The sequence below is a fragment of the Camellia sinensis genome, chromosome 2 (assembly GCF_055761805.1).
Source record: "Camellia sinensis isolate YWXY chromosome 2, ASM5576180v1, whole genome shotgun sequence".
Lineage (NCBI taxonomy): Eukaryota > Viridiplantae > Streptophyta > Magnoliopsida > Ericales > Theaceae > Camellia > Camellia sinensis.
The window spans coordinates 106,330,802-106,402,890 of record NC_138962.1 but is presented as its reverse complement, the minus strand read 5'-3'; the positions used below and the strand labels follow the sequence as shown (position 1 = coordinate 106,402,890).

The following is a 72,089-nucleotide window of genomic DNA, read 5'->3' as shown; positions in this document are numbered from 1 at the left end:
GCTATAACAGTCAATCAGAAACTATAATAGTCATATGTGGTACACCCAATAGCAAAACAGTACAGTAGGTCTTAACAGACCGAACAGTCAATGATGGCCATCAGTAATGGTTCCAAACATGGGAACCGACAGAGATCTCTGCAACAGTAGCAGTCAGTAACAGTAAATTGCTATGGATGCCACGAATACAGTTCACAAATAGGACAAACATTTATTCAGTAAACAGTGTCATTTCATAAAGCAGTACAGTCATTGTTCAGAAAATAATCTCAATTGAACATATCTTTACAACATTGTTACTCACAGAGTTCTGGGCTACAGATAAGCTAGTACGCGTTCTCGGATGCCAACCTTACACAGTTATAGAGTGAACACACACTAAGCTACACAGTTGGGAAATAATAACTTAATCCCTATCTTGACTCGGTGTGGTTCTACATCAATATCCTCATTAAGATGCCTTAAACTAGGCCTAAGAGTGCCTAGGATTTTATAAGGATGCAAAGATGTACTTTAAAAACATTTTCAGAATTTTCAGAAAACAGAGGTCTCGCTCGAGCGTCACTTACCCTGCTCGAGCGGACATGCAAACAAAAGCCTCCGCTCGAGCTTAAACTCTCCCGCTTGAGCGGACTGCAAAAGTACTGGATGTGTGAAAATCACGCTCGATGGGCGCTCGACACTCGCTCGAGCGTGTGACACAAGTACTCACTCGAGCGTGCAAAACCCCGCTCGAGCGGACTGTAAACACAACAAAAGTGCTGGATGCACGAATTTCCCGCTCGAGCGCCACTTACCCCGCTCGAGCGGGAGTCCAAAATCTAGAATTTCAAGATTTGATCTTCAAGCTCAAACTCAAGTTTCAATACATCAAATTCGATCCTTATGAGATAATTTTTTGGAAAACACTTCAAAACTCATAATAGAACATGATTCAAAGCTCAATTTGTAAAATCAAGGCCCAAAGGTGAGTCAATTAAGCTCATTTTCAAACAAAACTTCAAGAACATAATTTAAATGTAACATGCATGGATTTAAACAACTCCAAGGCTTCAAATACTTGCTCCAAAGAGCCAATTCCTTCAAAATCAAGATGAATTCATGGACTAGAACCAAAATGTAAACATGCAAGTAAGATTTCCCATGGAAACAACCTTAAAACTTCACAATATGTACATGCATGCATGATAAAAGCTTCAATTCAACAAAAGGGTCCTAGATTAATCCACTAAGTGGCAAATTTGTAGATAGGTCCAACTCTTGTAATTTAGCTTTATTAAATCTAATTTAATCATACCGAATCACATTTCAATTAAATATACCAGAAAATCATATAAATCTTAATTAGCACAAAACATCAATCAATTTCAGATTCGGTCGCCGATAAGGCCTTCAATTTGCAGTTTAAAACATAAAACATGATCAGATAATTTAACAGTCAACAGATTGAATTGCATTCAAACTAGCACAATCAATCAATCGATTCAAAATTTCATTCAGTCAGTCAATTAGCATACTTAATCATAGATTAGCACTAATCAGTGTTATCATCAGTAAACAGGAGCGAGGGTTATCCCAGTTCCTAGAATTTAGTGTGGTCAAGTTTGAAATGAAGTCTTAAGTTTTGGTATACTTTTGTTTCTCTGGACAAGCTTTTGTTTATTTTCTATATATAAGGCTAAGTTACTTTTGTTATATCTATACACGCGATGACGTCATCATATATGTAAATAAAGTTTTAAATTTTCTATCCCATATAAGTCTGCACAGCTCTATGGACATTGTACTTTAATATTTGCTTCCGCTAGCCCCTTTTCTTGTTAATATGTTTCAGAGGCCTTCGGTAATCTTAGGATTATTGGCCGGTGATAATGCTAAACCTATAGGGGCAAGTTTGGGTTCTGACAATCTTCTAACAAATGAACCTGACGAGGTAAAACTAGATTGATGCTGTACTGGGATGGTGATTGAAATTCAGCTCTCCTCTGCCTCCTACTAGGTCTCGTGTGCTCTTGAACCAAAGAACTCGCCAATATGCCCCTTTGTCTTTCATACTAACCAGCCTTAAGATTAATGACTTCCACATGAGTCGCCGCTTTTACTAATGTGTGATAGTTCCTATACATGCACCCCACTACCTTCCATCGGATATCATCGCATAACCTCTCCTCAAACTCAATACAACACTGCTCCTCCGTTGCTACCAAATCTAGAGCAAATTTACACAAACTAGTAAACCTTGCCTCAAACTATGCCAGAGGTAGAGTGTCACGACTCCAAACCGCCCCTAGTAGTTTGGTGCCATGATGGCCAGTAATCCGAGATTACCGAAGGCCAACTTTCAAAATTCACACACAACAGAGTATAAATATATGGGGCTCACAAGTACGGAAGCAATACATACCATCAAATTAGTCCATAAGAGCTGTGCATAAGTCAAATGAAATAGCAACCATCTACATATGGGTTATAACTTATTTACAAACAAAGCAAAGTACAAATTACATCTTACATATTAGCAAAGGGCTCCACAAGCCGACATAAACAAAATGTACAAATTACAAGTCTAAGAACACAGTCTGCCAGGTTGCCGACATCTTCTTTGCCGACATAACAATCATACAAAACACACATCTTGATCAAAAGGCTTCTCAAGTCGACGTATGCAACATACAAGTAGTACAAATCGAGAAGCATAATTTTCAAGACTGCCGACATAAATACAGGTTAAGCCGACATAATCAAAAACCCAAAATAAGCTCCAGAATCACATCTAGGCGTCACCGCCTTCTTGTTCATCACCTACATATATATAGAGAGGTTGAGCTTGGATACTCAGTGAATGGTATAAATAATAAAGGGGTTTGCATGAATAATAGCCGAAATCCTTTCAAAACAATACAAGACAAAACTTTATATATAACAAGGAATGGACCTCGTCCATCTAACAAATCTTCAAAGCTTCAAGGGATACTTACTAGCATCACATATTACAAATAATAACATTCCGGCAAACGTATCCACGCGGTAAACCGTCCGTGGCAAAACAAGGCAAGGCAAGAGAGGCATCTCAAACAAGGGTGCTACAAAAGTTTAGAGTCCTCTGGCACAAGGGACCTATGTTACAAAGGCCCGTAGCCTTTTAACACGAGAGTGCTGCGAAAGTTTAGAGTCCTCCGGCACAAGGGACTTTCAAGACGAGATGTGCTGCGAAAGTTTAGAGTCCTCCAGCACAAGAGACTTCCAAAACAAGATGTGCTACGAAAGTTTAGAGTCCTCCAGCACAAGGGACTTTCAAACGAGATGTGCTGCAAAAGTTTAGAGTCCTCCAGCACAAGGGACTTTCCGAGAAGGTCATCAAGACAAGATCATACTTGATATACAAAACAGGGACAATTATTCATGCTTAACAAACACTTTCAAAACAAAGAAAAGCAAAGTCTTTATCAAACGTATAACATAGCTTTATTAAAAATACCACTCACATAGTTCGTCAAACGTCGGGGTCGAGGCAAGTCCCAATCCTACAAACACATGGCAAAGTCTATTGAATGCACTACTCAAAACAAGTCTAGCACGCATGCAAATGACCTCGGCATTCTTCAAAAACTAAGTCAAACCAAGTCAAAACACAGTTTCATATCTTTGGAAAAACAAGCTGGGCAACCACCAGGTCTAGGCCGAAGTCCCACACCTCCTTGCCGAGGTGTGGCCTCGATGGCCACATTCAAAAGTGAAGTCGGGAAAATCTGGGTTTCCCTCTTGATAAACATGAAGAACATGAACATGAGGAAGATGAATGCAAAGATCAAAACTTGCTATTACAAAAGCTGAGATTTCATGCTATACTTTCAAAAACATAGACCTGGGTACCCATACTCAAAGATCTTATCAAAACAAACACAAAGATATGAGCCTTAATGCAGACTTTCGGATCAAACGAGGCTTTTCTTTAAAAACACATGAAAACCATTTTCTCTTTCTAAAACCAACTTTAAATCGATGTATGGCGTGCAGAACAGGTTTGATCGTGCAATGCAGCTAGATGATCAATAAGAACAACAAGAATAGGTTACGATTCTAACCTCAAAACTCGAATCTAACGGTTCAAGCTCCAACGATCAAGCTTGGAAGTTCACTCTCTCTAGCTTAAACTTCTCCTCCTTCTTCCTAGAGTTTCTCTCTCTAAAAGGCAAGACTTGATACAAATGATATGTGTAGACGTCCCCGAACGCCCCGGGAGGGTGAGTCCCGTTCTGTTTATTTGGGGTTACTACAACTCGGACTCTCAAATCGTCACGGTTCTTAATCTTGAACCAAAGAGTCCAAATCTGGCAAATCGTTTTGAGAAACAGATTTTTTGAAAAGAAGTGCCAAACATGGACTGCTTCGCCAGATACAGAGTCGCCACCTAAATATTTTTTATGGGGGAATTTAGGAAACCCTGACTCGGTGCCGAAGGCCACATGTCCGTCATCACCAAAGTTGTCTTGGCTCGGGAGCTTGGGTACGATCGGGGAAGGTCAGCTATGAGCACCCTCTTTCGCCCGGTCCGAAAACCGGCCTCTACTAACTATGATATCTGATTTTGAAAACGTTATGTGTTCTTATTCCGGTTATTAGCCTAGAATCACTATGTTATGCGCACAGCAAACAAGTATAGACTAGATTGCCCAATTTGGAAACAAGCATTGCATATCCGTTTGTTTTGAAAAGCGCTTTGGAATTTGCTACTCGCAAGTAGGCTAAAACACGGATTTCAACGAGTTTTTCCAACTCAAACAATCCAACCTTCACCCACAGGCATTCAGACAGTTTATCACATAAGCATCTAGCCACATGGTAATTATGCTGTCATGTTAACATTCACACGCATGTGAGATGCTAAAGCATAAATTACTTACATCGTACTCCAAGCCAAAACAATAAACTGGTTAGCAAACATGCGTGATCCTAGTTCATGTTAAAATGACTAATGCAACACAAGCAAAATGTGATTAGGATAGGCTCGGCTAATCTACGATGACATGTGAAATGCTACAACTAACACGTATTCAATTTGGAAATTGAAATACAGATGCAGTTAGAATGATGCGCCGAGCCCGGTGCATGCAAGACAAATGTATGGATGCACGCATGCATAGCATAAGGTATGCTAAATTAAACATGTCCTATTACTAACCATCAAAGAAGGTAAGTAAAAGGGAAGAAAGAAGTGGGGATTGGAAGACATGCACACACACGCACCCACACTTATTACATAATTGCCCTCACTCGGAGGGTCCAAATAAATATTACAGTCCGAATAATAAACACATTAATTATTACAAAATTTCTAATTAATTAACAGAATGAATGCAAAAGGAAAGGTGGCCACAGCCCCTGCCTCGGGATGCGCAAATGATGCATGCTCGAACCCGTCTTGCCCTGAAAGTCCGTACCATACCACTGCCGCCTCGGTTTACACAGCCCTGCTTCTCTGAAAATTGCCAAAGTTCTGGGATAGGTCCCCTGAACACTGTGGAACACCATCGGCTGAAGGAAATGTCCACCGGCCATTGAAAATATCCATCGGCTGCTGATGAAGCAACCGGCCCAGGAAGGATTGCCGGTCGGCACTGAATACTGCCGGTCGGCAGAAAGTTCCTGCAGAATCTGGTTTTTGACAGCAACAAGAACAGACAGTGTATGGCATGGAATTTCAAGCAAGTGTATGCATGGCCACTCTCCCAATCAAGTAATGAACTCAAGGGAGTATGCCCCTCGACCCTCGGGCCATTAATTATGCATGATGGCCTAAGAGGCCAAGTTTTGCAACTTTGATATCAAATGAAATGCAAGCACAAAACACATCAAAGGGCCCCAACCCCTATCATGATTGATCAAGAGGCAATGGATGCATGCTCAATGAAATGCAGCCTAGGCATGGAGGCTAAGTATGCAACATGAACATTCAAATGAGCAATGTATACTAGGCGCGCAACCTAAACATGTAAGTAAACATGGCATGCAACAACATGCGATGATGGACTTAAACTAACATGGATAGCTCGCAAGCATGCCAAAATCGGTGGCCATTAGATGAAAATGAGATTCTCGAAACGCGTGCACGCATGCACGCAAACCGAGGACCAAACCTAAGGCATAGTATGCAACTCTAACAAGGCATGGCGAGGCATGAAATATGGCATACAAGCATATAATTTCAGCACTGAAATGTGATATAAAACAGCCCCGAATCACGGAAACATGGCACCCGATGCATGAAATGGTCTCGAAATGCAAGATTAGGCATACACAATGGCCTACAGCTATACAAAGCATGCATTATTTGGTCATGACATATGAAGACAGATTCAAGGAAGCCCAAAAACAAGCATGTTTTCAGTTTTAAGTAGGGCCAAACAGCAAACACAAATGGGGCTAAGCTAGCATGCAAAAATGGCCCTAAATGTGAGGTAAAGAAGCAACTCACAGCTGCTGACCCCAAACAGCTGAGGGTCCTTCAATAATGTTGAAGAGGGACCCAAAATATGACCTTTTACAGTTCTGAAAAGAGCCCAAAAACAAACACAGGTATGCTCAAAATGCTATGCAAAATAATGGCACCAAGAGAGCTATAACATGAAGTATAAAAAGGATGTCCCAAACAGCCATAGACCCTTAATGAAACATGAAGAGAGGGTCAAAATAGGGCCATTTTCAGTTCGGACTAAGGTCCAAGAACAGAAGCTCAATAGGCTAATAAATCATGCAAAAATGGGGATCAAAGAGGGGGATAATGGCAAGGGGCACATGGAGGTCCCAAACAGTGATGAGCCCTTTTTCAATGTTGAATAAGGGCTCAAAATAAGCCTATCTACAGTTTACATCATGCTCCGAAACAGATTACACATAGGCCAAAAATACTATGCAAGATTATGGCATACAAAGGGGTAATGAAGCAAGTGCAAAATGGGGGTCCCAAACAGGGTAAGACCCTGAATGAAAGATGAAATAGAGCTCAAAAAAATGCCACTTTCAGTTTTGGTCGGAGCTCAAAACAGCAAGCGAAAGGGGCTAAGAAAACTTGCAAAAATGAGCTAGAAAGAGGGAGAAATCAACTCACCCTTGAAGACCAATCCTTTGCTGCCTCTTGGACCAAGAAAAGCTGCCTCCTAGCCTCTGAGAAGACCTCCAAGCTGCTGGAATGGAAGTGGTAGTGTGGTGCTAGGTGGTGATGAAGAAAAGGGTGTAGGACTTGGTGTTTTGAGGCTTAGAGTAGAGAGGGAGGGAGATATATAGAGAGAGGGTGTATATATATCAGATATATATGCCCTAGGTCTGGTTTTTGCTGAACCAAAACAATAGAGAAGGAGGCTTTCTTATATAGGCAAAAGGGAAGGGCTTGAAGCTTATAAGACAAGCTAAAAAGAAAGGGTCAAGGGAGGCAAAGGGGGCAAGACTTATAGAGGAATCTAAGACAGCTGGTCAAGCTTCTTGAGGATGCCAAGACAAGGGGTCAAAGCTTCCTCAAGAAGTCTTGAGCAAAGGGTGCAAAAAGAGGGGTCAAAGGTGGTCAAAGGTGCAAAAATAGCCACACCCGTGCATGGGGGGATGGGTCTGTGCACTCCAGCTGGAATGCACCATGCTTGAGGGATGCAAAAGGGTCATATCGGCCATGAAAGGAGGTCATCGGCAAAATAAATGGCCGGTTGGCGCAATATATTGCCGACCTGCAATTTATACTGGCCGGTCGGATAAATAGAGTGCCGATGGGTGTCTGATGAGGTCAAAAAGTTCCGGTGGATGTTCAGATTGAAGCCCCGGAAGTTATCTTTCCAATGGCGCAAACCTTGCATTACAATTCCTCCTGTGGAAAAAGTTATGCCCATTTTGGTGAAGCCGCGCAGATTCGATCCAACCGGGATGATGCCCAACTTCAGCTGCTCATATCTCCCCCACCCGGACTTGGCTTTAAGAGATTCTTGAGTGCAAAATGAAACCCCGGAAGTAAGCTTTCCGACGGTGGTGGCCCCATAGCTAAACTCCAAGTGTACAGACAGATAAGCCCGATTCAGCGAGGGCTGCTCGACTCGCTTCGACCCGGATTCATGCCGAACTTCTCCCAAACTAGTTTTCTCCTCTCCTTTCCTCTCTTCTTCAACTCCAAAACCCTAAACAAAGTGTTTTGAAGGATTTGCCTCTCTCCTTGCCAAAGAAACTGAACATTTGCCCTGCACACCTTTCTCCACCAAGTAAAACATCAGTGGTGCCCAAGTCTTAAGGGCGGTCAAAAATGGGGTGTCTACAGTTGCCCCTCTTTGACAGAACTCGGAAGTCATAGGAATGACGGGAGTGAATGTCGAAGCCCAGAGACAACCCATTTTTGACATGGCCGAAGACTTGGACAAACAAACAAAATGCAAATGAATGAATGGTTGTACCCGCAAGCTGCCTACGTATCCCTTTGATATGTAGGAAGATTTTGATAATTGGACTTATATGCCACGCGAAGCCGACTTGAAAATTGGACTTATATGCTACGCGATGCCGGTTTGTAATTGGACTTATACGCTTTCGCGAAGCCGATTTGATAAAACAATGCAAGTGGAATGTGCGTGACAACGCAAGTGAAGAGGTGTGCATGACAATGTAACCTAAGATGAATTCCAAACACACTGAAATCGTGTGGGGAAATGGGACAGGGAGAAACATAGGGACATATCCCGGTGTTTCGGAATGGTGTGAGCATTGGAACGTATTCCGAACGCTTTTGGCCAAAAAGGGAGAGACATAGGGACGTATCCCGAGGATTAGGAAAGAAGGGAGAAACATAGGGACACATCCCGGCGTTTCGAAATGGTGTGAGCATTGGAACGTATTCCGAACGCTTTTAACCGAAGAGGGAGAAACATAGGGGCGCGTCCCAAGGATGAGGGACGTATCCCAAGGATTGGGGACGTATCCCAAAGGTTAGGGACGTATCCCAAAGATTAGGGACGTATCCCAAGGATTAGGGACGTATCCCAAAGGATAGGGACGTATCCCAAGGATTAGGGACGTATCCCAAAGGTTAGGGACGTATCCCAAGGATTAGGGACGTATCCCAATGTTACAAACAAGGAGGAGAAACATAGGGACGTATCCCGGTGTTTCGACAAAGGAGGAGAAACATAGGGACGTATCCCGTTGTTTCGGAATGGAAAGAGAAACATAGGGACGTATCCCGTGTTTCAGAAAGGAAAAGAAACGTAGGGACGTATCCCGGTGTTTCAAAAAGAGAGAAGAAACGTGGGGACGTATCCTAGAGTTTCGGGAGAAGAAGAAACATAGGGACGTATCCCGGAGTTTTGGGAGAAGAAGAAACATAGGGACGTATCCTGAAGTTTCGGAAGGAAAGAGAAACATAGGGACGTATCCCGGAGTTTCGGAAGGAATGAGAAACATAGGGACGTATCCCGGAGTTTCGGAAGGAATGAGAAACATAGGGACATATCCCGGTGTTTCAGAATGGAAAGAGAAACATAGGGACGTATCCCGTTGTTTCGGAATGGTAGGAGAAACATAGGGTCGTATCCCGGCGCTTCGAAAAAGTAGGAGAAACATAGGGACGTATCCCGGCGCTTCGAAAAAGTAGGAGAAACATAGGGACGTATCCCGTTGTTTCGGAATGGAAGAAGAAACATAGGGACGTATCCCGGTGCTTCGGAAAGGTAGGAGAAACATGAGGACGTATCCCGGTGTTTCGGAAAGAGAGAAACGTAGGGACGTATCCCGGTGTTTCGGAAAGAGAGAGAAATGTAGGGACGTATCCCGGTGTTTTGGAAAGAGAGAAACGTAGGGACGTATCCCAGTGTTTCAAAATGAGAGAGAAATATAGGGACGTATCCCAGTGTTTCGGAAAGAGAGAGAAACATAGGGACGTATCCCGGTGTTTCGGAAAGAAAGAAACGTAGGGACGTATCCCGGTGTTTCGAAAACAGAGTGTGTATAACAATGCGATTGAAACGTGCATCACAATGCAAGTGGAACGTGCGTGACAACGCATATTTGGAACAAAATGCCGAATAAGGGAATACAAGCCTTAACAAGACCAATTCAAACACAACCTTCGATTTACCTCTCAGAGGGGTCACAATATATATTTCAAAAGGATACATCTCGTGCATGTCGACTGACGATGAGCTATCGAAGACATGAATTGAAAGTTCCGCAGAAACAATTTGAGCTGAAAGTGGATTGCTCTTGCTTATACTTCCAAAACACAGTTACTACCTTTCTTTCCTAGCAAGGACTGGTTTTCTGAGGGAGCACTTTGATTGCCATTCTGGCTTGAAGCAGACCTGGTCTTGAGCTTGAGGTAGAGGCACACTCATACTTCGGAGTAGTGATAAGGCCTGAAGAGGTACATCCGGAGTACAATCGCCGAATTTGCTGAAGGTGAAACACACTCAGATGCTTCGATTTTCCCTCTTTTCTTTTGCTTTGCAGTCCGGAACCTATATAGCTTTAGATAGATCCTAATTTTACTGTTCTCACACGACCTGGGTTGAACCCTGCGATTTTATGAAAGAACGAATCTTGTTTTGTACAAACGTGAAGAATGGCACAGCACTCTGAGTACAAAACGATTTTATTTTTGAAATTAAGAAATGAGTTCTTAATCAGGTATTGAGCCTACGACTGAACACAGTGAAAAAGACTCAACAACGAAAAACAAAAGGTAAACAACCTAAACACCTCGAGACAAGCTCGGAACGACTCAAGACAAGAATCGAGACAAAACAAAAGACACAACACACAGACGTGCACAGGGAGCCTGTTTCACCGGGTATTGTTTCCCACCCTTTTCTCATTTGTGATCCTCACATCACTCGGCCCTCAAGCTCTATTTTTTTGAAAGAGCCCTTTTCTCACTTTTTTCTCTCATCGCACATCTCTCTATTCTTCAATCTCTCATTTTTCAATCCCTCCCCTGGGGTGGTTGATGGATAAACAGGAAATCGTAGGCTCTTGCCCCTGGTATTCTACCAGCTTTTGATTCTTGTTCACAACAGTGAGTTCCTCCCACAGAGGGGCTGCGCTACAACTGGGTGTGTAGCCAATCTGTAGCTGACATCGGTTGATGATGCTCTGTTGGGGAGTTCGGACATGATTAGATCTGTCCAGATGAGGAAGTGGAATATCTTGCCCCATTCCAATTCGTGCTTCGCACTTGTCTTGATACCTCGTTGCTTGGAGGATGAGAGAGCTTTCAGCCTTTTGTTGTTGACTTCAGTTGTGCCCTTTCTGGCAAGTAGAGTGCCCTTTCTGGCAAATGCATTGACAACAGGGGAAAGATAGGAAGCCTGACTCAACTGTGCCCCTAGTTCATTATTTTGACCATTTTTGTTTTGGTTTTCTACTAAAACAATTTTGACCAATGTGAGAGTTAGATTAACACACTTGTTCGATTTTTGATTTGAAATCATGTAAGTCAGGCTATGAGCACTGAAAATTTTCCTTTTTTTGGGGTCCAAGAAATGGTCCTGTTTTTGAAAAAGATGGAACAATTTTCGAGAAAATTAGTCAACCTCAGTAAAAATTCTCAAAAACTATTTTTGCAAACGGCCAATGCTTAACAAGCACGGAACCTACTCTTGAGACGCACAACCTCGGATCTGGAGGAAAATTGCCCCCTTGCTCGAAGAGAGCTGCATGGCAACGGAAAGTTGCCCCTTGTTTGAACGGCACCGCAGCGCATTGAATGGCAACGGAAAGTTGCCCCTTGTTTGAATGACACCGCGGTGCATTGAATGGCAAAGGAAAGTTGCCCCTTGTTTGAATGGCACCGTAGTGTATTGTAATCAATCCTCAGAGCGATGATTGCAACCGAACTCCCGGATATAGAAAAGACAAAGATGACTAGAACCATCACATGGACACAGTTGAATTTGAAGTATTTTACGGCTAGACTTCAGAATGAAGTTGCCTATGTATCCCAAAGATGGGAATCAAGCCTCACGTAGTTCGGGGTAAGGTACACTCGGGTATTAACCTCTCCTTTTTAGGCTCTAACTTTTGCCAAGGCGCCCGTTGCGGGTTTTCGACCTTGCGAGCTTTGTTCTTCTCTTTTTTTTCAATTTTTTTTTTATTTCCTTTTCTCTTCTTTTTTTTTTGCATTTTTTTTCTTTTTTTTTTCTTTTCTTTTGCATTTTTTTTGCATTTTTTTTTTTGTATTTTTCTCTTGCTCTAACTTTTGCCTGGGTCGCCCTTCCGAGTTTTCGGCCCAGCGAGCCTCTCAAAGGGTAAAAGTGTAACAAGTCCATGTCAAATGGTTTTAGGGTTTTGAAGCCCTCCGTATCTAGGAGAGTGGCTATTGTATTGATTTACTGAAGGATCCATCTTCGGCTCTTCGAGCATATCTGACATTTTTGCCCCTAGTTTGAGGGGGGGCTTCTGATCTAGCTTTACAAGCTTCCTTCGATCTGATCTTCTTGATCTGACTTTGGTGCCTCTTGTTCGAGGGCTGCTTCAAAATGGCCACACAGGCCTCACGTTGTGGTTGACCGTTGAACGTTCTGAACTCAGGTTCAAGGTTTGAAAGTGAGGGGTTGAATCTCAAGGTTGAGAGCGATCCTAAGCTGCACAATCTCAAGTGCGATCCTACACAAGTCTTCGCAGGACCGCGCAAAATATTTTTTGAATTTTTTTTTTTAAGAAAGCGACAAATCGCTCGCGCCGAAGACAGTGTAGAACCAATCTGGATCAAGCCAGGATCCTTCTCAGTACTCATACTAACAAGCATGATCTCGATCATTAAGGGCTTAACATGCCTCTCTTTCTCTCAATTGATCAAGTTTTGCAAAACATGAGGAATTCCTTCCTCTTCGTTTTTAACACAATGTTTCGAAAAAAGTTTTGAAAAACTTAGGTCATTACAATGAATTCAAAGGCACAGAAAATGCAGGCGAAGAGCACCGTCATTTCACTCAAACTTCTGGCACAACTGGCACACGGCAAAAGCAAACACAAGAGCATGAAAAACCACTGCTGTTCATTCAAATCTGTTGGCATTACTGGCTCCAAGGTAGAAACAGACTCAATAGAAAACGAAAAGACAAACACAAAACAAGCAAGTGATGTTTGAGGTAACATCCCCGAAATCACCCAACTCTTAACAAAACAAGACTGACTCGATACAACAAGACAGACCCGACTGACTCAATTCAATGAGACAGGCTCAACAGGACTGACTCGATATGAAAAGACTGACTCAAAACAAAGAGACAGACTCAAAACAACAGAACTGACTCAATACCCAAGTCAGAACGTACATAACCCAGCATTCACAAATGCTCAAAACAGTGCGTGCCATACGCCACATCTGGAGTAAACTGAGCGCCGCCCACAGGTGGCTCATCCCTCGATCACATCACATTATCCCCTACAAGTTCACTGATCAAGTGCCGATAGACTTTGTAGGACCTGGTGCGGGGATGACCCCGTTGTCAATCAAATTTTGTATCTCGTGGCGGAGACGGACGCAACTGTCGGTGTCATGACCGGTTTGTTGATGGAAAGCACAGTACTTAGTCGGGTCATGTTTTGGAGGGAGAGGATCGGGTAGAGGCCATTGCTCTAACGGTTTCAGATGTCCTTTCCTAAGTAGGACCCCCAGGGCTTTAGACAAAAACATATAGAGTGGGGTGAAAACCCTCTTGCCTCGGGGTAGATAGTCTGAAGTTCGGGGGTTTGAAGTGGATGCACCAACAAAATGGGTGGCTGCTCTTGATGTGGTGGTGGCGACCATGCCCACCTCGGAAGATCTTGCAGCTGCGTCACCGCTGGTGGTCGCATTCGAACTGCGGGTAAACGCCCTCCTGGGCTGCTCCTTCTCCTGGTCAATGAGGCCCTACTTCATGGCATCCTCGATCTGTACTCCCATCTCATGCAAATCTGAAAAGGTAGGGAAGGGGAGCACGATCATTTTCTGCATTAGTTTGGGCTGGAGGTTGCGCACAACCATCCGTATTTGATCCTTATCTATTGGCCTAATGGTCATCATTGAGGCCTTGGCCCTCCAGCGGGCCACGAATTCTGAGAAGCTCTCCTTAGGCTCCTGCCTCGTCGTCTCAAGATCACGGGTCGTAATCTCGATTTGGGTATTGCAGGAATATTGTGCGACGAAGGCCTCGGTCATCTCCTCCCAGCTTCGTTTCACTGAATCCTTCAATTTGGCGTACCAGATGGCCGCAATACCCGACAGGGTCCTGCCAAAAAGGGAAAGCTTCTGTAATCTTGTCAAGCCCATCGGGCGCAGAACATCTGAAAACAAACTCAGGTGGACCATAGGATCTCCTGACCCATCAAATCGATCAATGTGCGGCATTTTGAATCTGTTAGGCAGCGTTACAGCTGCGTCAGTATATCCATCTTCGATGTCAGGGATGGTCTTGACTCCCTGGGATCTCTTGAACAGCTTTTCGAGCTTGCTCAACTTCAAAGCTGTGGGGTCTGTCTCGAACTCAAAGGGAGAGTCCGGTAGGTTGGTGGGTGTTTTCGATAACTGGGGTAGAACCGGGGGCGGAGCCGGCCCTGTTGGAATGTCCGTATCTGCCTGGACATTTGGTGTCTCCACGGGTATCGAAACCCTTGGTGGGGGAGGAGCTTGGTGTGAAGTAGATACTCCGGTTTGCTGCTCTAGCCTGGCAATTGTCTCTGCCTGTTGGGCTATGACCACGGCCTGTTGCTTGGCGAATTCTGCTTGACGGACTGCGTCTTGCTGCATGGCTTTCATACCATCCTGGAGTTGGCGCACCATCTCTTCCAGACTCGATATATTGTCCTGATCTAACTGACCAACCAGTATATCTGTCTCTGTGGTAAAAGCAGATATCTCAACCCAACTGCACACAGGCGAGATGGATAATGACTGCTGATCTGAAGACTGTTGAACTGATGATCTGTGTCTGACTGGCCTTTTTACTCTGCCTCTGGCAAAGGAACACTGATTGCCTTGAACTGAATCTCTGACCTAACAAAGTCTATCAGCACTAGTCAAATGTACCTGGGGGATAGTGAAGCCTTCTGAAGCTACGGTTCCAAGACTACCTAGCGAAAGAGAAAACAGCATCTCAGCTCAATTTCACTGGAACGGATATGAGCATAGTAGAACGACTGTACTCAATACTGATCACTGTTCCCCAAATTTCTGTTCCCAAAATACTGAATCTGATACCCGCGGATATAACTGATTCTCAAATTCTAATACCAATGCCCTTAGGCCTGATGCCCCAGACTTGCAAACTGGTATGTACGTTCCTGTAGAGATACACTCTAAAAGCACATAGTAAGTAAGAGAGAGCCAAAACACCCCTATGTTGGGGTAGGGTTTCCCTGTCCTATTTTGTCAGGAGCTAGGGTTTCACTATGCACGCAGCAGTTTCAAACAACCTAACATCGGGTGAGCAACCTGTCCTAGTTTGGAATGGTCACTATGGATTTCAATATGCACTAGGTCGAATGGTCAAAAAGGGTGCCCCGATAACAACCGGGGTTTGTGTTCCCATACTGTCAGAGCCCATAACCGGTTAGCCTTATGGTCATGCCTTGACATGACAAGCCTCCGGCAAACCGTTTAGGAATGGCAGATGGCAAACACGGTGTCTTAGGCGCACCAATGCACATGCAATGCAAAGAAACACATAAGTGTAATCAAAACAGGATATCATGAGTTCGAGTCAAGCTCTCTAAACTCCCCAGCAAAGTCACCAGAAACTGTAGACGTCCCCGAACGCCCCGGGAGGGTGAGTCCCGTTCTGTTCATTTGGGGTTACTACAGCTCGGACTCTCAAATCGTCACGGTTCTTAATCTTGAACCAAAGAGTCCAAATCCGGCAAATCGTTTTGAGAAACAGATTTTTTGAAAAGAAGTGCCAAACATGGACTGCTTCGCCAGATACAGAGTCGCCACCTAAATATTTTTTATAGGGGAATTTAGGAAACCCTGACTCGGTGCCGAAGGCCACATGTCCGTCATCACCAAAGTTGTCTTGGCTCGGGAGCTTGGGTACGATCGGGGAAGGTCAGCTATGAGCACCCCCTTTCGCCCGGTCCGAAGACCGGCCTCTACTAACTATGATATCTGATTTTGAAAATGTTATGTGTTCTTATTCTGGTTATTAGCCTAGAATCACTATGTTATGCGCACAGCAAACAAGTATAGACTAGATTGCCCAATTTGGAAACAAGCATTGCATATCCGTTTGTTTTGAAAAGCGCTTTGGAATTTGCTACTCGCAAGTAGGCTAAAACACGGATTTCAACGAGTTTTTCCAACTCAAACAATCCAACCTTCACCCACAGGCATTCAGACAGTTTATCACATAAGCATCTAGCCACATGGTAATTATGCTGTCATGTTAACATTCACACGCATGTGAGATGCTAAAGCATAAATTACTTACATCGTACTCCAAGCCAAAACAATAAACTGGTTAGCAAACATGCGTGATCCTAGTTCATGTTAAAATGACTAATGCAACACAAGCAAAATGTGATTAGGATAGGCTCGGCTAATCTACGATGACATGTGAAATGCTACAACTAACACGTATTCAATTTGGAAATTGAAATACAGATGCAGTTAGAATGATGCGCCGAGCCCGGTGCATGCAAGACAAATGTATGGATGCACGCATGCATAGCATAAGGTATGCTAAATTAAACATGTCCTATTACTAACCATCAAAGAAGGTAAGTAAAAGGGAAGAAAGAAGTGGGGATTGGAAGACATGCACACACACGCACCCACACTTATTACATAATTGCCCTCACTCGGAGGGTCCAAATAAATATTACAGTCCGAATAATAAACACATTAATTATTACAAAATTTCTAATTAATTAACAGAATGAATGCAAAAGGAAAGGTGGCCACAGCCCCTGCCTCGGGATGCGCAAATGATGCATGCTCGAACCCGTCTTGCCCTGAAAGTCCGTACCATACCACTGCCGCCTCGGTTTACACAGCCCTGCTTCTCTGAAAATTGCCAAAGTTCTGGGATAGGTCCCCTGAACACTGTGGAACACCATCGGCTGAAGGAAATGTCCACCGGCCATTGAAAATATCCATCGGCTGCTGATGAAGCAACCGGCCCAGGAAGGATTGCCGGTCGGCACTGAATACTGCCGGTCGGCAGAAAGTTCCTGCAGAATCTGGTTTTTGACAGCAACAAGAACAGACAGTGTATGGCATGGAATTTCAAGCAAGTGTATGCATGGCCACTCTCCCAATCAAGTAATGAACTCAAGGGAGTATGCCCCTCGACCCTCGGGCCATTAATTATGCATGATGGCCTAAGAGGCCAAGTTTTGCAACTTTGATATCAAATGAAATGCAAGCACAAAACACATCAAAGGGCCCCAACCCCTATCATGATTGATCAAGAGGCAATGGATGCATGCTCAATGAAATGCAGCCTAGGCATGGAGGCTAAGTATGCAACATGAACATTCAAATGAGCAATGTATACTAGGCGCGCAACCTAAACATGTAAGTAAACATGGCATGCAACAACATGCGATGATGGACTTAAACTAACATGGATAGCTCGCAAGCATGCCAAAATCGGTGGCCATTAGATGAAAATGAGACTCTCGAAACGCGTGCACGCATGTACGCAAACCGAGGACCAAACCTAAGGCATAGTATGCAACTCTAACAAGGCATGGCGAGGCATGAAATATGGCATACAAGCATATAATTTCAGCACTGAAATGTGATATAAAACAGCCCCGAATCACGGAAACATGGCACCCGATGCATGAAATGGTCCCGAAATGCAAGATTAGGCATACACAATGGCCTACAGCTATACAAAGCATGCATTATTTGGTCATGACATATGAAGACAGATTCAAGGAAGCCCAAAAACAAGCATGTTTTCAGTTTTAAGTAGGGCCAAACAGCAAACACAAATGGGGCTAAGCTAGCATGCAAAAATGGCCCTAAATGTGAGGTAAAGAAGCAACTCACAGCTGCTGACCCCAAACAGCTGAGGGTCCTTCAACAATGTTGAAGAGGGACCCAAAATATGACCTTTTACAGTTCTGAAAAGAGCCCAAAAACAAACACAGGTATGCTCAAAATGCTATGCAAAATAATGGCACCAAGAGAGCTATAACATGAAGTATAAAAAGGATGTCCCAAACAGCCATAGACCCTTAATGAAACATGAAGAGAGGGTCAAAATAGGGCCATTTTCAGTTCAGACCAAGGTCCAAGAACAGAAGCTCAATAGGCTAATAAATCATGCAAAAATGGGGATCAAAGAGGGGGATAATGACAAGGGGCACATGGAGGTCCCAAACAGTGATGAGCCCTTCTTCAATGTTGAATAAGGGCTCAAAATAAGCCTATCTATAGTTTACATCATGCTCCGAAACAGATTACACATAGGCCAAAAATACTATGCAAGATTATGGCATACAAAGGGGTAATGAAGCAAGTGCAAAATGGGGGTCCCAAACAGGGTAAGACCCTTAATGAAAGATGAAATGGAGCTCAAAAAAATGCCACTTTCAGTTTTGGTCGGAGCTCAAAACAGCAAGCGAAAGGGGCTAAGAAAACCTGCAAAAATGAGCTAGAAAGAGGGAGAAATCAACTCACCCTTGAAGACCAATCCTTTGTTGCCTCTTGGACCAAGAAAAGCTGCCTCCTAGCCTCTGAGAAGACCTCCAAGCTGCTGGAATGGAAGTGGTAGTGTGGTGCTAGGTGGTGATGAAGAAAAGGGTGTAGGACTTGGTGTTTTGAGGCTTAGAGTAGAGAGGGAGGGAGATATATAGAGAGAGGGTGTATATATATCAGATATATATGCCCTAGGTCTGGTTTTTGCTGAACCAAAACAATGGAGAAGGAGGCTTTCTTATATAGGCAAAAGGGAAGGGCTTGAAGCTTATAAGACAAGCTAAAAAGAAAGGGTCAAGGGAGACAAAGGGGGCAAGGCTTATAGAGGAAGCTAAGACAGCTGGTCAAGCTTCTTGAGGAAGCCAAGACAAGGGGTCAAAGCTTCCTCAAGAAGTCTTGAGCAAAGGGTGCAAAAAGAGGGGTCAAAGGTGGTCAAAGGTGCAAAAATAGCCACACCCGTGCATGGGGGGATGGGTCTGTGCACTCCAGCTGGAATGCACCATGCTTGAGGGATGCAAAAGGGTCATATCGGCCATGAAAGGAGGTCATCGGCAAAATAAATGGCCGGTCGGCACAATATATTGCCGACCTGTAATTTATACTGGCCAGTCGGATAAATAGAGTGCGGATGGGTGTCTGATGAGGTCAAAAAGTTCCGGTGGATGTCCAGATTGAAGCCCCGGAAGTTAGCTTTCCAATGGCGTAAACCTTGCATTAAAATTCCTCCTGTGGAAAAAGTTATGCCCATTTTGGTGAAGCCGCGCAGATTCGATCCAACCGGGATGATGCCCAACTTCAGCTGCTCATATCTCCCCCACCCGGACTTGGCTTTAAGAGATTCTTGAGTGCAAAATGAAGCCCCGGAAGTAAGCTTTCCGACGGTGGTGGCCCCATAGCTAAAATCCAAGTGTACAGACAGATAAGCCCGATTCAGCGAGGGCTGCGCGACTCGCTTCTACCCGGATTCATGCCGAACTTCTCCCAAACTAGTTTTCTCCTCTCCTTTCCTCTCTTCTTCAACTCCAAACCCCTAAACAAAGTGTTTTGAAGGATTTGCCTCTCTCCTTGCCAAAGAAACTGAACATTTTCCCTGCACACCTTTCTCCACCAAGTAAAACATCAGTGGTGCCCAAGTCTTAAGGGCGGTCAAAAATGGGGTGTCTACAATATGTTTCTCACGACAATCACTGACTTAATCCCTCTGCCGGGACACGTGGCATCGCTGATTGGCTCTACTCAAAAAGGTGACTGACTTGACAAGACAAGACCAAGACAAAGTGTATTCAGCAAGCTAAACAGCAAGAGTACTCCGCAAGTGATGATCTCGGCTAAGGGCAAAGCTTCGGCAAGCAGGGTAACAATGACATCGGCTTGGAAGGAAAACTCTTGACTAAGCTATGCCGCACCTTGGCCTAGATGTGCCACACCTCGGTCTAGGTCATACCGTTCCAGGAACAAAATCACTCATGCAAGGATCGAGGATCTAGAACGCCTAGATATTAACATCTCGGCCCAGATGATGCACATCTCAGCCTAGGCGACGCGCACCTCGGCCTAGATGGTGACATCTCGGCCAATATGCCAGGGTGAAGATGGAGGTCAACCAACGGGGTTCCAAGATATTTCTAAGTGACAAAGGTCTCGAAGGTGTCTAGGCTTAAGATGACCTCGGCAACGCACCGGACGAGAACAAAGCATGCAAGCAATCATTCAAGCAAAGCAAGAAAAGATTTGCAAATGCACATATTAAAACAAGATCATTCATAAATGTATGCAAGTATGACTAAGTCAAAATGAGGGTTGTTACATCCTACCTCCCTTAAAGAAGTTTGGTCCCCAAAATTGAGTTACCTTGTTCCGAAAACAATTCTGGATGTCGGACTTTCATTTCCTCTTCCATTTCCCATGTAGCCTCTTCTCCGTAATGCTCCTTCCATTCAACTTTCACCATTGGTATCGACTTGCTTCTCAACTACTTCACCTGCCTATCGACAATCCGTATCGGCTTCTCTTCGTATCCTAAATCTTCATTAATTACAATTCTGAAATTGTCGATCACATGTAGCGGATCTCGAATATATTTCCTCAACATCGAAACATGAAATACATTATGGACTTGGCTCAATCCTGGCGGCAAGGCAAGTCTGTAGGCAGCGAGGTTAATCTTCTCAAGAATTTCAAAAGGCCCGATGTAACAGGGTGCTAACTTACCCTTCTTCCCAAATCTTGTGACTCCTTTCATCTGCGAAATCTTTAGGAACACGTGGTCCCCGACTTCAAATTCCAGCTCTCTTCTTCTCTGGTCGGCATAACTCTTTTGTCGACTCTGTGCGGTTTTGATTCTTTGTTGAACGAGCTTAATCTTCTCGGTCGTTAGTTGAATTAACTCGGGACCAAGCAGAGCTTTGTCTCCTACCTCGGTCCAACATATTGGCGACCTGCACCTTCTTCCATACAGTGCTTCATACGGCGCCATGCCAATGCTAGCTTGATAACTGTTGTTGTAGGTAAATTCCACCAAAGGCAAATGTACTCCCCAACTTCCTTGGAGGTCCAATACACATAGTCTAAACATATCTTCAAGTGTCTGAATCGTCCTCTCTGTTTGCCCATCAGTTTGGGGATGAAAAACTGTGCTAAACTTTAACTCGGCTCCGAAAGCTCTTTGTAGGCTCTGCCAAAATCTGGAAACCAACTTCGGATCTCGATCTGACACAATTGACATCGGCACTCCATGAAGTCTAACAATCTCATTCACATACAACAAAGCAAGTTTATCAGCGTTGAAGGTGGTCTTAACAGGCAAGAAGTGTGCTGACTTAGTTAGTCTATCCACAATAACCCAAATCGAATCCATACCCTTTTGTGTCTTCGGCAAACCTACCACAAAGACCATGGAGATGTGCTCCCATTTCCACTCAGGAATCGGTAAAGGTTGAAGAAGTCCTGCTGGCCTTTGATGTTCTACTTTCACTTGTTGACAGTACAGACACTGCGACATGAACTCAGCTATCTCTCCTTTCATGTTCGGCCACCAAAACGTCTGCTTCACATCCTGATACATCTTGGTGTTCCCGGGATGAACAGCAAACTTGGAACCATGAGTTTCTTGCAGAATTTTTCTTTTCAACTTTGGGATGTCGGCTACACACAACCTTCCTTCAAACTTGAGCACTTGATTCTCTATGGTGTACCCTGATCTCGGCTTTGTGATAATCTCACCGGCTACTTTCTTGAAGAATTCATCCTCCATTTGTCTCGTCTTTACTTCCTCAACAATAGTCGGCTCTACTGAGATCGCGGTTAGGCATGCCAAATTTCTAACCACCTTTCTGCTCAAAGCATCGGCTACGGTGTTAGCTTTTCCTGGGTGATATTGAATCCGCATATCGTAATCTTTCAACAACTCAAGCCATCTTCTCTGCCTCAAATTCAATTCCTTCTGAGTGAACAAGTACTTTAAGCTTTTATGATCTGTAAAAACCTGACAAGAAGCTCCATACAAGTAGTGGCGCCAAATCTTCAAAGCAAATACCACGGCTGCTAATTCTAAATCATGGGTGGGATAGTTCTTTTCATGTGGCTTCAACTGACGAGAGGCATATGCTATAACCCTACCTTTTTGCATTAATACACAACCCAGACCCTTATGCAAAGCATCACTGTAGACCTGAAACTCTTCCTTACCTGATGGTAGTACGAGAATTGGTGCTGCGACTAAGCTCGCCTTCAACTCCTGGAATACTGCTTCTCTATCCTTAGTCCATTCATAAGCCACTCCCTTCTTAGTCAGTTGTGTCAACGGAATTGCAATCCTTGAGAAATCCTTTACGAATTTTCTGTAATAACCAGCCAATCCCAGAAAGCTACAAACCTCGGACACATTAGTCGGCCTCGGCCAATTTACAATGGCTTCAATTTTGCTAGGATCGACCGAAATACCATCTTCGTCAATCACATGACCCAAAAATGAAATAGTGGTCAGCCAAAACTCACACTTGTTAAATTTAGCATACAATTTCCGATCCCTCAAAGTCTATAAGGTAAGTCTCAAATGATCCTCGTGTTCAGCTTTGCTCTTAGAGTAGATCAATATATCATCGATGAAGACGACCACAAACCCATCTAGATATGGTTTAAAGACTCTGTTCATCAAATCCATAAATGCTGCAGGGGCATTGGTCACTCCAAAAGGCATTACTAAAAACTCGTAGTGGCCATATCTCGTCTAAAAAGCGGTCTTCTCAACATCCTCGACTTTGACTTTAAGCTGATGGTAGCCCGACCTAAGGTCAATTTTGGAAAAGACTCGCGCTCCTTGCAACTGATCGAACAAATCGTCTATCCTCGGCAACGGGTACTTATTCTTAATGGTTACCTTATTCAGTTCCCGGTAATCAATACAAAGACGAAGTGTACCATCTTTCTTCTTAACAAACAAGACGGGTGCTTCCCAGGGTGAAGTGCTCGGCCTAATAAAACCCTTATCTAGCAACTCTTGTAGTTGAAGTTTTAATTCCTTAAGCTCGGCGGGGGCCATCCTATAGGGTGTTTTAGAGATGGGCTAGGTTCCCAATATGATGTCAACAGCAAACTCTACCTCTCTATCCACTAAGTGACCAAGCAAATCATTTGGAAAGACGTCGGGGAATTCATTAACAACTGGGACGTCGGCTAACTCCACACTTCCATTCAAATTGCTTAATATGCTACACAGATAACCTTGACACCCTTTTTGGATCAACCTATAGGCTTTCATGGATGAAATTAAGTAAGGTGGGGATACTACACCTTTTCCCTGAAACGTGACCTCGGCTAAGTTTGGGGGTTTTAACTTGACACTCTTAGAAACACAATTTATGGATGTGTGATTTGCCACTAACCAATCCATCCCCAATATGACATCAAAATGAGTCATGTCCAATGGTATCAAGTCAGCTAATAGTTCAACATTCCCAATCATAACAACACATGCTCAATAGATGGATGCAACATTCATAGATCTCCCAGATGGAGTAGATACAGATAACACAAAATCAAGGGGTTCTAGCTTCCTATTAATCTTCTCGGCAAACTTAGCAGAAATAAATGAATGCGTAGAACTTGAATCAATTAATACATATGCATTTTGAGAGCAAATTGGGAGTATACCTGACACCACGGTCTCAGCATTCTGAGTGTCTCCTGGCACCAGTGCAAAAACTCTGCCTTGCCTCATCGGTCCTTTCCCAACGTTACCCATCTGTACAGAACCCGAGGTATTCTCATCTTTCTTACCTTCATCAGCCCTTGTCTTTGGACAGTCCCTCACAAAATGACCTACTTCCCCACATTCGTAACAAGCTCCAGACGCCCGACGACAGACCCCGAAATGTGGCTTCCCACAACTGGAACATGTCAGCTTAGTACCACTCTCCTGTCTTGGGTTGCTTGAACTGCCGACGCTCGCTTTCTTCTTGGTACCAAACTGTGCTCGGCAATTGTCATAACTCTGCCTCTTCCTCTGGCTCTCTCCCGAACCCTGGTATCTGTTCAAGTTAGCTTCGGCCAGAATAGCTTTGTCCAACACTCCGGCATAAGTCGACATGTTGAGCATGTTAACCCGGTCTTGTATCGGTCCACGGAGCCCACTTTCGAACTTCCTAGCCTTCATATATTCATCATTGACCATGTGGGGTGTGTACCTTGCCAACTCGGTAAAGGCACGGTCATATTCAGCTACTGTTCTACTGCCTTGCGTGAAAGTCTGAAACTCGGTAGCCTTGCGATTCCGAACACTTAAAGGAAAATGCTTGGTGTAGAACAATTCTAAAAATCTGGTCCAGGTCAAGTCTGGATTGTTTTCTCAAACCATCATCCACCATCTACGGGCGTCGTCATCTAGTGTAAAGGCTGCTAATGTCACCTTCTGGGTGTCAGTGCTGGGAAAGATCTCGAACAGCTTTTCCATTTCCAAAACCCAAGCTTCGGCCATCATCGGTTCTATACCCCCTTGGAATCTTGGTGGCTTTATTTTCTTGAACTCCCTGATCAGAGCTATCGTGTCGTCCCCATATAAAGCTGGCTGTGGGGGCACTTGTGGTACTGGAGGAGGTGGAGGTGGAACTGCATTTCGGCCGTTTGTCTGCTCGGCCTGAGTCGATGTAGCACTAGCATACTGCTGTCTTGTCTGCCTTAACTCGTAGGCCAAACCTTCAACTAACCTCTCCAGTCTGTCCAATCTGTCCTCGGACTAATCTCGGCCAACTGGAGGTCTACCTCTCCTCATGATGCTATGAGTATGCAAAATGTGACTTTTAAACAAGACGAACAAATAATCACGTAGGCAGGTAACAATTAAGCATGCTGAGATGATGCACACCTTGACCACATAGCAAGCAATATGATGCAATCCTAACATCTTTCTAAGGGGAAATCCTACGCTCTTTAGGACTCAAAGTGTGTGAATAACGTATACCAAGGAACTTGTGCTCTGATACCATTCTGTCACGACCCCAAACCGCCCCTAGTAGTTTGGTGCCATGATGGCCAGTAATCCGAGATTACCGAAGGCCAACTTTCAAAATTCACACACAACAGAGTATAAATATATGCAGCTCACAAGTACGGAAGCGATACATACCATCAGATTAGTCCATAAGAGCTGTGCATAAGTCAAATGAAATAGCAACCATCTACATATGGGTTATAACTTATTTACAAACAAAGCAAAGTACAAATTACATCTTACATATTAGCAAAGGGCTCCACAAGCCGACATAAACAAAATGTACAAATTACAGGTCTAAGAACACAGTCTGCCAGGTTGCCGACATCTTCTTTGCCGACATAACAATCATACAAAACACACATCTTGATCAAAAGGCTTCTCAAGTCGACGTATGCAACATACAAGTAGTACAAATCGAGAAGCAAAATTTTCAAGACTGCCGACGTAAATACAGGTTAAGCCGACATAATCAAAAACCCAAAATAAGTTCCAGAATCACATCTAGGCGTCACCGCCTTCTTGTTCATCACCTACATATATATAGAGAGGGTGAGCTTGGATACTCAGTGAATGGTATAAATAATAAAGGGGTTTGCATGAATAATAGCCGAAATCCTTTCAAAACAATACAAGACAAAACTTTATATATAACAAGGAATGGACCTCGTCCATCTAACAGATCTTCAAAGCTTCAAGGGATACTTACTAGCATCACATATTACAAATAATAACATTCCGGCAAACGTATCCACGTGGTAAACTGTCCGTGGCAAAACAAGGCAAGGCAAGAGAGGCATCTCAAACAAGGGTGCTACAAAAGTTTAGAGTCCTCTAGCACAAGGGACCTATGTTACAAAGGTCCGTAGCCTTTTAACACGAGAGTGCTGCGAAAGTTTAGAGTCCTCCAGCCCAAGCGACTTTCAAGACGAGATGTGCTGCGAAAGTTTAGAGTCCTCCAGCACAAGGGACTTCCAAAACGAGATGTGCTGCGAAAGCTTAGAGTCCTCCAGCACAAGGGACTTTCAAACGAGAAGTGCTACGAAAGTTTAGAGTCCTCCAGCACAAGGGACTTTCAAACGAGATGTGCTGCGAAAGTTTAGAGTCCTCCAGCACAAGGGACTTTCCGAGAAGGTCATCAAGACAAGATCATACTTGATATACAAAACAGGGACAATTATTCATGCTTAACAAACACTTTCAAAACAAAGCAAAGCAAAGTCTTTATCAAACGTATAACATAGCTTTATTAAAAATACCACTCACATAGTTCGTCAAACGTCGGGGTCGAGGCAAGTCCCAATCCTACAAACACATGGCAAAGTCTATTGAATGCACTACTCAAAACAAGTCTAGCACGCATGCAAATGACCTCGGCATTCTTCAAAAATTAAGTCAAACCAAGTCAAAACACAGTTTCTTATCTTTGGAAAAACAAGCTAGGCAACCACCAGGTCTAGGCCGAAGTCCCACACCTCCTTGCCGAGGTGTGGCCTCGATGGCCACATTCAAAAGCGAAGTCGGGAAAATCTGGGTTTCCCTCTTGATAAACATGAAGAACATGAACATGAGGAAGATGAATGCAAAGATCAAAACTTACTATTACAAAAGCTGAGATTTCATGCTATAATTTCAAAAACATAGACCTGGGTACCCATACTCAAAGATCTTATCAAAACAAACACAAAGACATGAGCCTTAATGCAAACTTTCAGATCAAACGAGGCTTTTCTTTAAAAACACATGAAAACTATTTTCTCTTTCTAAAACCAACTTTAAATCGATGTATGGCGTGCGGAATAGGTTTGATCGTACAATGCAGCTAGATGATCAATAAGAACAACAAGAATAGGTTACGATTCTAACCTCAAAACTCGAATCTAACAGTTCAAGCTCCAACGATCAAGCTTGGAAGTTCACTCTCTCTAGCTTAAACTTCTCTTCCTTCTTCCTAGAGTTTCTCTCTCTAAAAGGCAAGACTTGATACAAATGATATGTTTCTCATGACAATCACTGACTTAATCCCTCTGCCGGGACACGTGGCATCGGCTGATTGGCTCTACTCGAAAAGGTGACTGACTTGACAAGACAAGACCAAGACAAAGTGTATTCAGGAAGCTAAACAGCAAGAGTACTCCGGCAAGTGATGATCTCGGCTAAGGGCAAAGCTTCGGCAAGCAGGGTAACAACGACATCGGCTTGGAAGGATAACTCTTGACTAAGCTGTGCCGCACCTTGGCCTAGATGTGCCACACCTCGGTCTAGGTCATACCGTTCCAGGAACAAAATCACTCATGCAAGGATCGAGGATCTAGAACACCTAGATATTAACATCTCGGCCTAGGCGACGCGCACCTCGGCCTAGATGGTGACATCTCAGCCAATATGCCAGGGTGAAGATGGAGGTCAACCAACGGGGTTCCAAGATAGTTCTAAGTGGCAAAGGTCTCGAAGGTGTCTAGGCTTAAGATGACCTCGGCAACGCACCGGACGAGAACAAAGCATGCAAGCAATCATTCAAGCAAAGCAAGACAAGATTCGCAAATGCACATATTAAAACAAGATCATTCATAAATGTATGCAAGTATGACTAAGTCAAAATGAGGGTTGTTACATATAGTACCTTGGCACAACTCCACAAATCATTTCCTCAATCTTTCGTGAGCAGAAGGAGAAAAAAACTTGGCCCAAAAGGCCTCAATGAATGCAGTCCAGTTGGTGCCTACGGTATGGCTTACATACTTCCACCAATACTTAACATCTCCCTTTAGTGAAAAAGTTGCTAATGCCACTCTCAATCCCTCATCTGTGACTCTAAGCATATCAAGAGTCTTAGTGACCTGCTTTAACCAACTTTCTGCCTCTACCGATTCTGACCCTCTTGTGAACTCTAGTGGGTTAAAGCGAAAGAACTCCTTAGTGGTCTTGAAGGCATGAGACTCGTCTCCCTCATTGCGTGTTAAAGCCTCACACACAACTCTCACTATCTCACGTGCGATCTCCTCGCCCACAGCTAGTAGTGCAGGTTCGGGTACTACTGGGACTGTTGTGCCCCTATCGGTACCCCTAGTCCCAACACGACCTCTGCTAGCTTGCCCTGACATCATATCAATGACAACATCAAACATCAATCAACCAAACTCTAAACCTTTCCCGAGACACTTACTCTTCCTACCAAGACGCAAAACCAGCTTAACATGTAATCACATAGCACATAAACAGTTTCAAGTAGCAAACCATGTAATCGAGTTAAGTCTACAAGGATGACCACTAGTCCCGGAACTTCCAAGGAACTCCAACTAAAAACCATATTGATCAGACGCGTTTATAATGAGATCTCAAAACAAGTTAGCCAGCTACAAGCACTACCCGTGAAACTTAACTTATGCTCATGTAACATATAATGTCCTACACCTCATACTCCCTATATGCAAACGTCCTCACCAATCGAAGCTAACCATTATGGTAAACACCGCTTCCCACGATCTCAAGGTTTTCAAACCCAGCTAGCTCTGATACCAAGTTGTCATGTCCCAAATTTTATTACTTGGAAACATTACCAAAACCTTTCTTTTAAGTTCATTTACTCAATACATTTATATATACAAGTGACCATTACACTTGAGTAGAAGAAAAATGATCTCTCTTGAATGAATACAACAATATTACATGCCAAGATCCACATGGAAATACCCAAGACAGATAATTACATGCGAAGATACTCAACAACCTCAAGCCATAGTCTACATTTTGTTTACATGCAAAATAACAAATACACGTAAAAGAAAATAAACTTCTTGAAATCTTCAACTGGTGTTTCTGAATCTTTCTCCCTGAAAATGGTACAAATACGTGGGATGAACAAATATATCCAGTAGGAATTTTCAATGATTCTCAACAATAAGATCTCTAGATACATCCGATCATGAATGCTAAAGAATGATACATGAATAAGAAATGTGCTATTTTCATATTCAAAATACAATACATATAGGTAATACCTTTCTCATACAGAAGTCCATGAAATTTTTTCAAAGAAAACTCTTTTTTTTTTTGTTTCTGTATCATTCTAGTATAGTTTTTCAAAAGTTCTTTCAAGAATCCCTTGTTAACATTACTTAGAGGTCAAGAAAATAGAAATCAATCATTCTACCATAATTCACACCAAGCCATCACCCCATCATAACCCACATAAAATGAATCAACTCAATTTCATCTGTTCAACTTTACACAATTAACTTATTCATTTTTCATTATCACAATCACACATATAGATCTCATTATAATTATTTCACATAAGTCCAAATAGAAACCGGCTCCATTACCAAGCCACATTATCACACCACACGGTTTTCCAGGCGCTACTCTGAAAGGAATGTGGAACCTTCACCGGTCATGAGCCAGAAGGAATGTGGAACCTCACGCTTTATTGGGCACTACTCCGGAAGGAAGGCGGAACCTTTATCAAATGCCATGCTTTTACCGGTCACAAACCGGAAGGACACGAACCTTCAACGTATCTCAATAGACCACACGCTTTACCGAGTGCCACTCAAGAAGGAAGGCGAGACCTCTATTAAGCGCCACGCTTTACCGGTCACAAGCCGAAAGGAAATGGACCCTTATTCCAATATCACCATCCATCAATGCATCATGTTATTCCTTATTACAATTTCGACACAACTAACAACATCAATCATTACTTCAATTACACATTAGTCTAACAACACATCCACCGTAAGCATAAAGGTTTATCTTTAGAAACAATCACAATTCTTGTGTTCCATTTCCTCTTTTACTTCTCCACATTAACATCAAATTTTAATATTCAATTATACAACACAATTATGTTCATACACTTCTTAAAATTTCCAGATTTTAATTTTCCAAGCACAACCTTCATATCTTATTATTATTCTAGCAAGAAGTTTAGTCTCATTACAAGTACTAATTTATTCCAATCATACTCTCAATTTCATGAAATTAAAGTTAATTAAGGCAGTTTCTCATATATAAAATAAATCCATAACTAGGGTTAAACCAAATTTTAGGGCTTTTAACCTTAAAACACAATTTAATATTTTAACTACTCAACACTTTCTTCATCCTTCTCAATTTCACATTTAATCTCCATAAATTGAAAGCCCTAACTTTCTTTACATGCACTTATAAAAATCTCCTCAAAAAGAGGTTTTTATGCAATAGAAATTTACCACCCATCTATCTATGAGAGTATATTAATGAGAAGCAAAGAAAATCCCTACATCTAGCGAGAAGAGAGGATACCCAAAATTTCAACTTCAACGAAGGCGTGATCCGCTTGGATGGATAAAAAGCCCTCGACGTGCTCTTCGTTTTTATATAAGGAATATGGGGTAGAAAATGAAAGAAAAGAGATGAAAACCAAGCTTGAAAGCTTGAAACCCACAACAATGGTGGAAAGGAGGAAGAAGAGAGAGAAAGAGCAAGAGAGAATAAAGAAAAAGTGGACCAAAATTGACTTTTAAATGTGCTGAATTCGGACACTTCACTCAAGCGACAAATCCTTCGCTCAAGCAAACAATATGAACTCCCACAATTTCAAACTAGATAAGGCAGACCGCTCGAACAACCACTCCTGCGCTCAAGCAAAAATCGACAACTCCTAGAATCCCATACCTGCAAAAGTACTGGGAGCTCCGCGAGACCACTCGAGCGACTAGCCCATAGCTTGAGCGATGAGAAAAGGAAAAATAAATTTATGGAGTGCTACAGAGAGTCAGGTTTGAGAATTCTGTGTTGTTTTGGTACCCACATGGGGTGTCAGGTGCCCAATTGCCTTGTCCTAAGCTTATCGTCGGACGAATATGGGAAAGGATTTTGGGTGTCCACTGGTCTTGCCGTATTGGAGTTGGTAAAAATGAAAAAACAGATGATTTTTGGTGCCCACATCCTGCCATATTATAGTTGGTAAATGTGGAGATAATTTCGACTATAATGATATAAGTATATGCATTATGGACTCATGTAAGGGATTCAAGACTTATTTACCTCTTATGTTGATAAAGGTTTTGATAAAGGTTTTGCAGTAAACAAGTTTGTTTCATTTATTATTCTAAATTTTAATTGTGAACTTTGATTTGTATTCCAGACTCGAAGTTTAAGAAAACAAAGATTAATAGGTGAAAACTCATCATAATCAGCAGGTAGCACCTCCCCAATGGCACTCCCTAATTGAAAACTAGCTTCCACCATAAGACACTCCAGTGGCAAGCCATGTAAACGAACCTAAACCGCATACTGCAAAATTTTCAAATGCTCAAGCACCAAATTTGGGCGCCAATATTCAATAATGAGCAAAGCACCAGCCACCGCATATGGTCCTTGGGCCACCACCCTATGCATGTCAGCTTCACTCGCAAACCGGAAAGTTTCCATGATGCCTTGCCACTTCAACCCCACCCAAAGCTCATCAATAAAGTGTTGCATCAGATAAGTCACAAACTGACGACAATCCAACAGATACCCTACCAAACACCTTTGGAACATATATGGTTACCCATACTCCACAATGGCGCCAACATCGTCAGGCAAATTCCCCTGCACTGTTGTGTATACTACAAACAATTTAAAAAACGTAGATGGGGTAAACCTCACTAGATCGATTTTTTTTGGAAAATATAGCTTATGACAATAAATTCAGCTTACTAATTGTGAAACATTTAATTACTCAAATGTATCAACAGAATCATTTTCTTTTTTTTCTTTGTTTCCCTCCTTACTGTTCAAAGAAGAAGTCGTTCTGTTAAGTGTATACAGACTTTCTATGAGAAACAATATAGAAATAGTTTCGCTTCCCTGATCTATATCACTACTATCCGTCCAAGCTCCTTCCCTTATATAGCCCGACATACTACCCAAAAAAGAAGACTGTACTTCAGAAAGATCCAAAAGCTGACTTACCTCATAAGGCAAACACGAACACTGATCCTTAACTCAAACCACAACAAACAAAGAAAGACCCCACTGGTTTCCCAAAACACAAAAAACCTTACAGAACAGAGCCTATGGAAGATACTCTATATCAACCTTAACAAATCCACTAACACCAGCCAAAGAAACCAACTGCGAACAAAAGTAGAAAACACCGACCAAAGCTCTTAGAAAGAGATAGAATAGCTCCTCTAAAGTTTTAATGATATCTACAGTTTCTTTGTCCTCAACAAATATTTAATTTTACATAAGGTGAAGGTCCAATAGTCAAAAGTTAAGAATATGACATTCATATAAATAATCATTCTAAAATTACTTTTAAAGAAAATGGAGAAATGTTATGGTGTAGTTTTACCACAAAATAAATGTGTAATTCACAACAAAAATTCATTATAGCAAATCACAAAATGTGTAATGGGTGTGTCAATTTGCGACCACACTGCCAAACTGGTACTCAGCTGGAGAACACTGGCAGAATAGATTAAGCCCGAACAACCTACAACAGAAAGAAGAGATTCCGGCGGTGGCTCGTCCACCCGGGGGCACTCCGACGATCAAGTCAGTTATCTCTCAAAGATAGCAAAAGGGCTTAACTCACTATTCAGAATATAAAAAGCATACCTTAGACCCGTCAGGGTGCCTCTCTTTTATAGCAAACACAAACCTAGTCCCAATAGAAGCCTAGCTTCAATGGACTTAGGATTACTGCTAATCTTGGACTCCTAGGAAGATTGGGATAAACTCTCTAAGAGTCTTATCTTTACCCAAACTGAAGTCCTCTCCCATTCTAGGACTCTTGTTCCTTATCCGCTTATCCCAGATTCCGGTTTCTTCATAGATAATCTCAGCCTAGCCGAGATCGTCTCGGCGTCATGACCAGGACACGTGGCACCTCGGCTGGCACTTCGGTGACACCTCGACCACGTGTTGTCATTCAAAAATTATGTCCCCACAACTGCCCCCTAGGTTCTATTACCTTGGCATCCTGAGGTGATGGAATCTATATCATTCCTTCCTTTAATCATGACCCCGGTTTAACTTCAACTTGTAAATTTTTCTTAAAATTTCAACAAGTGTTAAACATGACCTCGGTTTAACTTCAATTTGTAAATTTTTCTTAAATTTCAACAAGTGTTAAACATGACCTCAGTTTAACTTCAACTTGTAAATTTCAACAAATATTAAACACGTCCTCGGTTTAACTTCAACTTGTAAATTTTTCATAAATTTCAACAAGTGTTAAACATGACCTCAGTTTAACTTCAACTTGTAAATTTTTAAAATTTCAACAAGTGTTAAACATGTCCTCTAACTTCAACTTATAAATTTTTCTTAAAATTTCAACAAGTGTTAAACCAACCTTAGCTTGTAAATTCCAACTCTCAAGCATCGTTCTTCAGCCCTCTTTGGTGCACTACTTCCAGTGTCATTGTGAGTCCTTTTGGACCTCCCTCCATTGGTCGTGTCGAAACAGAGTTCTTTTCCCTGAACATCCCGATGTTCTTTGGTGCAGGTTTCTTTTGTTCAACATGTCTTCTGGGATTCTCCATGCCCGATCTCCCGCGAAGGTCGGTGAGAATGTCCCTTGGTGTCGCCATGCTGAGGAACTGCAGGAACCGTTTTCTGCCCCCCTTTCTGGTTACCTTTCTTGGCCGTTGGAATCGGCGTATCTTGTAGCGGGAACAATGATTGTATGATGTTGTTCTGCATCATGAAATTGACGATCGTTTGCAGGTCCGCCAATTTATCTGTCATTCCTTTCATCTCGTCGTCCCTCCGCAGGCATCTATCTTTCCATACCTAGAGGTCGTCCTCATTATAATACCCGCTCCGATCCGATTTCTTCAGTGCGTCGCCTCCTAGCCGACGTCCTTTCCTCCATGATTCTTATCACGAGTCTCTTCGTTGCAGTTGTCTTCTTCGACGTCAAGGTCAATGTGTTTCTCGCTCCCAGTAGGGGTGTCGTCCCCAACAATCTCTTTATGTCCGTCGTTGGCCATCTATTCTCCTTTCTTTTCCACAGACGGCGCCAAATTGTGTGTGTCAATTTCCAACCACACTGCCAAACTGGTACTCAGCTGGAGAACACTGGCAGAATAGATTCAGCCCGAACAACCTGCAACAAAAAGAAGAGATTCCGGCGGTAGCTCGTCCACCAGAGAGCACTCCGACGATCAAGTCAGTTATCTCTCAAATATAGCAAAAGTGCTTAACTCACTATTTAGAATATAAAAAACATACCTTAGACCCATCAGGGTGCCTCTCTTTTATAGCTAACACAAACCTAGTCCCAATAGAAGCCTAGCTTCAATGGACTTAGGATTACTACTAATCTTAGACTCCCAATAGGATTGGGATAAACTCTCTAAGAGTCTTATCTTTACCCAAACTGAAGTCCTCTCCCATTCTAGGACTCTTGTCCCTTATCCGCTTATCCCAGATTTCATTTTCTTCATAGATAATCTCGGTCTAGCTGAGATCGTCTCGGTGTCCTGACCAAGACACGTGGCACCTCGGTTGGCATTTCGGTGACACCTCGACCACATGTTGTCATTCAAAAATTATGTCCCCACATGTAACTTTGTAATAAATTGGCGTAATAAAATATTCTAAATTTGGTGATTGATGTTGCAAAAATTTGTGATTTTATTATGACTTTTTTTGTTACACCAATTTATAACGAGATTATGCATTATGTGGTTGATATTGCAAAACTTTGTAACAAAATTACTTTTTTTGTTGTAAACTTAATGTAATATACACTACTAAAAAGGTGCACATTATAGCATTTCCTAAGAAAATAATTCTATAAAATTTCAACTCTTAATTTATTATTATTTTTTTAATCACATAGTCTGTTGGCAGCAAGGAGCATGGGCTAATGGCAGGCGTGTAATTCAATTTTTGCAACTAATCTAACTGGAGGGCAAAATTAGAACCAGAATACAAGCCTTCTTCAGCAAAGTAATTTTTTTTTTTTTTTTGGGGGGTGTACAAAAAAACGGGGGGTGGCATGAGCTTAGCCAAACCCCAGTCCCGGGCAAGGCTCCGCCAGCTTTTGATACAGCAAGCCAGATCAGGAGACCACAAGGGCACCACACTAAGAGGCAATGGGGACTCGAACACAGGTTGAAAGTATTTTCATACCCTATCCATTGAACCCACCCGCAGGGGCACCAAAGCAATTCTTATATATATATATATATATATTTTCTTTTCAACCTAAAGAGGATGTGAAATGTGGGGGAAATGGGAGTAAATTTATTTTTAAAAAAAGATGAATAACAATTAGATGTTAGAATAGTAGAGAGAGGAAATAATATGTATTGTATTCCATGAAATTGATCCTATACAATAGAAGACATGTATATATATAGGCTGAGAATGACTATTCAACTGGAAACTTAACTATGATAATACAAATATATCTAGGAAATCAATACCTAAATATCTATGAAACTATACAAGATAGGAAATAACATCAAGGCCTAAACAATGGCCATAAAAAGGGTCTTATTCTAGAATATTTGTGTACTATGTTTCAATACTCCCCCTCAAGCTGGCGTGAAGATATTTGATAAACACAGTTTGGCAATGAATGACTGAAGCAAAGATGGTCCCACGAACTTGGTAAACATGTTCGCTAACTGTTGTAAAGAAGAGACAAAGAATGGACTCACAATACCAATCCGAACATTTTCTCTAATGAAATGTATGTCAACCTCAATATGCTTGGTATGCTCATGAAGCATAGAATCAGATGATAATATAATGGCAGACTTGTTATCAAAAAATAAAAAGGAATAAGCAGTCTCAGTAAAACCCAACTCTATCAAAATAGAGTGAAGCTAAAGAAGCTCACATGTTCCTTGTGCCATAGCTCGAGACTCAGCCTTTGCAGAAGACCCAGACACAATTGCTTACTTCTTACTTTTCCATGATATAAGATGATTACTATAGAAAGTACAGAAGCCAGAAGTGTTGATTATGGAAGTGTTTAAATTGATTTGATATAGCACTAAAATGTATATCGTTATCAATTGTGAAGTATAGAAGTGTTTCTATGTTATGTTGATACAGCACCAAAATGTGTATCGTTCGTACAGTATGGAAGTGGTTTACGTGTTATTGATACAGCATCAAAATGTGTACCCCTCACGAACTTCAAAAGTGTTTTAAAGATGAGTATTAACCTCATTAAGTTACTTGGTAAGTTTTGAGCCTTGTTGTCAAACTCAAGGTTGAAAAAGAAATGAGAAAGGAAATGTAACATGGACTTAAATGTCATGAAACAGGAATGTGATATAAGTGAGTGTATCGGTGTTGACCATCTATAAACTGTTAATCTTTTAGTCATTGTTCATAGCTGGTTTAGTGTATTTCTGCTGGGCTGTGGCTCACCCTTTATGGGACATCATTTTCAGGTACAGGTAGCATGTCACCTCCAAGGACATAGCTTGGGAGGCTAGAGGCAAACAGACTTTTTGGTTGTTTTGTTTCCTTTGATGTATTACATGTAAATTCAAGCCAAGGGCTTAATATGTATTGGTGAGTTAGCACTCTTCTTTTTTTTGTAACCAAGTGTTAACTTGGAAAACTGTAAGCCCGTAGGGCATTTGCTTTTGTTGTTAACATGTAATACTTCTGTAAAAACTACTCGGATTAATGGAAAGGTGGTTATTTTCTTATATCATTGCATGTCTAAAATGATGGGTTTTACATATTATTTTGAGGGCGTTACAAGCCAGATGTGGAACGTCGATCAGTTCTAGATCTCGCATAATTGGTATCTGTGAAACAAGAGAGTCCAGATTGAAGACCAGCTGTGAAAAACAGTCCCAAGCCAAGGGAAGTCTTCAAATACCTCAAAATATGATGAGTTGTGTCAAAATGCTCTATACGAGGTGCATACACAACACTAGCCGCAAATCTCAAGTCAGGTCTACTATTGGTCAATAAATGAGATGCCCTACAAGATGTTGATACATATCAGGGTCGTCCAACAACTCACCAGACTCTGATGTGAGCTTGACATTAGGATCCATAGGAGTAGAAACAGGTTTACACCCTAACATACCAGTATCCTTAAGCAAGTCAAGAGTATAGTTTCTTTGAGACAAAGAAATTCCCCGTTTTGAGAATGCAACCTCAATTCCCAAAAAATACTTGAGACTTCCTAGGTCCTTGATATCAAGAGTCTGACCCAAGTTCTCCTTTACTTGACCAATGCCTGTAGAGTCATCACTTGTGAGAATAATGTCATCTACATAAACCAAGAAGATGATACATTGTCCCATAGAATTACGCTTGATGAAACAAGTATAATCTGAATGACACTAAACAAAACCCATGGAGATAATAACAGAACCAACCAAACTATGCTCATGAAGACTGTTTCAGACCATATAGTGATTTGCGTAACCAACATACTAACCAACATACTTTCCTCGAATACTTCCCCTCAGCACAAAAATCTGGTGAAGGATCCATATAAATCGTCTCAAGTAGATCCCCATGAAGGAATGCATTCTTTACATCAAGCTGAGGAAGAGGCCAGGAATGAGATGCTGCAAGAGAGATGAGGAGACGCACAGAAGTAAGCTTGGCAACAGGGGCAAAGGTGGAGGCAAAATCCTTGCCAGGAATCTGTGTGAAACCTTTGGCCACCAAGCGGGCCTTGTAACGGTCAACTAAGCCATCTGCAAGATACTTGATAGTGAATACCCATTTGCAACCAACGATGCTTTCCCCAGGAGGTAAAGGTACAAGATCCCAAGTATGGTTCTATTCTAAGGCTACCATCTCAGTCTGCATAGCCATTACCCATTTTGGATTCTAAATGGCCTCTGACATAGAACGAGGAATAGACTCTGAGTCAAGTTTGCTAAGGAAAGAGCGATAAGAGTTGAAAACCCTGACATAGGAAAGATACTGGAAATGGGGATGATTAGTACTACTCAAATAACTCAAACGAGCTGAAGGGTGTCAAGCCCAAGGTGGGTTATGAAGAGGAGGTGGAGGAGATGGAGAAGAGTTATCGGACCCAGAGATCAAAGAGGCGGCAAGGAGCAGCTGAGAGCGTAGGCAACGAGAGTATACCTGTAGTGGGGGGGAAGGTTGAGGAGAAGGAAAGGGAACAACCTCAGCCTCAACCTCATCCAAAATTGGCACCGGACGAACACTAAAAGAAACGGGTGTATGAGCCTACAAATGAGGGTTAGTTCCAAAGTACTGAACATCTTCACAAAAAGTAACATCCAAAGTATGATGGAAATGATGAGACACGAGATCATAGAATTTATACCCCTTGGATATGGAAGACTTCCCTAAGACAATACATCAAATGGACGTGTCATCTAATTTAGTGCGAGTGGGACTCTAATTTTGAACAAAATAGGTACACCCAAAGACACAAGGTAATATAGAAAACAGAGTTGTAGTGGGCATAAGAATATGGAATGAAGTGAGACCATGCAACACACGACTGGGTGTCCTATTAATGAGGTAAATAGTAGTGAGGACAACCATATGTCAATAAGATTGGGAACATGCATTCCCCGAAGAAGACAATGGACAACAGACATAATGTAACGGTTTTTGCATTCAACAACACCATTTTGTTCAAGGGTTCCAGGACAAGTAAGTTGTTGAAGAATACTAGTTTGATTAAGATAGGAACGAAATTCATTAGAAATATATTCCCCACCATTATCAAAATGGATATTCCTAACAATTGTCCGAAATTGAGTTTTAATCATTTGAAAAAATTGAACGAAAATTAAGAACACTTCGGACTTATGACGAAGAAAATAGACCCAAGTGCACCGAGTGTAATCATCAATAAAAGTTACATAATATCTATAACCAGAAAATGTAGTAACCGGGGAAGGCCCCCACATATTAGAATGTATAAGGTCAAAGACAGCAGAAGCACAAGTCATGTGAGGGATATAGCTAGTACGAGTATGTTTAGACAACTCACAAACCACGCAATGACATTTAAAATCTTTGCAAGCCTTATGAAAAGGGGAAAAAAGTGGACATAAATATTAAAAATTAACATGACCTATACGAGTATGTCAAAGTTATAAATTTTGAATATTAAAAACACAACACAAAGAAGCAGGAAAAACAGAGGCCTGAAAACTAGTTAAAGAAGGAGTAGAAGGCTCGTCTAGTGTGTCCCCAAAGTAGTAAAGCTCATCACGCTCATAGCCCTTGCCAAAAATCCTTTTCAAACTCAGGTCCTATAAAAAACAAGAAGAGGGTAAGAAGATAACAGTACAATTAAACTGTTTGGAAAGACGACTAACAGATAAGAGATTATATGCAAAATTGGAGACATGTAAAACAGATGACAAAGTAATGGTAGTAGATAAAGACATGGCACCCTTATGATGAACAAAAACTGAAGAACCATCAGCGAGGCAAACAGATTGGGCTATGGTAGTAGGGACTGGAGAAGAAAGAAGGAAAACTCACCCATCATATGATCAATAGCCCCAGAATCCAGAACCCATGGCGGATTAGCAGGCCAAACATGGAAAGTAGTAGATGTACCTATAGCAAGGGTGGCAGCAGTGGAAGGTGATGGGCCATGAGAACTAGCAAGGGATCCAAGCTGAGCCTAAAGCTGACCAATCTGAGTCTATGACTTCTACAAGTTAGGGATAGCAGAATGAGCAAGAGCAGGAGCAGCTTCTACTAAAACAGTTGTGCGAGGGGTACCTAGACCACGAGGACAAGTAGAACGTTGCCTCAACTCAGGATGAAGTTTGAAGCAGCGCGCCTTGACATGCCCAAAAGCGCCACAATGATGGCAAGTAATGGAACCCCAAGAACCCTAAAAGCCAAATTTGGTAGTAAGGGCCATCTGATCAGATAAAACTGGAGAGACTGAAGGAGAGCTCAGCTGAACGAAATACCAGCGACGCTCATAACTATCAATGGTAGCAAATGCCTCATAGAGGGACAACATAGGAGAGGTGTTTAAAATATGAGTTCGAAGAGATTCAAAATCAGAGTTTAAACCTATCAAAAACTGGTAAATGTGCTAGCAAGCAAGACGTTTGGTCACAAGAGAAGCAGCAGCGACTAGTAAGTCAGTCAAGGGTTCATATTGAGCCAATTCTTCCTAATGAGCCTGAAGGTATAAAAGCCCAAAGCAAACTAGAAGGCGCGAGCAATATCCTGATAAAGCTCAAAGATACGAGCATCATTATGAGCATGGGCATACATCTGGGACAAGGCACGCCAGAGGCTAGGGACTGTGTCATAATAAATAAATAAAAAACATATGATAGATACGATCCTCCATAAAAGTAAACATCCAACCCAAAATAGTGCAATTATCAATATCCCACTGGGTCTATTTAGGATCAATCTCATCAGTCTGGGTAGTAGAAGATAAGAGCCAATGAGCTTTGCCCTTGCCCCCTAAATAGAGTTTAAGGGAATGGCTCCAAGCGGCAAAATGTTTCCTATTCAGCACCACACTCGTAATGCGATCAAGAGTGTGGTGAGAAAGAGAAAAATCAGAACTCATGGGAATAGGTTTAGTGGTCTTAGCAGAAGGAGCAGCAGGAGGTGTCTCATCAGTCATAGTGATAGGTATGAAAGACACACAAAGTCACAACAACACAATCCAAAAAATGAAAGCAAGAGACCGAAAAAAAACTCAACGTCCTATCCAATTAAATGCTACCAAATAAAGCCAGTAGCCCACTCCACAAACAAGAGGGAAAAAAATGCTCAACACATTAATTTGAAGCGCCCAAACAAGGAAAAATGGTATAACAAACCCTAAGGACAGAACCGAACCAGTCTCACTCACTTAAGAGACTGGTCGTCACTGACATAGCCCTCGGCAAGTATGACGATCCCACCACGTATAATGACTAGCATTTAATTAATTAAGGAGAGAGAGGCTGTCGGCTGGTGGATGGAGGTTGGAAAGGGGTTTCGATGGTGGCTAGTGAAGAGAGAGAGGGTGGCTAGGGTTTTTTAGGTTCTAATACCATTTTAGAATAGTAGAGAGAGAGGAAATAATATGTATTTTATTTCATGAAATCGATCATATACAATAGAAGGGATGTATATATAGGCTGAGAAAGAGTATCCTACTAGAAACCTAACTATGAAAATACAAATATATCTAGGAAATCAATATATAATATATCTAGGAAATTGTACAAGATAGGAAATAACATCAAGGCCTAAATAATGGCCATAAAAAGGGTCCTATTCTAGAGTATTCTATGTACTACATGAGATAGATATAAAATAGATAAAATAAATATAAATAAATAAATTAGGTTATCGTCTAAAAATTTCACCACCAATAATAATCCACCAATACCTCTCACTAAAATATTAAATACCTCAAAAATATGGGATTTCACAGGGTTAGTCCGTCCATGATATATACGAGGCTTTGATCCAAAAAAATTGAATTCTTTATGTTAAGTTTATTTCATGGTTACATTGGATGATTACATGATTTTGATCAGTCCAAATGAGTCTTTGATTTCATTTTACAATATATACAATGTGTGTAACAACCCCGACCTGTGATTAGCTTAAGATCTTTGATTAAGAGGCCTAATCAATAATTAAAATGAAATTCTGAATTAACTGGATGTGTATTGCATTATTTGTGTTTATATCTGTCTACTATAGGAATATCTGTCTATGTTTCCAAATCGATATGCGAATTGAAGGCCTTATCGACATCTGATCATGAAATTGACTTGGTTTATGTGTTATTTGAAATTTTTAGAACATTATGATAAGTTCAATTGAAATTCGATACGAAACTAAATAATTAGAATAAAATAATACTAATAGATTAGCCTTAACTCAACTTAATTAACTAATACTAATCAAGCCTTATATAAGGCTTATACAATACTCTTTAATCATCTCATCTTCACCACTTGAGCATCAAAAATGTGAGAGAGAGGGAGAGAGAGAGAGAGAGGGAAGAATTGAGCTCAACTAAGGAAACTTGCTAGAGAATTGAGGGAAACTCAAGAGGATAGTTAAAGAATTGTTCAACTTTGAGAAGATTAAGCTTTTACACTTGAGAATTCAAAGCTTGAGGTAGGAATTCACTCCTTTAGTTGTGCAGTTGTAACACTTAATGCATGAATTCAAGAGAGTTAGACAATTAAGCCAATAAATGAGCCTAGAAAGAAGGGTTAGAAAGATAACCATACATGCATGCAAATTCTCTCACATTTGAAGTTTAATCTTGAAGAATTCTCACATGCATGCATTGATCATAGCTCGGTTTTGGAAATTCATCAAGTTTTATACCATTTTACCTTGTGTGATCATGTTTTGGAAGGTTGAAGTTCATGTCAACCCATGCATGTTATGTTTTCTACATTTCAAGTTTGGTTTTGTACAATTGGCAAACTTTTGGGCTTAATTTTGCGGAATGGTTTGTAATTCTTCACATACTGTGGGTTTCTCAATGTTTCCTCAGGTTTTGGGCCCAAAAGGATGTGTTTTGTTGGTTTGAAATTAAGTTTTGAACTTGTATCAGCAATCTAGAAATTCCAGAATTTGCACCCTCCGCTCGAGCGGTAGAGTCTGAGCTCGAGCGGGGAATGCGAGCTCCCAGTACTTTTGTAGAGTTCGGGGGTTGGCTCGAGCAGCATAATATATGCTCTAGTGGCCACCCTTATTTTTGACCTTCAGCTCGAGCGACCAAAGTTGTGTTCAAACGTAAAATGAAAGCTCTCAAAAGTTTTACAGACTTTACAAACCGCTCAAGCAACCGAAGTTGCACTCGAGCGGAGACCTTTTTTACTCAGTCTTGCGCTCGAGCGCCTGTCGAGCGAAAAAATCATACAACCAATACTTTTGCAGACTTTGTGGACTGCTCGAGCGACAAAAGTTGCGCTCGAGCAGACTGCCCTGTTTTGAAAATTTGACTAAGTGTTCTAAGGCATATGTTTGGCATCCTCATTGTATCTTAGGCATTCGTAAGCCTTAATTAAGACATAGTAGTGAGGATAAAGATTAGAAACAGACCCAAACAAGAAAGAATTGAATTAAATGAATTCTAAATGTGTGTTTCAATGTGCATCTGTTCTGTGTTTGTGTAGGTCACGCGTCGTAGGATATCCGGTTATCTACTCTGTTTGTCTGCTTTATGCTATTAGAGTCAACTGTGAGTAATAACTTTGTAAAGCTATGTTCAATTTATAAGTATTTTCTGAATGATATAAGATGATCTGTTTTCTGAAATATTATTTTCTGTATGAATGAATAGTTGTCCAATGTTTCCAAAATATACTCATGGCATCATTAGCTTCAGATGACATCTATTATCTGTTCTATTATGTCCCAATTATGGGCCAACTATACGTCTCATGAGCCAATTATTATGGATCCTTCTATATACGTCCCATTTATGGGCCAACTCTATGTCTCATGAGCCAACGGTACTATCTTCGTGCACGTGAGTCAACTGTATGCCTTTATGGCCATCCTTTTATGGGTCAACTGTTTATGTTAGTGCTAATGGATGTACCACGTACAATTGATTGTAAACTCTGATTATGAATATGTTTCTGATTTTATTTCTTTTATGAATACTGATTTCTAAAAAAGGATATGAATTAAATTCTATTTTATGTATCTATTATGGACAACATTCATAAAATCCTTTACTCTATTATTATTCACTGGGCTTCCGCTCACTCTATTATCTATGTATGTAGGTGATCCGGTGCGTGACCAGGCTCAGTAATGGCAGCCTAAAGATCTATTTTGTCGACCAACCTTTGTACCCCCTGAGGAGGTTCCAGAAAGAGTCAAGTGGTCGAGTTTTGTTAACTTAAGTTTAAACTTTGTTTTCTTTTATTGTAATATAAACAAGATTCTGTTTGTCTTTCTACTGAGACAGTCCCATTTTGGTTTTATCTGTACATGATGTGACGTAAGACTTTGTTAATATGGCGTCACATATGTGTGTAAATAATGTTTTAAATTTCTGCTCCATGTATGTATGCATAGCTCTATGGACTATGTATGTTTATATATATATATATATATATATGCTTCTGCAGCCGCCTTATTATGTGTTGATCTGTTCAGAGGCCTTTGGTAATCCCAGAAGTACTAGCCGGTTACGGCACTAAACCTATAGGGGTGGGTTTGGGTCGTGACAATGTGTATGTGTATATGTATCTGTTTCTGTTTGGGAAAAACCGAGAATAAAGAATAGAGAACATAAAATAAAGAAGAGTAAAATTTTTAATTTCATCTTTCTCATTTTAATTTATTTTTTCTGATTTTGTTTCTCTCATATTCACCTTTTTCTCTTTTTATTATTGTAGCCTATATATATATATATAGGAAAAATTAGTGAAACATCCCTCTTCAACTTTGTGTAGTAAGAGAGGTCCAAGATGCTTTTTTTATTAGCCAAGGTCCTTCAACATTTTCACAGAAAAAAATTGACTGAGAGAAATTTTGCTCGACTTAGAGAAATTTCACCTGACTCAGAGAAATTTCGATTTTCACAAAGAAATATCTCTGATTTCACAGAGAAGTCTAATTTTCTCTATAAAAATGTTGAGGGACTTTAACTATTATGAAAATATTATATGTCCTTTATCTTATAAAATCTTAATATCAGGTACCTTAAAAAAAATTCCCATATATATATATATATATATATATTGTGCGTATGGATGTATATATATGTATTTGTTTTTGTGCAAAATAATTAAATGAAAATTGGATTAAAAAGTCAGAAATTAAATAAATAATTATAGGGTTTTTTTTCCCCTTTTGATGGGTGACTATTATGTTATTTAATTGAATTAATGTTTTTTTTTTTATGAAAAATTATTGTTGCTGAAGTTAGAGATTATGTGTAGAAGAGAAAAAGAGGGAAATAAAATAAGAGAAGCAAAAATTAGGTAGAAGGACAAAGGGCATCAAGCTAATTTTACATTATTTTTTAATGGTTTTAGAGTTGCAATTTAATTCAAAATCATAAAAGGGTTGTTTGCCTATTTTTGAACAATAGGGATAAAGTTCCGACCTTAAACCAAACTGAATTTTGCCCAATCTTAAATTATAGATCTCCAACATTTCTTTTTGCATATACTCCATTTCTTGGGTTAATTGTGTTGTCTTCTATCAGCAATAATAAAGTAATCAATAATATTATTAAAAAAATGTTAACAGGGATGAATTTAGAATTCTAACAATGGGGTGAATACTAACCAAAATTTGAAAAAAAAAAAAAAATTATTGACTAAAACATCAATTTCTATTAGGACTAGGCATGGGATTATCTAACCCGCACAACCCGCCCTACCTGAATCGACCCGCACACATATGGGCGGTTTTGCAAATACAATAGCATCGGGTGCAGTTTGGATTCTGACTAATTTTCAGGTTGCGGCAGATTGTGGGTTGTAACCACACCCGCCACAACCCGCCTGCTTTAACAAATTTTTTTTTTTTTTTTTGAATCTGGACCGTTCAAACAAACCAAAGTTAAATGTTGGTTAAGCTGGTTCATAATACGCTCTTGCCTTTTTCCTATTAATTACTGTATGGCAGACTTTTGGGGATGGAGAAAAATATATAAATAAAATGTTCTTTAAGAAATGGAGAAGGAAGGTGTTGCTTGATAATTTATGTACTGTGGTTTTTAAAAATATTTGTATATGTAGTAGCGTCTTTCGATTTGCACCTTATGAAATGATGTAAATATTTTCAAATTATTTGCTGATTATCCCACTTCATTTGTCCAGTATCCATTTATTCCATGTAAATGAAATTAAATATTTTATTCAGTTTTCTATGAATTCAAATTGGTAATATATATACAATCTGCTATATGATGTACAATGAATGGGATTGATGATCTAGTTTAGAATTTTGAAATATTTGCTTGTGTCAGTTTATGATTTAAATTAAGATTTTGAATGATTTGTTTGTGTTACAAATTGATTTTGTTGTGTTTTTAATTTTCTAATTTTTAATTCAATAATTATTAATGTTGGAGCATTTTAGAAAATGGAGGGAAAAGGACCCAAAATAAATATTTACAAAATGGGAAAAAAAAAAAAAAAAAAAGAGGCTCAAAAATAAATTTTTGAAGAAAAAAGTCCAATCCGCAAACCGCCCGCAACTGCCCACACATCCGTGAACTCTATCCACACAAACCGCAAACTGCACTGTTGACAGTTGCGGGTTGACTTTTCTCCAAACCGTATAAATGCAAGCTGATCCAAACCGATCCGCAAACCGTTCAAATCCGAACCGCAAACACCCCTAATTTCTAACAAAAAGAAAAAAAGAGTAAAAAATAATATGAAAAACATATATAAATAAGTATTCTTTTTTTATATTTTTTTGTTGAATTACAAAAGATGGCAATTTTAAGACATTTTTTTAATACCAGTTGTGAGAAACAAAACTATTTTTTTTAAAGATGTTATCTTTAGCCCAAACTATTAACTTTTGTACTTTGAACGTTATGTTTCATAGATATAGAATGCATGGATTGTGCAACTAATTAATTTTCCTTAAAACCTAGAGAGGGTGAATTGGTATAATTTAAAAATAATTAATAACTAATACTAATATATAACTGAGTGAATTCGTAGGGGGCAATCACTTCTAGATCCATCATTAATGTCTGTATATTTCTTACCGTCAGGGTCGGCCTTGGATATAGGCCCACCAGGCCATGGCCTAGGACCCTTTAAAATAGACCCAAAAAAAGGGTCCCTTTTATTATAATTTAGTGTAATATATTAAGTATGTTTTAAGTCCCAAAAAAAATTTAAAAAAGTCCAAACTAACTTAAAATAAATTGACCCATTCAAAAATTGAAAGACCTATTCAAAAAAATTAGCATTGTTATCCATTGACAATAAACCCAAAAAAGGGCGCCCTCCTATTATAGTTTAGTGTAATATATTAGGTATCTTTGAAGTCCAAAAAAATTAAGGAAAGCCCAAACTAATTTAAAATAAATTGACTCATTAAAAAAATTGAAAGGCCCATTTAAAATAATTAGCATTGTTATCCATTGAAAATGATTTTACAAAAAAAGTAGATTATGCAAGTATGATTTATTTATTTACTTATAAAAATGTAAGAAGAGCAAGAATCAAGCGATACTTATTAGTTGTTGTAATGTAATACTAAGTATTTTTTGTGATTTTGACACAAATCTTTTGTCCTTTACCTTCAATATTTTTTTTTTCATTTAATGAAAAAAAAATGTGAAGGGCCCCAAAAATTTATCAGTTAATTATCAGTTTCGGACCCTGGAAATCTCAGAGCTGGCCTTGCTTACCGTGTCTTACAAGGCGTTGAAACCCATATATTTGTGAATTCTATAGCTTGGGAGAGAGGTAATGAGAAATATAGTACTACAAGCGATGCTCTAGCATTTTATTTTATTTTTTTGAAAAGCGACGAAGAATATTATTAAGCTTAAGTAAGAAAAAAGAAAGAGGACAAGATGCTCTACCATTATTTATAATATTATATGCTCTTTTTCTTTTGTCAATTGAATTTATTATTTTTTTAACACTTTACACTTTATTATTTAAGCAATGAGAATTCAATTCCTAAAATAATCTTAGGGAGTTTGAAAATTGAATGCTAATTCAAATGGTCGCATTCCATTTCATTTTATTTTTAAAACAAACATAGATAATATATATTCAATCTTAAATATCAAGTTAACAAACATGAATTGGGAGATATATTATCTAATACATATATCTTATTCATTATATATCCTAACTAAATCTCACATCATATTATATCCTCCATTTTATATCCAGTGAAATAAACAAGGCCTATAAGTATAAAAGTTCACAACTAGATTAATAAATAACTCCCGTCTTTTCTTCTCCTTATATTTAATTTTATTTTGATCTACTTATACGGAGCCCTTTTTTTAATATTTTATTTACCAAACACAAGTACTTTAAAAATAAAATTCTCGTATCCAAATAATTTAATTTTTTTTTTTGAAATTTAAAATATTTATGAGGTATTTTCAAAACACTGACTTCAAAGTTAAAGTAATATTAAAAAAAAAAACTTTTTTTTTTTATAATAAATTAGTTTAGAAAAAAGGACATTATGAAACAACTTGGGATATAAGTTTACAACTTGAATTTAAAATTTTTATTTAAAAAAAAAAAAAATTGGAGTTCGGTAAGAAACTCTAGATATTAAGTCATATTTGTAGTTTCATTTTCTTTTTTCGGGAGTAAATTACACTAACCTGTCTTATAGTTTAGAAAATATACATAGAGTTTCACAAGTTTAACATAATATTGTTAGACACTTTTAAAGTTCACATAATATTTTGTCTTATTTTCATCATTAATTTGTTAGTTGTATAATGAAAAAATAATATTGTAATTTATTTTACTTTGAAATGTGTATTTTATCTTATTTTCTTTTGTATCAGTTTCAGGCACTTTAAAAGTGTCCAGAATCATATACGCTGCTTGCTAGAGAACAGAGAGAACCATATGCCCTGCTTGCTAGAGAGGGAGCGAGGGAGGACGGGCCCTGCTTGCTTTATACCCTGCCTTTCACCAACCAAAAAAATTATACAAAACGTTTGTCCAGAATCATATACCTTGCTTGCTAGGTACGGAGAGAGGGAGGGAGGGCCTTACTTGCTTTATACCCTGCTTGGTAGAGAACACAGAGAACCATCTAAAATCATATTCTTCATTCAATTAACTACCTACCAAACTTGTTTGAAACAGAAACTTGCAGAGTTCCAAAAATTTGCTCTTAACTCTCTCTCTCTCTCTCTCTCTCTCATATTGCTTTGTTTCATACATTCCTTCCTGGGCTCTTTCACAACAAAGACGAGTAGACATGGATGTGGTGGGGATCTTTATCTCTCCATTGCTTCAAGCTGTGATTGACAAGTTGTTGTCCCCTGATTTAATCAACTTGGCGCGTCGTGAGGGTGTCAACACTTCCATCAAGAAGCTGAAGAAGTCATTTGAAGATATAAACGATGTTCTTGCTGATGCAGAGGAGAAGCAGATATCCGACAGGGCTGTCAATAAGTGGCTGAAAGAGCTCCAGCATTTGGCTTATGATGCGGACGATGTGCTGGACGAGTTTGCCACTGAAGCTCTACACAAGAAGCTGATCAGGGCAGAGACTAATGCTGATGTTGATGTTGGTGAGGCCAACACATGTAGGAAGGTACGACGATTCCTCCTTTCTACTTGTTGCACTGGTTTTACTCCAAGTACAATTTAATTCAATTTTGCAATTGAGTCCAAGTTGAAGGAGATCAATGGTCAGTTAATTGAAAAATCTAGAAATCCCCTAGATGTTGATTTGTGATTATGTATCAATTTTAAGCAGAATATAACAATCCCAATCAAACAATCAAGACAAAGAGACACAATGATTTAACGTGGAAAAAACCACAATTGGACACCTCCAACTGTGATCAAAAAACCACGGGCAACAGCCACAAGACAATCCACTAAGAAGAATTAAAGGAATTACACAGGTATACTCTCAATTACCTAGCGAATCCACAACGCCAAATTGAACCAACCTCTATGTGCCTCTTCCAACCCCATCTTCACCACGGAATTGTCTTTCTGATGAGCCACTCTAGATTCCACCACAGCTTCAGGCTCGAATTCTTCAGAATACACAACTGAAGAACAACACTCTCTTTTGTAGAACAAAACACAACCTTTGATGTACTCTCTTTAGAACATGAGTTGAATACTCAATAAAACATCAAAGAAAACTCACAAAGTATCCCCAGATATAAACCCTAGAAACCAAAAAGAAGATCTGGAGTAGTAATCCTAAAATCTGACCCAACACGCGAATTTATAGAATCTGTCCCGCGATCTCCGCTCGAGCGTCCAACAGCCCGCTCGAGCGTCTTCAGTAAAATCTGTGCGTGATATAACAGAGGTCTGCTCGAGCGCCAGAACGCCCGCTCGAGCGCAAAATCACACATCTCAGTATTTTTGCAGGCGACCAAAACTGCTGGAACCAGGGATTCTCTGCTCGAGCGCGGGTATGTCCGCTCGAGCAGACAGGCAATGTTGAATGCATTTTTGCATTTTGCTTCGGGGGCGCTGCCCCGGACCCGCCAAGGGGCGCTGCCCCCTGGACCCCCGTCATAATCAGCGAAGTGGCAATCTTGAAAGCATTAGCATCACAAACTTCTCTGAAAAACACAATTTGGGTTGGATTCGCATCTAAACACTCATAGCCTCACTGAAATAAAAGTGCGAATAAAATTACAACTCAAAGGAGTTTTGTCAAACGGGATTGCCAAGAAATAAAACCTAACAAGTTACAAGATGTTACTACAAGAATTAAGGAACTTGGTTTGGTCAAAAAGGCTATTGGGGGGATGAAGTCTACAAATGTGTGGCAGAGACCAGAAACTACATATTTGGTGAAAGAGCCTTGTGTTTATGGCAGAGAAGAAAAGAAAAAACAGATTATTGAATTGCTTCTCAGAGATGCAGCAACTCAAAACAAAGTCGATGTCATTCCCATCGTGGGCATGGGTGGGGTTGGCAAGACTACTCTGGCTCAACTCATTTGCGATGATAATGGTGTCAAAAGCCATTTCGATCTGAAAGCGTGGGTTTGTGTATCTGACGAGTTTGACGTTAAGAGAATAACAAAGGCAATTTTGGATGAATTCAATCTTGATTCATGCAATTCGACAGAGTTAAATACCCTTCAACGTAAACTTGAGGACAAACTGGCAGGAAAAAAGTTTTTGCTTGTCCTAGATGATGTGTGGAACTATAGAGATGAAGAGTGGAGTTCACTACAATCTCCGTTTCGAGCTGTAGCACATGGAAGTAAAATCATTGTGACAACGCGAATCACGACTGTTGCACGACAGGTGGGTACAATTGAACACCGCGATTTGAAAGAGTTATCACCTGATGATTGCTGGTCAATCTTTGCCCAACATGCATTCAAGAATATAAATATTAGTGAACATCCAGAATTGGAATCAATTGGTAGGCAAATTGTTGCTAAGTGCGGAGGCTTGCCACTGGCAGCAAGGGCTCTCGGTGGCTTATTACAATGTAACCAAAATGAGCATGAATGGAAAATGGTACTAACTAGCAATATATGGGATAAACCATACGAGGAAAGCCACATTCTCCCATCACTAAAATTGAGCTATCATCATCTCCCTTCCCATTTGAAGAGGTGCTTTGGTTATTGTGCAATTGTCCCAAAGGATTACGAATTTGGGAAGGATGAATTAGTCTTGTTATGGATGGCAGAAGGTTTAATTGAACACCCAGAAGGTGGAGAACAAATAGAAGATGTAGGCCGCAGGTATTTTCACGAATTGGTGTCTAGGTCATTTTTCCAATTGTCAAGGCATAATAAATTGCTATTCATAATGCATGACCTCATCAATGATTTGGCTCAAGCAGTTGCAGGGGACATCTGTTTTAGGTTGGAGAATAATTTAGAGGGCGGCAAGCAGAACAAGATTTCAAATAAAGCTCGACATTCATCTTATGTTGGTAGTGCATATGAAGGAATCAGAAAATTCAAAGCTTTCGATGATGCCAGATGCTTACGAACCTTCTTAAGGTTTTCGGCGATTGCATTCCACTACACAACAAGGTACTTGATTCATGATTTGTTGCCAATGTTAAAGTGCTTACGTGAGTTGCGTTTGTGTTGTTATGGGATTGATGAACTACCAGATTCCATTGGAGATCTAAAGCATCTACGGTACCTTGATGTATCCCATTCTCAAATTAGGATGTTACCTGATTCGGTGGTAACTCTCTACAATTTACAAGTCTTGTTTTTGAAATTTTGTGTTAAACTTGAGAAGTTGCCTCTAAACATGGGGAGGTTAGTGAACTTGCGCCACTTTGACATGACTGGCGTGCATATTCCATCATCAGAAGAGATGTCACTACACATAGGTAAATTAACTAATCTCCGAACATTGTCAAATTTTATGGTGGGTAAAGATCGTGGGCGTAAAATAGGAGAGTTGAAAAACCTATCACATATTTAAGGGGCAATACACATATCAAGAATGGAGAATGTCAGTGGTGTTAAGGATGCAGTGGATGCCAATTTAATGTCTAAGGAGGAGTTAAAAGAGTTATCACTAGAATGGAATGAATCTCATAGTTTACAGAATGACATAGTTGAGAGGGATGTGCTTGACGTGATGAGGCCTTTCAAATTTTTGGAACGACTCATCATCAGTGGGTATGGTAGTACAAAATTTCCAAACTGGGTTGGAGATGTTTCATTCTCTAAAATGGTATTCATGCGATTAGAAGGTAGTAAATATTGCACATCATTGCCACCACTTGGACAACTGCCCGTGCTTAAAGACCTTTACATTGAAGGAATGAGTACAATAAAGTACCTTGGTTGTGAGTTCTATGGGCAGCAGTGTGGTGCCAAACCTTTCCCCTCTCTAGAGAGACTGAGCTTTGAGTTTATGACAGAATGGGAGGATTGGTCTGCTTTTGAAACAGAGGGAGTTCAGCCGTTCAGTCATCTCAGTGAGCTTTCCATCATAAATTGTCCCAAACTTGTTGGAAGATTACCAAATGATCTTCCTTGTCTCAATTCTCTCAAAATTGATGGTTGTCCGCAGTTGTTGATTGATGTTTCGAGCCTCGTTCAGCCACCACTTGCATCCTTGTCAATGAATAATGTTATGCTCCCAAGCCTTCCAGCACTCTTAGGGATGAACACGATTGAACTTGGTTCCCTCACCTTGGATATTAGCCATGTTACAGTTCCCGACTCCCTCTGCGATCCAAGCACAATTGATGAAGAGTTACTGGCTACTGAAATGTCTAAGCATTTGACTTCAATAACTGCTTTTAGCATTTCTCATGTTGAAAAATTGGCATTCCTACCGACATGGTTTACTCGAGATTTGATGGGACTCGAGAAATTGGGCATTAGTAACTGCGAAGAACTCATAACATTGTGGCAGAATAAGGTGAGAACACAAGTATGTCTCCCCTCCCTCTGCCATTTGTAGATTTCTGATTGTCCCAAACTCGTTTGCTTGTTTGAAGAAGAGCAAGAAAAAGGAGGAGAAGGTTCGAAAGAGCAGCAACATGAGGGGCTGCCTTGCATGACGAGACTCGAGTATTTAACAATTGAAGAGTGTGGAATGCTGAAGAAACTGCCACAAGATCTGCACACATACACATCTCTTGGGGTGCTTAGAATCCGCAATTGTGCAAGTCTGATCTCTTTTCCAATGAAAGGTTTGCCATCTATGCTGAGAGAACTTGGGGTTTCAAGGTGTGATGCTTTGGAGTCCCTACCTGAGTTGATGACACTCAATAATCTGCAAGAGTTGGACGTTTCTGACTGTGCATCACTCACATATTTATTGTCAAGAGGTGGGCTACCATCCACACTAAAACAACTTGGGATTGGGTCGTGTAAAAATCTGGAGTCACTTTTTGCAGAGGAAGGGATCAAAATTGATTGTCCATCTCTTGAAACTATTCAAATTGGTGGTTGCAGGAGTCTCAAATCTTTACCAGAAGCCAATAATCTCAGGAATCTCAGTGAATTGCGGATAAGATGTTGTCCTAATCTGGAGCCCCTGTCACTTGGTGGTCGTGATGAGAACAACAACATCAACCAAGCCACTTCGCTTCAAAAGCTGTGTTTAGTTTATTGCAGAGCAGGAATGGTCTCCTACTTTGTGAAGGAAGGGAGTTTCCCCACCAACATCACTTCACTTGAAATCGGGAATTTGAGAGTGGGTCAACTTCCAGTTCCGCCTCCATCTCCATTAGAGTGGGGTTTGCACAAACTCTCTTCTCTTACAACACTCACACTTGATGGCGGAGGTTGGCCGTGGGGAGATACGGTGTCCTTTCCAGAAGAAGGGATGTTCCTGCCCACCTCTCTCATCAATTTGAACATCTGGAACTTCCCAAATCTGGAAAGACTCTCTTATGAGGAGTTTCAAAACCTCACCTCTCTTGAAAGACTTGAAATCTGGAGTTGCCCTAGGCTCGCGTCCTTTCCAGAACAAGGATTCCCTCCCTCGCTTTTGTTACTGTGGATCGTAGATTGTAATCCAATACTGAAACAGAAGTGTGAAAAGGGGAAAGAATATTGGTCCATCATCCAATACATTCCTTATGTAGAATTCTTCGAACTATAAGCAGCCACCTGCAAGGTACAAACAAACAAACACAAAATTTGTCCTACCATTTTTATTTATTTATTTGTATTCTCATTACCAATTTCAGATTTTTATCACAAATGTGGATTTATTTATATTTGCATCCTCTACTATCACAATATAAAAATTAAAAAAAGTAGAATTAAAAATAATAAATTTTAAATTTAAACTTTGAATTTTAAATTTGATCTTATACCTATCAAATAATTTATTTTAGTTTAACATTTAAATTTTTATCAAACAATTTTTCAACTTACAAACAAGCAAACACAAAATCTGTCATACCTATATTGGAGCATGTATATATTTTATATATTAAATTATTAAATAAATAATTATATTCTAAAATTTTTTTTTTTCTATTTAGTTAGTTGTAATATATTTGTTAAAATATGAATTTTTGTTGGAGATTGATATCAACTACAAATTGTTTTTATTAAATATAAATAAATATTATGTAAATAGAAAGTACGATAATAAGTTTGAGTTGTTTTTCTTTTATTTCTTTAAGATTTGTATGCTTGAGAGATTCAATCTCACTTGAAAGGGAGTTTATTCCTAGAAATGAGCGAGTTTCTTGTTGGTTTCTTATTTGAAAGCGTGGAATTGCGTTTCTTAGTAAGCTATGAAGCATAGGTATTTCGAAAAGCATGTCGTACTTGTACCAAGTATTTACTGGCATATAGTATCTCGCATGATGCTTCTACATACGTACCAGGTACACAAAACATGTACCTAAAATTTTTCTTCTTAATTTTTGACATACCCAAGCGTACCTAGTATATACCCAAGCCGTACCGTACCTTAGTTGAAATAATATATTCTTTTACTACATAGATAAAACTCATTTCACTAGAATTCTTTTTTTATTTTTAGCTTTATGGTTGGTATGATTTTAAAATTAAACTATTGTTTGTAAATTATTTAATATATTGACACTTAATTTTGATTTATACGTTTATTTTTTGCATTAAATGTTAATTATATGTTGGATCTTAACAAATTAAACCATTTAATTAATTTCTACATTACTCTAAATTAAAAATAAATATTTTTTTTACAAGTGTACCAAGCCGTACCTGTACCTTACTTTCTTTGGATTTTACCATATCAACATACACGTATTGTACGAGTACCAGTATTCGTGCTCGTACCCGTGCGTCATACTTAGTAAGAAACATCACCAAATTAAGAGTTTCCTGCTACTATGGTTTGATCAACTCAAATTGATCATTTTGTGTCTTCGACTACATCTCCACATCAGCTCTAATAATTCTGATTTATAGCTTCTATTTTTCACCTGTATCAACACACAACAATGTTTTTACGTTCATTTCTTTTATTTTTCTTTCAAATATTTCCTTTTCCTTTTTTGTCTATATACCTCTGCTGCATGGATGAATTTCATTCTCATTTTTATTTTATTTTTACCCTGACTCTACTTACAGACATGTAGTTGTGACTTTGAATACTATGCTCTTTTCGTTGTTCAACTTGTAAAAGTGTATTTTTCTATATTTTCTCAGTTTTCTGTGAAAACAATATAGAAAATATGACTTGTTTGGTTTGTTTTGAAAACAATTTTTGAGAGCTCAAAACCCAAAATTTGTTGGGTTTACAATTTTCTCAAAATTATTTTCAATCATTTTTTCTATCTCTTCTCTCATCCTCTCACATCCTACACATCAATCAATCACTTTTTCTCTCACATCCATCTATGCAACTACAAAGAAATTTCAAATCATTCCAAACTACAAACCTACAAAACTAATTTCAAAATATACAACCAAATAAATTTTCAAATTTTGAAAACTCTTTTCAATCTTGTGTTTCAAAATTATTTTCAAAACTAAACCAAACGCAGCCTATGTGGACAGTTTAAATAGTGAATCCCACTAACTATTGTTGTTGTCACCCTTCTGCTCTCCAGGGCTTTGTTGTTGTGGAAACAAACTTTAGGATGTATTCATACTTACTGTCTAAGCTGCATTGTGAGATTTTGTGCCTCTTTTCAAGGTATGCCAAAATTATGCTTGATAAAAGACTTTGGCTGCTTTGATTTAACTCAATGCTTCTTGGCTTTGGGGAGAGCTACAATTTTGAATGCAATGGGTCGCTATTTTTTGAGTTTTAGAATTGTCATGAGTTTTTTTTTTTTTTTTTTTTTTTATAAATTTCTTTTCAGAATATATTCATATACTATTGTCCAGTCATGGCGAAAGCTCTCATAAGTAATAAAGGAGCAAGAGATATATGAAGAAAATTGAGAATAAAGTCCTTTCCTGAGACTACAATTGTAAACACCTCCCTATTGCACATTGTCATGTAAGACTTTTGATCATTAAGACTTCATTGCCATGCAAGAAGGGATTTTTTTCTTTTTTAGTATCAAGTTGTATTTTTAAACCATCCTGCTTGCATGCTGGATTACATTTGACAATTACAAAGCCACACGTAATCTTGTCAAAATCCATGTGGGCAATCTGTTCTAGTAGTTGGAGGGATTTAGGCTTCCTTTATTAAAGGGGAGTTGAGAAGCCATCTACCCTACTTGGAGTATTATTTAGAATTCAAATCCAAGGCAAATATTCAAAAAAATATAGGAAACTATTAGAAATTGGCATACCGTATAGAGTTTTTGTGTTTGTTTGTTTAAATTTACTTGTTGATTTGTTTAGACTTATCATGAAGTGGGCGATATGGAAAACAATAAGAAGAAAACATAAGGGGAAGTTCATCTAATAGTGACAAATAGTTCTCTAATCTTTGATAAAATCGGGTTCTTTTCCAGATGGGGTTGACCAAAGACTAAAGTATCTTAGCAGACACTAGCGAGAAATCCTCGCTACTTTGCCACTCCAAAAATCTTCCGACAAACTCCAAAACATGAAATATTAAAAATTGTTTGCAATGAGAGTCTTAGCTTTAGATATATTTATTCTACTAGATCATAGGCTCTTTAAAAAATAGTCGATTATTTATTCTACTAGATCATAGGCCAACTGCAAGGTACAAACAAACAAACACAACATCTGTCATACCATTTTTATTTATTTATTTTCTCATTACCAATATCATCTCAGATTTTATCACAACTCAGAGTTTAGTATCTACTTCTTTTGGATCGTAAGAGAGTTTTAGTTTGTTGTGAATGTTGAAATTACCAATACATTACTAATTAATTATTATTAAACACACTGCTCTGTTTTTCAATTCATTCTTTGTTTTTTCCTTTCAAATATTTCCTTTTCTCTTAATTTTCATTCTCATTTGTTATTTTATCTTGTATTATTCATAGGTGCTGATGGAAAAAGTGCCCTGTTCGTTTGGAAAAGAGTTTGGTTATGACTTTTGAAAAGAGGTTTGAATTGTGTGTTATGAATTTTAAAAATAGTTTTTGAATTGAGTTTTGAGTTGTGTGTTTAGTTATGAGTTTTGAATTTTTTTTATTAGAATCACAATTCCAAAAGTAAACCAAACGCAACCTATTTTTCTATAAAATGTTTTCTCTACAAAATGATCTCCTATGTTTGATTGCAACTTGAAACTAATGTACTAGTGGTTGCATTAGCAGTGGCATTAGTTGGAGTGGGGGGGTGGCGGCAACAATGGTGGTGGTGGTGGTAGTGTGGTAGTGTTGGCAAGACTTTAGACCAAAAAATGTTTTACACTCCGGGAAAAAATGTGACAAACATTTTTCCATAGAAAACATTTTTCCATAAAGGATTTTTCAGTCAAAAGGCTTATTTTTTATTGACCATTGAAAACATTTTCCATTTAACTTTCATTTTCTATCATACTAACCGCCAAAAATGTGACAAACATTTTTCGAAAAAGCATTTTCGGCCAAAACAAACAAAGCATAAGAGATGAATTTTTTCTAGGTTTAGCAAATATTCTGTCAAAGGGGTGGCTATTGATGATTGTTTGGTTTCAAGTTTATGTATCAAGTTTGTTCCGCAGTTTTTACTCACCCTGAGCTCAATTCATGCATAATCAACTGCCATTTTTCTAAAATTCTACTTGTTCCCACATTAATTCATCCATGTTTAAGTAAACAATAGAATCCTTGCACTTTTGTTCTACAAGTACCTGAATGGAAGCAAAAATTTTACTTCTGCACCATGTTTCAGTCATATTTCGAGTTTGCATTTTTGTTAGGACCATAAGAGAATCTTTATTTTACTATTGTGCATTTAAAATGCATTCCATCTCATTCTGAAAAAAAAAAATGATGTACAAGCTTTGAACTTTATAAATCTGGTTTTTTGAAGTCTATTGAGAAGTATAGCATCACTTTTTGATACTCTTCACAACAGTAACTCACTCAAACATAATTCTTCTATTGTTACAATCATTATAATTTCGAGTTGTTTCAGGTTCTAGCTTTAGTAAATTTGAAATTTACTGATGATAAGCTTATGCATAAATTTTGAGTTTTAAATTTTAGGGTCGTGCTTAGAATGAATAGCTGGCAGATTAAAGAATTTTATTATCCTTAAAAGACAACAATGCTTCTCTCCCAAACCGTATAAGTGACAATCTCTAAAGATGTGGAGCTTATCAATCATCCAAAATCTTAGTCACTATGTTCATGGTCTTCCATGCTCACCTATGGATGACAATCAAAATCTACTCTGTAGGTTGTGATGGTTCACTTTTACTTTGGGAATACATTAGTTCTCTAATTCATCCTTGTCACCAACTCACGCAAAAATATTTTTTTTCCAGGTTCTTCATTCACAATCTGAGCTAGACACTGCCTTTTCTCTTGATCTTTCATTTTTCCTGTACTGCTGCTTCAATTCCAGGTAATTGGCAGACAAAATTTCCTTTGTCTTTAATTTCATTATGTTATCTATTTGTAGTCCATACCATGGCTTCTAGTTTAATTTCAATAGAGTTAGAATTATGTATTCCACTTTTACAATTTTTTGGACTTAGTTGGGACACGAAAATTTGGTGTGTCGCATTTATGCAGAACATATAGCAGTGCCAGAGACAGCATAATGTATCATATCCATGGCAGCATGGAATATATTTTGGGAAAATTAATCTATTACATCAACAATGGAAATGTGACATATGATTTATTAGCTAGCTTCATAATGTTTCCAATGGCTACAAAATAAATGGTTCAGCAATTTGTATTAGTTCAAGTTATTTGTTCTTTTTTGAAATTTGCAAGACAAGAGCTAATGAGTGGTTCCATTTCACTTGGAATGCTGATATTGTTTTTCATCTGCTTCATGAGTACGTTCGCCTACTCCACCAAATACAAATACACCTCCATGAGCGTCGAGAATATTTTTAACCCTAAAGAGGACAACTTCCTCAGTCTGTTAAAACCTGCAGTTGTAGCTTGTAAAACTGTGCTTTTCAGTATTTTTTCAATGTTTTGTTGAAAATTTAAATAGAAAAATGTACTGACTATTGTCATTACCTTTTTGTTCTCAGTGCTTTGTTGTTGTGGAAACAAACTTTAGGATGTATGCACGCTCATCATCTAAACTGCACTGCAAGTCTCTGTGCCTCTTCTCAAGGTATGCCAGAAATTTGCATCATAAGTACTTTGGATAATGTAGAAAACTCTCGTAGGTAATAAAGGAATAAGAGATAGGAAAAAAAAAATCAAAAAAGGAGATAATTGAGAAGAAGTCCTTTCCATGATTGAAAAAACCTCCCTCCAGCACACTCCTAGGCAAGACTTTTGATCATTTAAATTTCCAGACCTTACAAAAATCACTTTGTGTTTTTGAGCCTTTCTCCTTGCATGCTATTTTACATTAGACAGTTAGGAAGCCACCTTGTCTGGCCAAAATCCATGTGGGCAATCCATAGTTAATAGAGTAGCTAAGACTTTACAATAATAGTTAATAAAATGATGAAGTTTGGTCCTTTTTCCTTTAAGTGAGCTTGAGTTTGGTTGCTAATTTCAATTTATTTGTTATTAAGCAAATTCGCTTGGCTTCTCATCTCTACTACAATTGTGTTCATGTATATTACTTTGAACCTCTTATCAACTTATGGTTTTGTTTCCTTACATTGCAGGTAGCTGTTGAGGATGCTTGAGGCTCTGCACAACAATATGGAGGTTTGTCATGGGAAAACTTAAAAAAACAAAAAAATGCTAGTGCAGGCAGAAATACCCATGCACATCTAACAATTCCCTCGTCATCAAGGCAATAGATTTTGTGTGCAATCTCCAAGAAAGGGTTTGAAGGGATTTGAATGTCTGGTGTGTGATGATTTGGAAAGTTTGACGGATTCCACGCTGATGTAAAGTTTTCTCCCTTATTGATGAAAGCACTGGTGTCAGGAATGGAATGAAGCTCTCATCACATGGTGTTTTTTGGATTTTGAAGCTGAGTTGATATGTAAAATCCCTTTTTGCCCAAGGCTTGCTAATGACATACTGTTTGGCACTTTACTAAAAATGGCCTTCTTTTTTTTCTCTTAATCAACATATTATTGGGAGATGGATTTGCAAAGAAGAGAAACACGGGTCAGTTCTTCAGATGGTAAGCAGCAGATCGTAGCCACCTAAAAAGGAATGAGTTTTTAATGGGCAATGAAAATGTTTGGATGGAAAATCTATTTGAATATCCTTCATTTTCAATGAAACTTGAGTATGTGCAAAGTAATTCAATTTGATGACTGCTAACTTGTACATTAGTGGCAAATTAGAGATGTTTTTGGTGGTTTGAGTAAGCTTACAATGTGATTGACAATGTTAGCATTGTAGTCATTCACTTCCACACCCAACACAATTTGTGGATCAATGCAGTTCTTGGCCCTTTTTAAGTCTCTTGACACATCTTCATTTGTAGCTCTGCTTAGGTAGCTGATTTATTAGAATTTGACTTTCTTCTAGTCTTTGCCACAATGGACTCAGTGTTCACATGGTATTCACTTTTCAAGAGCATTCTTGAGAGACAAGTATGTTTTGTTACTTGCTCATATAAATGATGTAGAAGCACAATTACTTGAACAAAGTTCTGATCCTGTATTCAATTTAGTTGATGTTCTGAGGCAAAATGCTAGTTTGGCACTTGGAACATAATACCTACTTGCCCCCCCCCCTCCCTCCCCAAAAAAATAAAAAATAAAAAAAATTCCTATTGAATGAAGTATAAAATTGTCTAAAGGAAAAAGACGAAATATGTATACGTGGACATACATAATATATATGTGTGTGTGTGTGTGTATTCAAAGCCTTAATCTCATTTATCTCTTCTAATTTCTTCCCATTATTGTCATAATGGCTGATAATATTATTCCTCAGTCTATGGCTATCAACTTTAATTTTATTTTGGCATTGTAGTTGTGGAATGATTCTTTTGCAACATACGGATTAATATAATGTTGAAGTGCCTCTTGTTTTCCTATGGCTATATGGAGAGTTAAAACACGTGGATCTAATTTAGTTTCTCTTTGGTTCTAATGACTCTCAAACTAAAGTTAAAGTTAGAGTAGTGTTTTTTGTTCAATTTCCCGAGTCGAGTCTTTTAATTTTAATATTCATTCTCAACACTCAGAGAATCTAATACTTGTTGAATTTTGAAAAATCTTCTTGATATACCATGCTTCATCCAAAAATTCATGAATTTGATAAGTTTTCTCAATTTAATTTCGGGCATTTAAAGTAACGACGGGAAACATTAGGACAATGATATTTAAAAACTTTAACGCACTAGGTATTATTAACTAGTATACTCGTTAACTTGCTGGTTTTTTTTCTTTTTTCTTGTTTTTTAGTCCAAGTAAATCAAAACCCTTTGGCATTAAGGTCTTCCGTATGTAGTTCAACAAGGCAACCATTGAACTCATGTATTGCAGCTCATCAAGATTGCTATTTCCAGCGTTTCACTTTGAAACTTTAAGGTTGTGTTTAAATTAAGAATTCTAAGATTATGTGGATGGGGAGAAAAATAGATAGGGAAGGGAAAAAATTTAGCTTCTATTTCATACATTTTTTCCCTTATTTTTTTTCTTTCCTTCCACAAGTCTCCCAAAAATCCTTGATCCAAACGCACTCTAAGAATATCCTCATCCCAAGTTGGGGTAGCAATCATGTCATGTCATGTCGTGTCATCACGGGTTCGTGTCTAAAACACCCAACACTAACATGATACACTAAAATGATCCATTTAATTAAACGTGTCAAATATCATAACATTGACCTAACCTACTTGAGGTCGTGTCAATCCGAACATGACACGGCTAACATGATTAGTATTAGAATTTATTTTAGATTATAAGCAGTTAGTACAACCTAATTCAAGCAAACTTGTTTTAAATCACATACAAGGGTAACTTATTTAAATATTTACACCCACAACATAATATATAGAAGAAAATACATTAAAGTGTGAATAACTTAAAGTAATTGCACTTATATGGAGATCCAAGTTAGAGCAATGTGAGAAGTGTATCCCATGCCACATATTTCACGTGCAGCTCGTTACTCTTGTATCACTTTCATTGGTTTTGTATGTTGGTAAGGTGATTGTGGGGGGAGCCATCACATTTGTCTTGATTTATGCAGTTTATGCATTTGTTGTTGCTGCGAATGAGATTTTGAGGAAACATGCTCGGAGGTTGAAATTGGTTGTTGTTACATTGTTGTTTCTTGTCAAAGGAAGTGCATTCTCTCAAGGGAACCAAGAGGATGACTCTATCTATAGTACGTTGCTTGACATGGACATAGAAAGTGATACAATCGTGTCCCGTAATGCATTGCTTCAGTAGATGTGGGTGTCAAATGTCGCAATATATTCAAATCAGTCAGCTAAGGTCTCTGACAATGAAAGTCTTGTGTGGGGTTGGATTGATGATGGCATAGAAACTGAGCACTCGTCATTCTCATGTTCTAAACTAAGTTCGATAACGGAGTTGCCTTTAAAAGTGCCACGCCGGTTGACAATTTCTCTAGTTGAGGAGGAATCTTAGTCAAAGGTCTCTACATTGTAGGCAGTGCTTCACTTGCTCCCATTCTTTTGGTATTTCTCTGGAGGACTCAAGACTCTAGGTTCTAAAAGCAGAAAGGTTGCTTATATGCTTAGTGTTTCCATTGGTTGTGCACTCAGTTTTCTTGCATTTCGGTACGCTAGATCACACCGCCCACCTTAGAAGTTTTTACTTCCATTGGTTTTGGGTGGATTTTTGATGAGTAGTGTTTGGTTCTACATGATTGCAAATGAGTTTGTTGCTCTGTTGGTAGGATTGGGTGTAATTCTAGGGGTTAATCCATCAATCCTTGGATTAACTGTATTGGCATAGGGCAACTCGATGGGTGATTTAGTGTCAAATGTTTCATTGGCAATGAATGGTGGGGATGGTATGTAGATCGCCTTGTCTGGATGCTATGCAAGTCTGATGTTCAACACACTTGGTTTGGGGATCTCAATGTTGCTTGGAGCCAGATCAGAGAAACCTGGCTTGTACATTGTTCCACAAGACAGAAGCCTCTTCTATACTATGAGATTTCTCATCTCAGGACCTATCTGGGCACTTGTTGTTTTACCAAGGAATGATATGCGTCCTACCCGGAAGCTTGGAATGGGCCTCATTGCCCTGTACTTGATATTTCTCCCTATTAGGGTAATCAGGGCCATAAGAATCATATCATCGACTGGTCTAAGTTAACATTTGATGTAGTGAATATTTAGGAAAAGCAGGTTAACTACAAATATTTTTGAAGAAGATGATGTGTATTTTGTCTTATCTATTATTGTCATCTTGAAGTTGTTTCTCACCAAGGACTAGGAGGAGAAAAAAAACTCATGATCATGATCAGTTACTGTACCTGCAAGTTGGAAATGAGTAATCAATTGTTGTACAGTTAAATTCACTACAAGAAAAAAAAGGGTATGGCAACGCTTTTGTATGCTTTATTCTGATTTATAATTGCTTGTTTTGTACAAAGATAAGGTGATATATTTTGAATTTACAATCATCTGCTTTTATTTTGTGATTTCCCTGTTTTAGTATAATTTGAAAATCAAACCAAACATGAAATTTGAAAATCAAATTTGAACATTAGAGGTAAGTAGTGTTCTGTTAAAATTCTGTTAGTTTCACTAAAATTGCAAGTGCAATCTTTCTCTACTTTTAGGATTTTTGTAGGTTAATTAATGACTTCATTTTCATATCAGAAAATGCTTATGCTAGAGAACAGATTCTTCTTATTTGGAAATTGGATTGGTTGCTTAATTATTATTTGGGGGCGGAGGGGGGGGGGGGGGACTTTTTTGGGTGGTTAAAATTAGTTGGATTTTTGTTTGTTAGGTAAGTAGTTGATATTGTATTATTGATGAAATTTTTTGTTACTTCTTTGAGTGGTTATATATCTGTTTGTGATTAATTAGTCACTATTATTTGTATAGTGTAGGCACCTGAATTTCATATTAGGTGCAAAATCAAACTTCAAATTATAGTAGTGTTCTTTTGGCTTCCATTTCTGGTAAGTGTTATTCTTTTGTATTATAGTAGTGTTTATGTTTATTTGTATTATCTTCAATGCCTGCTTGCTCACTTTGATCTTCTCTCATCACTCAAAATTTTGAATGAAATTTGTGATTTGAATATGTATATATATATGCAGTTATGAAGTTAATAATCCAGATCTGAGTATATATTGCAGATATGAAGGGGTATGAGTTTTGGAGTGGCCCCTTGAATGAGTTTTGGTTTTGATTAGCCTTGGATCTATTATATTGACTAAGTGTAACTTTTTCCAGTGATGAAATTGGAGGACAAGCAAAGTTAGAAGGGTCAATAGTGTCCTTGGTTCAATGAGGTGTGTATATTTTGCAGTGTTTAATTGATTTATTTATACATATATAGCTGATTTTTTCTTGTTGCATTTCAAAATGGCAATTTTAATAAATTTGCACTAGCTTATAGATGGGTTAGTTCAAAAGCTTGAAGTTCCGTAAATTCTATTAAAAAAAATTAAACTAAACAACATTTACTTTGTTTGGTTTTGAGTGATTTTGAATTTTCAAAAACAGCTCGAGTTTTTTTATTTTTTCTATTTTTTTTCTTTTTAGACGTACCTAACCTATATACATCTAAAAAGTAAAATATTTGTAATTTTTTTAAAAAAATTCAACAAATACAATATATATATACTGATTTTTAATTTTTTTTTTTATGTAAGTGAATTTTTAAAATATTTTTCATAAATATTTTACTTTTGAAATGTGTCTAAGTATCTAGATTAAGTGAATCTACAAAGTAAAATAATTACATAAATATTTAAAAAGTTCACTAAAAATAAAAAATAAAAATTCAAAAACTATTTTTAATAATTGTTAATCAAATAGAGTGATTTAAAATTCTCAAAACAATAAATTGTGGATCTGTATTTGATGGAGTCTCTTAACTTTTTGATGAGAGTAATTTATATTAAACAAAATATTGATAAGATAACTAATGTTTTTTTAAAAAAACTTTTGATAGTTTGACGGGTTCCTCGAACCCCATCAGTTACTATGCGGAGTTGACTCTGAACAAGATACGTCTCCACTATTTGGCAACGATGGTGGACATTGATCACATCGACAACTACGATTGAGGTGGCGCTGCTCTAGTCACCCTTTATATATACGCGAGTGTTGTCATACGTAGGTGAGAGATGACCATCAAAGGGCATTAGAGATGATGGGAGAGAATTTGCAAAAGTCTACATTGAAACAAACACATGACACGCACTTTGATCAGCTGCCCGCTATGAACCATCAGTGACAAAAGTCTACACCTAGTAATCTGTCACATTAGAGAGAGAATTTCCAAGCATACAGATATCACCATTATTATAAACATCAGCAGTAGATGTTAAGGTATTAAAGCCTGCTCTAAACATGGGAATGATCTTCAAGTAACGTTAGAGGTGAGCTCTTGAGCAAGAAGATTTGCTTGTAATTGTGTCATATTCATGCCTTTAAACACATAACTATTTCTCTGACGCAAAATGGCCCAAAGAATAGCAATGGATTGGACAATAAATTCATGATCCCAAACCTTCTTCATCTATTGTTTGAACCAATCCAGAAAAAAACATGGAATTTCCTCTAAAAAAATTCAAGCCTAATGAAGAAGCTCGCCAAACCAGTTGAGAATACTGGCATTCAAAGAAATAGTGATCCAAAGTCTCTATCCCTTTATCACATCATGGACAACTAGGCTTAGTGGAAACTTCTCCGATATAACACCTATCGGACTGAAAAGATACAATAAAGCCACTTCTATAAAAAAGCGTCCACTTAGGAGGTTGTCTAAGATTCTACAATCACTTTCAAATGAGATCACCAGATTGGTGACGTGTACCCCTACGTATAAATAAAAAGAGGATTAATTAACTTACCATATAAATAAAAAGCGCGCTGCATATAAATAAAAAGCCTTAATGATGTATTGGTCAAATTTAGTAAAGCTGAAATAATTTGATCTCACGAAGGCACGACCGGTAAATGAATAACCCTAATATAATCTATGCACTCCAGTGGAAAGAATACTCGTAGACGATCGATCCTCCAAGCATGATTTGGAGTATCAATGAAGTGAGATAGATTCAAGCATGTTGGATTATGAATAGTTGAAATCCATTGATCCTCCAAAGAGGATTAATTAACTTACCATCCCCTACCACCCATCTTATCTCCGGATTTAACAAGTCTCTTCCTCATAAATTCATTTCCATCCCCATGAAGCATTGCTCTTGACAGTATCCATAAGAAAAGATTGAGACGAACAATATTTCCCTGACAAAACCTTGGAGAATAGAGATTTAGGGTCAATCAAAATCCTCCACACATGTTTGGCTAGAAGTGCTTAATTAAAAAAACTTAAATATAATCATCCCTTGGTCTACTAATTATAAACGCCAAAAACATTTGATAATTATAATTAGCAGACCGATGAATGACTTAAAACTGAGCTTTTTATTTAGTTTTTGTGAATTATAATATGTTAAATAGTCTTCAGTCTCTAATCTAAACATCAATGAACTATTTTTGTATTTTTATTTCTGTGTTTCAATTTATATATGTAATTCATGGTTGGGATGCATATTTAATATAATCTTTTGAAAATCAAAATAACATTTCAACTAAAATCACAAGAAAAGGGCATGTTTTACAAGACAAATCAGTTCTTTTGATAACTAATGAAAATGATAAAAATATGGACTTCAGAACTTTTAATGAAATAAAAGTGAGAATTTTACTAAACAATTATGCTTATGATAATTAATTTTCACTGAATTAAATTTTTTTAAATTGAAAAATGATGGTAATTTAAAGGGGAAATATCATTATAATGTCAGTACAAAAAATATTTTCAATTTAGCAGTTAAAGTTAATTAAATTTTCTTTTGATATTGCAAGGTTTCCACTAAATTAATTTTTTTTCCCAACTATTCATTAAAATGGCATTTCCCTTGTTTAGTTGGAGTTGGAGTAATTACTACATAAACTTATGAAAGTTGGAGAGGGAGCTCAACAATCAATTAAGAATCAACAAATACAGGATCTCAATCTACCTACTGCGTAGAAAAGAACTACCCAAAACACGCCACTTAAAAAAAAAATTAAAAATAAATAAATAAAACTTCAACCCTTCATCCATTCCACAAAAATACCACTGCATCAGCAGAGCATTACACTGCTACTAAATCAGCACCTCATAATTAAACCCTAAATCAACACCTCATAATTTACACACAAATCAACAAGGAAGTTCCTCTCCAAGCTCCAATTTGCATATCCAGTATTCTCTCTCTAATAATAAAAATTCCTGGACAAAACAAAACAAAATTATCAGCAAAATCAATGGTATTTAATTGTTGTATCAACCAAAATAACGACTAGTTACAATACAAAAATGGATTATTTGTGGGACCTATATAATTCTCAAACTCATGAAAAATAAAACACCTTTAATCATTCAGGCGAATTTCTAACACAGTAAGATTATGGCTTAATTATAGTTTTAGTTCCCAAATATGAGTAAATTGGAACAATTGTTATACATTGGGGACCCAATTGACACAATTTAAACATTAAGAACCAAATTTTTGTACATTAAGGACCAAATTGACACAATTTAAGTATTGAGGACCAAAATGACAACACTTTTTGGAGACCAAAAATGTAATTAAGCCTAAAGATTATAGTAAGGCCCTAATCTTGGCAACTTTACCAGAAACCAAAAAAATAATAATAATAAAAAAGGGTGGATGGACAAAATTTAGGAGGGCAACACTATTGCCAAGGAAAAAATTATGTTGACAAAACTGCCATCCAAGTCAATTCTCCTGTGAGGGAAGGTCAACTATGACTACGAAGAAGAATGAAAAGAGAAAATGTGATAATAGCCACCCCAAGCAAGTAAAGACTCGTTATCTAGATAATAGATTACCTGCAATTGTTGCTGACTAAATAAATGGAGAAACCCAGTTTCAGGCGATGCAACTAGTTCAATGAGCTCATCATGGCTTTCAGGTGGATTGCCCGACTCCACGAGCGAAACAGAAACCTGTGAATTTAGCACGAAACAAAAACTAAAAACTACTATTCTTTACTACAGATCCTTTCATATATATTATTTTTAAAAGGAAGAAATTGGCAAAATGGTAGAACGTTACATGGTAAACCAACCAATTTGAAGAAACACAAAAGGACTTCCGGCTTCCAGAAAACAACTTTACCTGCATACATCTAAGAGTAACTTCTGGAATGCAACACCTTCGACAAAGGCCCCTCACGATGTATGTAGCTGGGCCTTCCGGGGAACCATCTTTGCTTGAATACCAGGCATCTAATTGTAAGATCTCCACTGTTACACCAGCTTGAAATCGAACAAGCTCTCCTGCATTCATACATTATATAACACAAAAGAAAGTCGTTTTAAACAATACACAACCTATAACTAGCGGCTCACATCCAGGTTTCGCATTGTGTTTACATCTCCATTTACTAAATACCATGTAGGATAGGACATGTGATGTCAAACAGCTCCTAGTAATTCCTGTTGGATACCTTGCATTAGACTTTACCCAATCCGAATATAGAACTGAATTGTATTTGAGCAAATTTAGACAAGGACATGAAGGTATTGGCCAATTTGTGACAGAAGAGCCAACAATCCAACTGCCAATATCCGTTTTTCAAGCAACGTGCAGAAAGGGCCAAGAAACTTTTGTAGACTTTCAAATTAGCATGTTCCACTATATCTTCCGTCATCCTTTGTATTTTAGTTACTTGTAAATTCTATTCAACACATAAACATGGCATGATTTTTTTGGAAACAAAAAAGTATTTAATTAAAGCCACAAGCTTGCAACTCTGTATAAATGTTCATATATACATATAACAAGCTTTTATTTTTTCAAGGTGTGTTTGGATGTCCCCTCAAATTTGATTAGTTCTATTGCAATCATGTGGAATCTAAAGTAAAAGTTGATCACCTAAAAAACTGAGCCATCAAGTAAAATAGGAGTCTTCAACCAATACCAGTTATCAGATTTAAGTTCCAAAATAATGAATTTTGAAAGGATAATGCAGTTACAACCATCCCTTACCTTTAAAGCCAGCAGCAATCACTGTAGCAAGAATACCACCATCATTAAGTTCATGTGGACCAAGTCCATCACCGTCTGTTGCCAAGCAGCGAAGAACAACCTCAATGCAGTAATTGTCTGTTGATGAGATAGAGACGCTCACCTTCCCATCAAGGAAAAATGTCAGAGACAAAAGATGTGTGTGTGTATATATATATAGAGAGAGAGAGAGACCTAACTTAAAAAGCTTATCTGATGAAAAATAGTTGGCAGAAGCAAATTTTAGATATTACATAATTATATCCTACATTACCTCATTAAACTTTGTAGATTATGCAGGACTTAAGTATCAAGTGATTCATAAACAAATCAATAGATATTTAATGGTATTGTTTCAGGAACTGAAAGGTTTAATTTGAGTTGTGGTCAAAGTTTTTAGAGGCGAATGTGTAACTTGAGGTTTTTTTTTCTTTTTTCTGGCACCAGGCTGTCCGGGTCAAAGCCCGACTAATTCCTAGGGGTGCACACTCCCTCAGCAAGGAGTTTTCCGCAAGTGGACCACGGTTAATTCAAGGGTTTTCCTAAGAGGTTTCCATCCTTGAACCTTGGAAGGAGCACACCCCCCAGACCCAAGGCCTTGCCAACAAGCCAACCCCTTGGGGTTTAACTCGAGGGGACGTGAAAGCCTTAAGGCGTTGAGGCATAAGCATTCAAAATTTAAATTTTAATATTTAGTTATTAAATCAAATATTTTAAATTACTAAATAAATAAATAAAATTATTAAAATATAAAAGTGTAAATACTTTTCTCCACAAGGCATTAAACATTTCATTGTAGAGAAGGAAACCTGCCTTCATTAAAAGTGAAATTAATATTCTTAGCTTTAGTGATTGAACTTCTCACTTGAACATTAACTCTGTTTTTTCTTGATTGATCATTTCCTCTTATAGAATATAGTTGCAAAAACGGTTCTTTTTATTTTTTGCCTTTTTATGTTTGTTTCATCTACTAGATTAAGTTTACCAATAGCCTAGGGGAACTTCTTCTTATGCCCTCATATGCTTATGCGCAAAAAATGTACAAGGCTCACCTAAGGTGCATGCCATAGACTGTGATGCGCAACCCTTTGGAAAACGTAGTCTAAAAATCAAAACCTTGATACGTTTTACCTTAGCCTCAAGGCGAGGTAAACATCAAGGCGAGCCTCAATAAAGCCTTTTAATATTTTGGTTGTTGTAAGAAACCCAAGAAGTAAGGATCCAAACAACACAGGAAGTTCCAAATAATTAGGATACAATCACAGCCGAGTCCTGGCTAATTATCTATTTAATATGAAATTAAAAACAAATTATTCATTTTTTTACATAGCAAAATTTCTATTTACTATATGAAAATAATAACAAATAGTTTATGTTCTACATATAAACGTTGAAAATAATTAGGAAGAGAACTTAATGTTTTACTTTTAGAAGTCACAATTCACAAACAATTTTGAAGTTGTAAAGGTTCAAGGTTCTAAATATTAAAAAATCCAACTGATCAATAAATATGTAAATCCATACTACTCATTATTCTCTGAACTTTTCAAAAAACCTCAGGTTCACACTATATGCATCATATTCTATGAAGCACGGACACTTCATCTGATCTAACATATCAGTGTCTAATACGTCTGGGACACAAACATGTTCGGAGATGCGGCAGATACGTGTTAGACACACCCTCTCCTGTGTCCCATTTTTTTCACTTCTTTTGGTTGTTGGACACACCTCTGACATTCTCTGGACATGCGTGTCCCTTTCTGGAACAATCCTTGGACAAGACGATGGGCCCCAAAAAAAAAAAAATCACTGATTTTGTTCATTCAGCCTACAGGAACCCTAGATCTATGATTCAAAGAAAAAGTAGAACTAATCATATCAGCATAACTACAATTAATGTTAAAAAAAGGAAAAGGCAAAAAAAAAAGAAACGTACTTACCTGGGTTCAGCTTTGTCTTCTTCAACACATCTTTACTTTTTTATTAGGGTTTGTAATCTTTACATCTCACCAAACGGGCTAGGTTGCAAAACTCTCTTTTCTGTTGGTATGTAGTACACCTATTATGGGATTTGTTGGGTGTTCTATTCTACATTTCCATCTATCCAATTCATTACGCAAGGCTTTGT

General features: G+C 38.8%; 4 protein-coding genes, 1 non-coding gene and 1 pseudogene across 8 annotated transcripts in view; 5 read left to right on the top strand and 1 right to left on the bottom strand.

The window, feature by feature from the left end:
* The first annotated feature begins 49,007 nt into the window (after window positions 1–49,007).
* On the top strand, window positions 49,008–49,403 carry LOC145817635 (putative disease resistance RPP13-like protein 1). The gene has a single exon (XM_082912757.1). It carries the CDS (start codon window positions 49,008–49,010, stop codon window positions 49,401–49,403), a length of 396 nt encoding a protein of 131 aa, XP_082768883.1.
* Window positions 49,404–50,477: 1,074 nt separating this feature from the next.
* LOC145820263 (putative disease resistance protein RGA3) lies at window positions 50,478–51,882 on the top strand. Its single transcript, XM_082915407.1, has 2 exons — window positions 50,478–51,488; window positions 51,590–51,882. The coding sequence occupies exons 1-2, from the start codon at window positions 50,533–50,535 to the stop codon at window positions 51,609–51,611; spliced, it is 978 nt and encodes a 325-aa protein (XP_082771533.1). The 5' UTR covers window positions 50,478–50,532; the 3' UTR covers window positions 51,612–51,882.
* A 330-nt stretch (window positions 51,883–52,212) lies between these two features.
* LOC145817619 (putative disease resistance protein At3g14460) lies at window positions 52,213–54,333 on the top strand. The gene is made up of 2 exons (XM_082912756.1): window positions 52,213–53,142; window positions 53,185–54,333. The coding sequence occupies exons 1-2, from the start codon at window positions 52,213–52,215 to the stop codon at window positions 54,331–54,333; spliced, it is 2,079 nt and encodes a 692-aa protein (XP_082768882.1).
* Window positions 54,334–56,282: 1,949 nt separating this feature from the next.
* On the top strand, window positions 56,283–60,805 carry LOC114279585 (uncharacterized). Of its 3 annotated transcripts, XR_014361470.1 has the most exons (6): window positions 56,283–56,370; window positions 56,540–56,650; window positions 57,653–57,715; window positions 59,086–59,165; window positions 59,812–59,897; window positions 60,406–60,805. It is a non-coding gene; the product is annotated as an uncharacterized LOC114279585 (transcript). The 3 variants fall into 3 exon arrangements; XR_014361471.1 differs by lacking the exon at window positions 56,540–56,650; XR_014361469.1 differs by lacking the exons at window positions 56,283–56,370; window positions 56,540–56,650 and having other exon boundaries at window positions 57,587–57,715.
* A 434-nt stretch (window positions 60,806–61,239) lies between these two features.
* On the top strand, window positions 61,240–64,002 carry LOC145817606 (cation/calcium exchanger 4 pseudogene; annotated as a pseudogene).
* Window positions 64,003–67,812: 3,810 nt separating this feature from the next.
* Window positions 67,813–72,089, bottom strand: part of LOC145788848 (nuclear pore complex protein NUP107-like) — a 5,447-nt gene continuing 1,170 nt past the window's right edge. Inside the window, exons 2-5 of one of the 2 annotated variants that reach the window (XM_082915403.1) lie at window positions 69,941–70,082; window positions 69,068–69,228; window positions 68,779–68,895; window positions 67,813–68,154 (exon numbers count right to left, since the gene is read on the bottom strand). In XM_082915403.1, the coding sequence (XP_082771529.1) occupies window positions 68,086–68,154; window positions 68,779–68,895; window positions 69,068–69,228; window positions 69,941–70,082 (489 nt within the window). In that variant the 3' untranslated portion in view covers window positions 67,813–68,085. The remainder of the gene's footprint in view (window positions 68,155–68,778; window positions 68,896–69,067; window positions 69,229–69,940; window positions 70,083–72,089) is intronic. The other variant, XM_082915404.1, reaches the window with a different exon arrangement.

Coding starts and splice junctions, on each gene's coding strand:
- LOC145817635 (XM_082912757.1), top strand. CDS start 49,008: ATGGATGTGGTGGGGATCTTTATCTCTCCATTGCTTCAAGCTGTGATT.
- LOC145820263 (XM_082915407.1), top strand. CDS start 50,533: ATGAAGTCTACAAATGTGTGGCAGAGACCAGAAACTACATATTTGGTG. Junction 51,489..51,589: donor ATAGAAGATGTAGGCCGCAG/GTATTTTCACGA, acceptor TGGCTCAAGCAG/TTGCAGGGGACATCTGTTTT.
- LOC145817619 (XM_082912756.1), top strand. CDS start 52,213: ATGGAGAATGTCAGTGGTGTTAAGGATGCAGTGGATGCCAATTTAATG. Junction 53,143..53,184: donor TAACATTGTGGCAGAATAAG/GTGAGAACACAA, acceptor TGCCATTTGTAG/ATTTCTGATTGTCCCAAACT.